Source organism: Erigeron canadensis, chromosome 4, assembly GCF_010389155.1.
Source record: "Erigeron canadensis isolate Cc75 chromosome 4, C_canadensis_v1, whole genome shotgun sequence".
Classification (NCBI taxonomy): domain Eukaryota; kingdom Viridiplantae; phylum Streptophyta; class Magnoliopsida; order Asterales; family Asteraceae; genus Erigeron; species Erigeron canadensis.
In genome coordinates, this window is record NC_057764.1 from 41559742 (window position 1) to 41631498 (window position 71757).

Below are 71757 nucleotides of genomic sequence, written 5' to 3' on the forward strand. Positions count from 1 at the left end.
ATTCAATGTATCACTTCATCTCAGTGGATGACGAATTATTTAGCTACTCATAATCATAAACAAAGCACAAAGAGTAAAAGTATAAGAGAACATATTGTACCAATGTGTAGAAAACAAGTAAACGCTAAGAAAATCGATAACCGAATGCCTTGAAGCTCACGAACAACCCTTAGACCTTGATGGACGAAAAAGCTGTTGAGAATTGCCCCAAAGAACCCTAAAATTGACTAGAGGTGATTGTATCTCGAATAGGAGGGTTATGGTCTTGTATTTATAGTGAAAAATCAAAAACCCTTCAGCCAACCTATTTTATGAGCCGCACAGATCATCCATGCACCACACAAAACCAAAGATTTCCATATTTGAGACTTTCCATGCCCGCTATGCGCCGCACGACTCTCCTGTGCGCCAGACAGACACTTTTGCCAAATTCCCTGACCAAAATCTCACCTTTCTGTGCGCCGCATGTCACTTGTGTGCGCCGCACAAGCTTCCAGTTTTTACGAAATTTGTATTTTTTTTAACTCGTCTTCATTCGTACTCGGCTAATAATCATCCTAATGCATCTTTTAACTTTCCAAATGCTATTTCTAACCAATGTACCTGTTCTAAGTCTGAAATCACTAACAATACCATCAAAGCATCGAATATACATGTAATTTGCACCTAATTAAGCTTAAAACGACTTAGAAACGGTATGGAAATATGCATATAAATGGACATATCAGGATTCTTTATGGAGTTTCATTTTATCCTGGTGCCAACATCTTATCCAAAAACCGCAAAGTTTGTAAAATCTTATGGAAATCCACAAACGCACCTTTTTTCCACCCAGCAAGCAATACCTTTTTCAATACCATTCTCGCCTACCTATGTACTATTTGGAAGGTCAAAAATGAAAGCCTATTCTCAAAGTCCATCTTTTCGTCTTGCTGTCAAAAAACTAAAAGGGACTAGTTTTTTTTTTGTTGCTATTAAATAGATCACGCCATAATAACATTAGTTGGACTGAATGGAATAGTTTTTGCTTTTAATTCTTATTGTAATTTGTTTTTCTCGTATGACTTTTGTATGTCATACTTGTATTATTACCATATTTATTTAAAGAAACCTAAAAACTTTTAAAAAAATATATACTTGTATTATTACCATATTTATTTGTGAGACATGTTGTAATCAAGGAAAAGAAATTTTAAATATAATTAAAAAACCTAAAAATTTTAACATTCTGGTAATAATGATCAATATCTTCATAAACTTTGTTTTTATATTTTACAAATATATAGATATATCAATACAAATTTTTAATTATTGAAAAAATATAAGAATTTTTTTGTTGATGCAAATGTGTTCATATTCAATAAGGTTAGGTATTGTAAAAGGATGGAGATCCTCTAAAGTTAAAACCTAACTTTATTGGTAAAGTTGGTAATTTGACCATTGAATTAAAATCAAACTTCAAAATTCAAAAATCATATTTGAATCTTGATCTTTGATTCTATGGAAAAATACATAAAAAGGTAACCTATTTACATAAAATTCCTAAAAAAGGAAACCTATTTAATTTTCGTCTATTTAAAGGATCCAATTTTCATAAATTTTCTAATAAAGGGAACATCGTTAGTTTTTGAAGTCATACCTCCGTTAAGTGCCACATCACCCTTCTTTTTGAACCCCCTGAACTTCTTAACCCTTCCTGTTTCTTTTCTTTTAACTTTCTTTTCTTTTAAACCCTATCCTTATTCTTTAAACCCCTTGTACATTCAACTAATATTGTTGGTAGGTGTGGATTTGCAGAAAAATGAAGTTCACGGCTGCTGGAAAATGCAACAACAACACCGGAAAAACTTTGACCTTCGATTACTCCCTCGTTCTTACGATTTAAGACCTTAAATCGGTTGCAACATGTTCAGAAATGAATTTTGAACAAAAACTGACCAAAAATAAGTTCGATCTCCTCCGCCGGAAAACTAGACAACTCGCCGGAAAATTTCAAATTGCGATTACTTTCTCATCTTTTCGAATCAGAACATGAAACCTGTTGCAATCTACTCTAAATTCAATCGCGAACAAATCCTAACTAAGTTTACAGTCCGAAAACATTGCCGGAAATTTTGACAGCTCTCCGGAAAAATGAGAACACACTAAAACTCGATTTCGAGGTTTGAAAATCAAAATAATCACTGATTATGCTTTCTGATCACAAAACCACAACGAATTCAAATTCAAATTATCGATTTTTGCATTTAATCACTCAAAAACAGAGGATATATAGTGGAATAAGGTGGAAATAGTGATGTAGTGGAGCCTGACAGCAATTTTCCGACGATTCCTCGGCGGTGCCAGGTGGTGGTGTGGTGTCCTCATTTATCAAAGGGAGAGAGAAAGGTGGTGTGATGTATTGTGTGTTGCTTATTTGTATTGTGAGGTGGTGAAAGAGAAATAAAGAATTATCCAGTCAGTTGTCCACGTCAGTTTTTTTAATGACATGACACTTAACAGAGGTCTTGTGTCAAAAACTAACGATGTTCCCTTTATTAGAAAATTTATGAAAATTGAATCTTTTAAATAGACGAAAACTAAATAGGTTCTCCTTTTTAGGAACTTTAGGTAAACAGTACACAAGAATCCTTACTACCATTTTTAGCTTATAAAGTTCAACACAATGCATAACCCTATATAAATTCAAATTAACTACATCATTGGTGTACTAATCTTCTTAAGCACTAATAACGTATCTCTGCCAAAAAAGACAAAATGAGCAGGCGGGCGGCACAAAGGTTCTGTATGGTTTGTTGTTCCTGAGTTGCTTGGAGTTCCTGTAGAGGCATCTCTTCGTAGCACTTGTAATTGGGACATCATGTCTCAGAATTGAAATACCAGGCAAATACTCAACATGCATATGTGCACCAAAAAAATAGAGGTGGCAAAATGAGCAAGTTGGATAATGGAGGGATTGACAATACTTCAAAGCATAGCCATTCATAATTTCATATTCATATTGATTATAGCTTAATTATCTCATATCATATATTTGTTTGTTTTTAGTTCACCTAAGCATCAAAAATAAAATTGAAGGAACATTTTTATAAGTCTCACATTGTGTGTGAACAAAAGTGTGGCAGAAGCTGAAGAGTTTTGGCAGTTTCCACACACCACCACTGTTTAAGAGTGACTAAATACTGTTGTTTTGTTTTCACATACACACAATTATTATACTGTTAATAAATTTTTTTTTTTTAACAGACTTTACTGTTATTTTTATTATCATAGAACATAACACAAAACATTTAATTTAGGTATTATTATTATTATACCAAAATCTATTATATTAATAAAGAAAGACTATGATGACATAAGATTTTTTTAAAGTTGTCTTATCACACATCTTTTAAATTTAATTATGACATCATCATACTTTTTTATTTAAAATTCAAAATATCATTTTTTAAATATGTATCATTAATATAGATTTTTATTAAATATTCACATTATTATGTAAGATTTTAATCACCTTATTTTTTTGTTATAATAGGCCGAAAACTATGGTGTTTTTTTTTCCAGATAATGTTTAATTTTTTGTTCTTTGCCAACCGAATGTGTTTAATCTTGTGTCCACAACTACACAACTATTGTTTCCGTGTAGTTTCGTTTTTTACATAATAACTTATCACAATTTCTCAACTTATTTAACGCTGTTATTATACATTTTAATATGACAATATATTTTAAAGCTACCTGAGTATCATTCGGCTTATTTGCAAAATATTTATCAGTTAACCTGAGTTGATTAGCTAGTATATAATAAAAAACAAGTATACTTACATGTTGAAACAACATTGACACTTAAGAAGTTATAAAATACCTTTACCATTAAACATAATAAGATTCGAAAATTAGGTCTTCAAGTTAAAAATGACAACCACTAGGCCATTAGAATTAATCTTGCAATTATGAAATTATGAAATTAATCAATTTTGTTAAGTCCATTAGAATTTTCTAAACAATCAAATCAAAGTGGGTATTATGACGAACAAATATATGGGCCAGCTAATTATTAACACATAAAAAAAGGCAGCCCAATATCCCAGGCCCTAAAAGCTCTCACATCACATCCGGATATATAAATTTGCAAAAACCTCATTTCGACCTCTCTTGAATCTTATTATCATCTGTTTCCTCCTTGCTAGGGTTTTCTTAAGGCGGCTACTATCTCTAAACACCGAACCAGCAATCAATCATGGTGAGCCATTTTTTTTCTTTTTAATCACATAATATTATCACTCTATTTCATATATACATAATATATATATATATATCATCTGTAAATAACAGTTTAAATCTAGATAAACTTTTATTTAATTGTATACAAATATCATATGTATCATGTGAGCTAAACTCAAATATATATATATATATATATATATCTGTTTTTGTGTGTAAAAATAGACGCTCCCAAACGATGTTGATTTGTTGAACCCACCAGCTGAATTGGAAAAAAGGAAGCATAAGCTCAAGCGCCTTGTTCAGTCTCCCAATTCTTTCTTCATGGTATTACTTTATTTATATTTATTTTTATATATTTTATGTGTGCATAAATTTGAGTTTTTTTTTCTTTTTATAATGAAATTAGTTAAGTTTGTGCATTAGATCAATGGGTATCAGGTGATATTTAAATTTGTGATTAGTTTTGTTGTAGCTAAATCTGAATGATTAATAACTGTTTTTATGCTATTTAAATTATATAATAATACGATAGGTTGTCGTAAGCGGGTTTGTTTAACCCGACCGCCTTGATTATCTGCTTTCTGAAAATTAAATTGGTTAGATTCCCGTTTTGAAATGCCTAACATAATGTGAATTTTAAGGGGTTTACATATTTTGCGACTCGTACCATATGTTTATATTGCACTAAGTACTTTTCTAAAAATCGTGTTTTTGAATGTGTAGTTTTGCAAGTTTTGTAGGGTTTAATGGTTCATATGTAGCTAATTTCTCCCGATAGCTTTTTGAGTTGTATTGTTTTTCTGATTAACTTGAATTGATGCAGGATGTCAAGTGCCAAGGCTGTTTTAACATGTAAGTGATGATCATCATATATTATTATTTTCAGTTAAGCTAACTATACAAGTGTGTTTGTTACTATATATATTATACAATAGATTGATATCTGTGTTCTCGTTTGTCGTTTGGTTTTACAGAACTACTGTGTTTAGCCACTCACAAACAGTGGTGGTGTGTGGAAACTGCCAGACAGTGTTGTGCCAGCCTACCGGTGGTCGTGCTAGACTTACCGAAGGATGCTCTTTCCGCAGAAAGGGAGACTGATGGAAATAGTGGTTTTTTACTTTAGATCTGGTATGATGGCTAAGTAGAAGGTACTTTGGTATTATGGCTTGAAAACAAGAGTAATGTTTTTGATGTTTTTTATGCTGTTTTATGTGGGCATGCAGCCTTTTAGTTTCAACTTATGACTTTTGTTCGGTGTAATGAAGTTGGAATTTGTGTCAAATTTTATTATATATTGTTTGTGAGATCTTGCTGGCTGATACCAATGATCCTTGTGTTAATCTTAATTTAGCATCGGTTGAATGCCTTTGTCATCAATGATTGTTAATAAGAGCCCCCATGTTCAATTAGTTTGACAATTACTACCATTATTTCCAAGGTTTTATGTAGGTACAGTATTTCTTAACCATCTTCCGGATGTAGCCTTTTTCTGCTGGATGTTGATTCAACTGTCTTAGCTTTCAGACTTTTAGTTTAGATATACTAGGCGAGTGATGGCCTGCCCAGTATAGTCTTGATCTACCAACATGACAATACACTTTTGTCACTGGCCTATTGTTATTTAATCTATATGTTGGCTCAAATGTGAAAGGGCTTCGCTTTCAGTCTTTGTTCGGTTTTACTATGCCAGTGATGGTGAACCTTAGGATAGTCCTCATCCACCTACACAGATCTATCATTGGTCTTGTGCTTTTAGGATATTCTTCTATCTGAAACAAGTTAGTCGACCGGCATTCTTACTCTGTTTTATTCTAGTGAATACCCTTTAAGAAGATTGACTGGATTGATCAGAGTTGTAATGTTCATAGTTGATTTAGCTTAGCGTCAATAGTTATTGGGGATACATATGAATATATTTTGTTAGGTTATCTGAGTTTGAATCGTAATTTATCAGGCTCGTTTTTTTTTTTTATTTTTGACCACAATTCTTGATCAATGAACTTTAAACATAAGCAGGCAGAAAGCTGTCAATTTCTTCCATCAGATGTGTGGCTGTCAAATTTTACTATACATTAAGCATGTTGGCTGTTGCTATACTGCCAATGCTAAGATTGATGAACATTTAGTTTGGCACAACATGAATGTGCGTATTTGTACAGCAGGTAGAAGGATGTGAAGATAGGATAGGGATATCCAAACAATTACACAGTATATAGTTTATATTAGAAGGATACTGATGGGGTATATAGAGGCTAGCTATTCTGTAGTATGCCCCTGGTGTTCGGTCTACACTCATTGTACGACTAATGGCCTTGTGCCCCGGCCAAAATTTTGTTACATATATATAAGTGAACTTGTATTAGAAGTTATTTGGCTGGCTTTACTGGGATGTACATAAATATTTCGCTGGTTAATGCACGTATATAGATGACTTAAATATTGTCTCATCTAATGATACCACGATGGCATGAAAAAGTTCAAAGTTTGCTGGATTGTGAACATGTAGCAAGTCATATATCCTCTATGTTAGTATATTTTGAGCAGAAATTATAAAAGATGGCATTTGGGTCCGTAGATCACTCATCACTCTATAGAAAAAATGTTAATTACTTCTTCTCTTCTTTTTTTTTTTTTTTTCATTTTATATAATTTATGTTTTGATCATTTAAGTTATTGTACTAATTAAATTAATTAACGAAGGTTTGTGATTTTCAGAATGGGATACCATGGGATATGCATATGCCTTTTTTTGTTTTTGTTTTTTTTAAAAAACACGAGTCATGTTATCTTTTATCATGGGATATACGAATACGATTTTTAACGAAATATTCAAAGAAGAATGAATGACTATTAGTAGCTCGATCGTTGCATAAACTAAAGAGTACAAAATATATGTTCAGATTTTAACTAAGAAGAAACTAAAATGAATGAAAAGTTTGAGATGTCTTTGATAAAGAAAATTGGATTTTGTTTACTACGAGTTATAGTTTAGCTTTTTATTTTTAAATATATTCTCTATTTAATGTTTAAACATCTAGCAAAAGATACACAAATACTTGGTACTTACAAAAGCAAATTCATAATTAAGTAATTAAATGATACCTGATTAAATTACCTATAAAAGACCCCATAATTTAACTTCTACCTTTTAGTTAAAAGTTATATAAATCAATCTTAAATACCAACATTTGAAGTATGGTTTAGTTTAAAGAAGGAAGGAAGGAAGAAAGGAAGCAAGTCACATGATGGATGATGGTTAATTAGATGATGTATAATCTACGTCCAACGGTATATAATACCATAAAATAGTTTAAATATTATTGGAGAAATTATCAAAAAGATGTTTATCAATTGTATACTTATGCATAATACGTTCGTTTATTTTTTATATCTGAACCTCCGTATACACCGTCGAGATATTAAAACATAAAATTCATGAAATACGACATTGTGTATACTTACTTACTGTTCATTTTTTTTCTAACGACTTTGGGCCAACAAAGGCTTAATAGCGTGTCACATTTTTATTGAACGCAAACGATAACAATATTAATTATATTGAGTGACAAATTGAAATGCAAATCTTGATATTATGGGAATGAAATAAAAAATATATAAAGGATTTTGCTAGTAAAAAGTAAAAACCTTTTAGTATTGTCAGTAAAAAATAATGGAGTACAAAAATACCATTTGAGGTTTTTTTTACATGTTTATCACGATCCATATAACATATACAAACCAAATGTGTTAATATATTAAAAACGTTATATATATATATATATGTATAGTATAAAAACAGAATAAAATAATCAAAAACCAGATATTTACAAGTAAAACCATAATTGTGTACAAATTGTATGATGAAAACCTAAGATCACAAAAGTTTAGTGTCAATAAAAATGAAAACGAAAATTTTGATATAGGATACAAGTTAAAAGATAAAAACTTTCATTTAAAAAAAAAACTAAACATGTAGTAATACAACACAAATAATGTACAGAATATTAAGATATATAAAAACATGAACAATAACTATTTTAATGTTTTAAATGTAACATGAACGTAAGACGTAACGATGATAAAAGTTATTGTATAATGAAAACGCTATATGTATAAAAAGGCAAATTAAAATAATCAAAGACCAAATGTTTAAAAGTAAAACCGTAACTGTGTGAAAGTTGTTTGATAACAACCTGAGAATTTAAAAGTTTAGTGTAATGGAAATGAAAACGAAAACTTTGATGCAGGGTAAAAGTTAAAACATAGAAATTTTAGGGGGTTAAAACGAAATTTGGTTAAAATACATACATACATATATATATATATATATATATATGGGATGCGTATTGTAAAACAAGTATTAAATTAAAACAAATAAGACAAGATCTTGACCCTTAAATCATGGTTAAATTGATGCACGGCAATTTACGAAACAATTGATATACAATGATTTTCATGATGCACGGTGATTATCAAAGAAGAAAAACCATATTGTTTTATTTATTTTATACTTTAATAATTGTTTTATTTTAAAAAAACCTAGATATATAATATAATATAATATGTATAAAAAGACAAATAAGGACTCGGGTCCAAAAAACCAACCACGTTATAGAAAAGGCACAAATCTAGGGTTTTTCTAACAACACAAATACAACTTTCTTAAATGGGCCAAAATCCAACAACATCAATTTCATTATCATCATTATCATCCATGGACATCTAATCTAATCTAATTCTAATGATATTATTATTATCAGAGTCAACAAATTTAAATTCCAATCTTTTTTTCTATTAATTTATATCGAATCCATCCAGTCAGTTTTCCCTATTTTACAAGTCCATAAGTCAATTAAAATTTCCCCCAAATACTATATCTCTCAATTCAATTCAATAATAATTTACATACACAAAATAAATATTGCAGCAGAGCCTTTGAAAAGAAAATGGATGGAGGTCAACAATACAATCCCAGAACTGTTGAAGAAGTTTTTAGAGATTTTAAGTCTCGCAGAGCTGGCATCATTAAAGCCCTAACCACTGGTATATGTATATATATATTATAGTTATTGTTTTATTAATTCCTCTTTTATATATGAAAATTTCAATTTTGAGCTTATGTAATTCTTAAGTTTTACTAATTTGATAAAAAAACTTTTTGTTTGTTTTGCAGATGTTGAAGAGTTTTACCAGCAGTGTGACCCTGGTCAGTATTCTTTTTCTATATTATTATATATGTATATGATATGTATCTATGTAATAATTTGTATTTGTGTTTGGAAGTAATTTATGGCCAATTAGGGTTTAAGAAAGTGAAATTTGTTAGTATTTCTGAGGATAAAGTTGTGAACTTTGAATGTTGAAAATTTGAATTGCAGTATTTTTTTAGCTACAAAGTTGGAAATTTGGAAAGTTAAATCGATTTTACTTTGGTATAACAGTATTTTTTTCTCTTGAGAAGTTGCAAAGATGGTAGCTTTTGCAGTTTTAACTGAAACCCAAAATTGGATGGCAGGCCTTCCTCCTTTTATTGTTTATTTTTCGGTTTTAATAAGGAGGGTCATCGTCGTTTTCGTGTCCGTCTGGTTGTATTATCGATTTTCGATAATGTAATTTCCAGTTTTTTACTAGTTTTATACTTCTATATGTAATAATTGCCTTTCAGAAAACAAGAATAAAAGTTATTTTAACCAAATCTTAATAAGTGTGGTTTTTGTCTTGATGTCTATACACTACACTGTCTTTTGGTGTAAGAGTATTCGTTACATTTAAGGTTATCCTAACCAAACCTTAGTAAGTCTGGTGTCCCTCTTGATATAATTATCTCTACACTGTCTGTTGATTCAAGATAAGGTCTTTGTTTCTTGTAAGGTTTAATGTTTTATGTGTCTAGTGGACCAAGTAAGTGAAATCTTGATTTTGATTCATCTGGATGCTATTTTGTTAGATGTTAAAGTCTAAATTTGTCTTGGATTGTTAAGAGCATCTCCGATGTGAATGAACTTTATTACACTTATTAGTGTAAACTTGCTTAATTTTTCTTTTCTGATGTTTATTTAATTTTGTAGATAGCATGATGATTAGTAATAATTATAGTGGAAGCTCTTTTATCAATAAGCTACTGAGTATACGTAAAACAAAATAGTTAATCCCAGTATCTGATAAATGAAAATCTTAATATTAAATCATGTGGTTCAAGGCAAATTTATAAAAATGCAAAATAAAAAAGGGTGGAAAAACAGTGTTGGGAATTAAACAGAGGATTGCATGAAACAAATAACACTAGCGATTTTACATGTAGCTTTATGATTGCATTTATAACAAAGAATAATAGTACCAAAAGTGAAAATATGAATTACTGGCGGTATTTGGAGTCCTAATTTGGTACCTGATAAACAAATAACACGGCTGCAGACAGCTACGCTAGAATGCTAGTATGTTCAAAGCTGACGTGACTTTTATTTAAATACTTCAAACAATGTATGGAGATTAAGATATGTCGATGCCTCTAAAAACATTGAGGTATATGTGCGGTTGCCCATCCCACACATGCCCAAATCCAGGCCTTTACATGGATTTATGTAATACAATTGCTACATTATAACACCAAGATTAATAAGTTAATTATATAAAAATAGTTTACATTTCTCACTAAAACCTCTTAAATGAGTTAAAATTTGGCATCCGGTATTATAGATATTTGAAGATCTGTTCATTGTTGTTTTTAAATAACTTTTATTAATTATAAACAGTCTTAACAATAAAGTTTAAATGATATAAGAATATTATTATACTATGTACTTTGCATTTATTAAACACATTTCCGTGTACGCATTGAAGCAAATCGTTTTTGAGTACAATTGTACTCTAAACAGTCACTTTCTTACACTAGTTTAGGATAGAGGTAGCAATTTACAGGTGCAGATTTTACATCCCAGATTAAATATAGGATTGCTTTTGGCTTGATTGACAAACCTGTTGCTTGCGTCGTATTGAAGTTGCTTGAGGGCACATGTAATGCTGATATTCATACCCCCTTTTTTTCTTTCTGGGAGTGGGATGTGGTGCACTGGTGCTTCACAAGGTATCGTATGGCAACAAATTGTTTTTTAGTATTTAGAAAGAAAGTGTAAAAGAGTTAGAACAACGAGGTTGGAGTGTCCTGAACCAATTGGGGCCAAAACTTACTATAAAATTAGTTTTAAACGGTAAAGTTGACTGTTTTGCTTTGGTTGCAAGGTTTATAAAAGTGGTTTATGAATCATAACGTTAGCATTTTTAGGTCCAATGATGCTCAATGCCTCAATCTCTTTATTTCTAGTTTACATCTTATATCTTTGGGACCCAAATAGTCTGCTTAAACAACTTTCATATGCTATCAACTAGTCTGAGTTATCACAACTCAGTTTATTTACACCACAACATCAATACCCCATCCCACAAATATGCGGGGTATGGGGGCAATTTATTCACACAAAATTGTGAAATGGAATATGAGCCGTAAATGTCAGTGTTACCATATGAGGGCTCATTGTTTCTTATATCATCTTCTTAAAATGATTATAGTTAACCTATACAAATATCTTCCCATCAATGTAATCTGTACTAATTTTGACATTCTCGTGTAACCAATTTTGCTTATAGTCTTTATTCAGACATCGTATTTCTTTTTTGAATTTGTTTCCACTCTGCATCTATGTATAAGCATATGTGGTTATATCTGTACACTAATACTAATTTGTTATACATCCTTTCCCCCTTCTTTATATCATTATGTATAACTTTACTAGTCTTAATACCTGTACGATGTACGGATTATATAATATTTGATGATACAGAGAATACGTGGTTGTTAGATATCTAAGTTTTGATACCGTACTTTCACGTATTATATGAAACCCATATGAATTGGATAATATATTTGTTTAATTATATGTTTAAAACATAGCATATACTTATCTTTTAAGATAGTTGTATTCCGTATATGATGTTAACATTATTAATTTTTTTTTATAAATCATGGAAACGGATAATGATAAATCAACCTAATTGGTATGCCTAAAAATCAACCTAATTATAGGATGATGACAAGTGGAAAAATCACGGGCAAGATTAAGAAAGAGAATCAGTGGAATCCACATGTCAAATTCTTAAGGTATTAGGTTGATTTTTAGGCACATAAGTTAGGTTGATTAATCATTTTCATTATATCTAAAGATTAGTATTTGATTACAATTAGGTAATTATGAATTAGAAATCTTCTTTTAGCTACACCAAGTGACACATGTCGCCCAAGGAATGTGCCAAGTTTCAATCAAAAATCTTTTTTATATTAAATCTAAAGAAAGAATAGTATTTGATTACAATTAGGTAATTATGAATTAGGAATCTATTTTTAATTACATCAAAAGTGACACATGTCGTGTAAGGAATGCGCCAAGTGTCGATAAAAAAAAAATACACAATCCTGTTTTAGTATATTGGTAGATAGGCAAATGTATTTCTCTGCCAAATTCTTTCCCGTTGAGCATTACCATCTTCGGTCTTATAGCAGATTAAGACCTAAATCTATTGTTCCAGTTTTGGCAATAAAATGTTAAGATTATTTCCTTGCCTAATATTTTCATCCTTTTTTTTAATGTCTGCTGTGCCCCACAATGTACTTTTCATTATTTTGTTGTTTGGAATATAGAAATGGTAATGATAGTCTATCCTCAGCACTTCAGTTTCCATTATCTTGAACTCTAGGATATAAAATACTTTTGAGTTTTACATTTATGGATAATTATAGTAAAAGTTTGTGTTGGGTTTTGCAGAAAAGGAAAACCTGTGTCTATATGGATTTCCTAATGAGCAGTGGGAGGTGAATTTGCCTGCTGAAGAGGTACCTCCCGAGCTTCCAGAACCTGCACTGGGAATTAACTTTGCTAGAGATGGGATGCCAGAAAAGGATTGGCTAGCTTTGGTTGCTGTACACGGTGATGCATGGCTTCTGGCCGTGGCCTTCTACTTTGGGGCAAGATTTGGATTTGACAAAGCTGATAGGTAATTCCTTCTTATTTTGTTTCTTTCTATCATAAGCTTTCGAGGTACTGAGTCTGAATAGGCATAAATTATATTTTGTGGATAGATCAAATATATCTTTTAATTGAATGTAACCTTTTATATTTCCTGTTGACTTATGTCATGAGTTTGATGCTATCATCTGACTATCTTTCCTGTTACTTCGGGCTGAATGTTTCAATTGGGATGCAGGAAACGCCTGTTTAACATGATAAATGATCTCCCAACAATTTTTGAAATTGTGTCTGGGGCGGCTAAGAAGCAAGTGAAGGAGAAGTCATCCGTGTCAAATCACAGTGGCAGTAAATCAAAGTCAAACTCCAAGGTTCTTTTTATCTATTTTCAATATGCCTTCCCTTTGATAATGGTTCTGAAATCCATTTACTTGAACTATCCTTGGCCTTGATTTGACATGGGGTTCTCCTACCAACATAGACTTGGCAGGAAATGAATTCATGGCAATAAAAATGATAGATGAGGCGGTTGGGTACCAAGTCAAAACTTACTTTAGGTGTTAAATGCTCTTTCTAAGACTCTAAGTATGGGTGGGTATGCGCTGGGGCGTGGATTGGTTGATGTGCACAGACTTCTTTTTGTCCATTCTTGATTTTTTTTTGATAAAGCTTTTAAGCGTTAATCCATAATCATAATCATATAAACAACATTATTTCATTTGTCATATGAATCCTTGAATTGAGCAATTTAGTAGGTTGTTTGTATTAGATGCAGACTTTGGGAACAACCTGTTTGGCCTGTCATCTTTTAGGTAATATTTTCTGAAGTGACCCATTATATTGTTTGAGACAAAACATAACTCGAATCGTCGACCCATTTGCGAGTAAGTTAGTCGAATACTTGAATAGCCACCTCTGCAAAAATAAGGAAGAAACGAAACCACTAGCCTTCGTTTATTTGTGCTCAACTCCAAATGTATAATATTATGCTTTCATGATCGGTGGCGAGTCGATAACCTATTTTTTTGTCCATTAAAGGCAAAAGGCCCTGAACAGCCTAAATTTGCAAAAGCTTCAACACCAAAAGATGAAGATGAAGAAGATTTGGATGATGAAGAAGAAGATGAGGAGCAAGGGGACACGTTATGTGGCTCATGTGGTGAGAACTACTCGTCTGATGAGTTCTGGATCTGCTGCGATATATGTGAGAAGTGGTTCCATGGTTTATGCGTCAAAATAACTCCAGCAAGAGCTGAGCATATCAAGCAGTACAAATGCCCAGCTTGTACCACCAACAAGAGATCACGTCCTTGATTGTGTATCACTGGCATGAAAAGCAGTCTTGAAGAAGTTGTTTGGAGATCGATTTAAACTAATCGTTAGCTGTTGTGGAAAAGATGGAACTTAAATCAGTCCTAGGGGTGCTTTGTAGGTGTTAAATGTGCATTTCATTTAAAGTAGTGACAGGTTCTTAATTTTAGTTTTTAAGTAGAATTTTCATGTGCAAGAGAACTTTTTATTTGTTAATTGTTATAATGGAAGATTGGATTTCATGTGTTGTTATATTGCATGTGTTTATAATATTTGTGCACTTTCCTGTGTTGTTATATTGCATGTTTATAAACATGTATATAAAGGCGTTCAAATTTAAATTATAAGGTTCTAAATGCCGTTTAAAATGTATTTAAAATGCTAAAATGTTTTATAGTCAATATGAAAACAAACGAGTCCTCTCATGCTCATACACTCGTACCTTAAACCAATGTATTAAGACATAAAAATACAGTTACAAAGTCTGTGGATTAAGACTGACAATGCATATATGTGAAAGTATCCTATTCTGCTCAAAAAGAATTCTGCCAAATCAACTTTTCAGGCTAGGCGGTAATCTCATTTTCATTTCATTTAAACCTGAAAATACAAAAGAAAGAAAGAAATATAAAAACACTTTAGAATCTCTTTCCCTCCTTTACCTTAAAATGACAAAATCTCCAAATTTTCAATGATTAAAAATATTTTATCCATTCAAATTCAAATTCAAACCCAAAACTTATTTCATTTCATTTTTATATGTGGGTGTTTGGATTTTTTGTTTTCGGATCTTTTTGGTGTTCGTTGTTTTTAATGGATAGGTAATATAAAATATTCTTTTTGGAAACTATTTATTTGTCTATCTCGACTATCTATCTCTACAACATTATAAAGTATATTTGTTCCCTCTAAATTTTGTCAACTTTTAACTATTCATTTTTTTTTTCTCTCTTCTATAAATCATGTTAATCCTCTAATTCATTCAAAATCTTTTATCTCAAAAACCGTACATCGATAAATTATAAATAATTATATGAGTGTTTTTAAGATTCTATGCTCTTTTATTAGAGAGGTCATTCGATATACACTTTCGACAAATTTTTAAATCCGAGGACGGAGTCTGTACGGCTAAGGCATTTGGCCATCACACTCTATAACCTATTACCACCTATTACTTATCACACTCTATGACCTATTATCCCCACCATCTCACCGTCGCAACGCGTGGATACTTTATCTCGTTCTAATAAAAAAAACACTTCTTTATAAGCATGAATGCATTTGTTTTCTTTTAAAACCAGAAAAAATCTATTCTACATATGTACCTAAATATACATAAATTATATTATTATGTGAAGCTCCTATTTGGATGGATCCGAAAATCAGGGAGGCTTAGAGAGCGGAAACCAGAATCATTTACAATTTTTTTTTTAAATTCACTAAAAGTTAGCGACATTTTTTCCTCATGTCAGCCCGAGTACTTGAATATCGAAAATTATAAAAATTGTAATCCAGTCCTTGCAATCTTTATAAAAATTAGAAAGTACGAAATCCATGTTATAATTTAAAACCGAAATAGATAAAAATGACAGTTCTTTTGTACCATACTAAATTACTAATCATGAATGTGGAAATCATACTTGCTACAAAATAAAAGAGCTAGTAAATAAATGGATTAAAAATAGAAAGCACTGATAATGCAGGCAGGGGATATAAATGTAAACTTCTGAAAACAAAAAAATTGAGTAAAATGGTGGCGCCTAATCTCATTTTCATTTTGAGAAAAAACAGTACTTTTTTAAAAACAGAAAACATTTTTAAAACTCTCTTTCCCTCCTCCTCCAATCCCAAAATCTGAAACTCCCCAAATTACAAATCTTTTTCCATCCCTCCAAACTCAAAACCCATCAATATCAATCAATACTTATATATATATATATATATATATATATAGAGAGTACCATTCATTTATATTAACACACTCCATAAAATATTCAACTATATACATTTATATATGTTCTTTAATTCTCATTCGGTCTTAGATTAGTAAGATGGAGGGAATAATCTCTTTAATCCAAAATCATGAAAACAACAACAGTAATAATAAAGAGAACATCCCTCCATTTAATCATAAGCTCGGCCCCAAGACAACGTTGAAGAAGAAAAAGAAGCAGAGTGTCTTGTATAGGAAGCCGCTTATGGATATCACTAATCTAATCATTCAATCTCCAGGGAACGTGTCTCGTGTGCAATCGGGTGGTTTCAGTAGTAGTTGTAGACCGACGATGACAGGTGGCAATCGCGTTTTGGCCGATGAGGGCCGCGGCAGGTCCTTGAGGTTTAATTTTAGATAGACAAATCGAAATGTATTGATTATTGGTTATTATTGTCCATGGAAAAAAAAATCAAAAATAATTTATAATCAGTTACGCGTATTTATTTATGAAATTATAATATCGTTTATTTGGGTGTATTATCCGGCAAACTAGATGAATGGTCACGTTTTGCTACCGGGCATAAACTTGCTAACAAAAATGATATATACAAAAGTTGCATTTTCTATATATAAAAAATGAGCATTATTATAGCATAGCATCCTATGAGCTTATAGTATTAAGAACTTTAGTATAACTTTGGTTATGAATGTTGCTAATGTTAGTATAGAACTTGTCAGAAGCAAATTTCTGGCTCCATTTTGACAAAAACGGCATATAATTAATACTGACTGGACTTAAATGTATTTATCATGAATTTGGCATCAGTCTCTGTTTAAGGGGAATCGATTCCACGACTTTTGCTGGAATTGACAATGCTAGAAAAAACAAATATGGTGCCATACATAAAAGGGATTATGAATTTATGATATATAAAGCCTAACGATTATCGCCCTACGCACATGGTACGACAAGGACGGTTTGTTGCTATATACATATCTGGCCCCTCGCCTTTTTTTTGAACTTTATACCCTTTTATATCCATAAATCATCTTCAATTACTCTAGTAGTCTAGTGAGTAATGACAATGAGTAAAGTATTCTAAATCCTTTTTTTTTTAAATAACATTCTTTTTTAAGTGATTTAGGTAAATGGTTAGAATTGTCCATGGTAAAATGAAAACCCGTTAGGTTGCTAAATTTGATTCAAAAGATGACTTATCATCCCACGGTAATTCGAACAGGGGAAAGCTCCTATGTTTTACACATTTTGTTTCTACAAGTTGTCCATGTCTTCAAAAGAGTAGATTTGCATTGGATCCAAGCCGAGGCTAGCCAAGATTGCTTTGACAACGAAGTTATCTACTAACTTTCATCGGGGAGCTTTCATGATGCTAACTCTGCTTTGGTTCAAACAACTCAAAGTTGTACATATAAATCAATTGTTTAACTAAGTTCATTTTTGAAACCAAATTATGATAAAGCATTATGCTTAAATAGTTTTACAAGTTAAGTAACGCTCAATGTCGACCTTAATAAAAAAATTCACGTTAAGCATCTATATTTAAGTGGAAAGGTCTTCTCAAACCAAAATGTGAGACCAAGAAAAATCATGGAAGAAATTAAGCAGATGAGCTACCTCTGGATAACTGCGAGATCACAGTACAAACAACTAGACTGGAACACATGGAACACTTTTAGTTTGTAATTTTTGCTCTATGATTTCATTGATTTTCATATATGTACCTTCTCTAGCTCCTTGCTAGTTTCAAGTAATGAATAATACATTTTAACGTTCAAAAAAAAAAAACATCTATATTTAAGAATGCAACACAAACACCAATATGACCTAGTGATTCGATGTATTGATGTCTACAACGGAAAAGAATCAAGTTTGAATTAGTCATTGGTCTACTCCAATTAATTTACAAAATACAACTCATTTCTTTAGAGTAAATCTAAGAAAAAAAACCACTTATCTACAATGTTACAAAATAAACAAACTACTGTAGTAATAAAAAATAAAATAAAATAGAAACTACGTATAATAACATGGACTACTTAACTTTACAAGATAATGTTACCAATAACCGAAACAACCGTTAACCGGTGATAACTAACCGCCTACATGTTATCTCTTCAAAACAGTAACCGACACGTGTCGATCATTACCCGATCCCCAAAACCCTTCATTTTACGCCCCTTCTCTTTCGAGCCGCCTCTGTACCTTAAAACACACACTATCTACACACACAAAAACACACACTTATATTTATCGAATCTCTCAATTTTCATGCTAGTCAGACGATGGTCTCCGTCAACTCACCGGTGAGGCAAACATCGCCCTCCGCAGCCGTCAACCGCCGTCAGATATGTTCGATCCGTCTTTGGTAACTCATGTTCGTTCTCAAATTTGCTCCCGTAAAAGGAAAAAAGAAACTATTTTTATTAATTGTTAGCTAAAAATAGGATTTGGGTATGTGTTATTTATTGTTGGGGATGCATACGTATTCGCTTCCTTGTTGATTTTGTATTGTAGGTAAGGTGTTTGATGAAATGTCTGAATGAGAAGTGTGGTTTTTCTTTAGTACAGATATATATTTTATTCATTGATGTGTGTGTGAGTGTAGGAAAGGTGTTTTCGGGTATTGGATTTATTTATTTGTAGTAAAGGTGATCATTTTGAGTGAGTTTATAGTTAGGATAAGGTGGCGAAAATGAGTTTAGGAGCGGCGGAAGATGATTCAGGAACGGAGATTCATCTCCCTGCTGACATTGACTGGGAGATGTTAGATAAGTCCAAGTTTTTCTTTCTAGGTGCCGGCTTGTTTTCGGGTGTTTCTGGAATGTTGTATCCGATTGTGGTGTTGAAAACGCGTAAACAAGTTCTTGTTAAAGATATGCCTTGTATAAAGTTGGGGTTTTCGATTTTGAAACATGAAGGTTTTAGGGGTTTTTATAAGGGTTTTGGGACGTCGTTAATGGGCACGATTCCTGCTAGGGCACTTTACATGGGGGCGTTGGAGATGACAAAAAGTAATGTTGGTTTTGTTACGGTGAAGATGGGGTTTTCCGAGGCAAAAGCTGCCGCTATTGCTAATGCTGCGGCTGGGTTGAGTGCAGCTATGGCTGCACAATTGGTTTGGACACCGATAGATGTTGTCAGTCAGAGACTAATGGTCCAGGGTGCAAATAGTGCACATCCCAGTACATTGAGTGCCTTTAGATACAATGGTGGGATTGATGCGTTTAGGAAAATTATCCAGACTGATGGCGTTTGTGGGTTATACAGGGGATTTGGGATTTCAATTCTGACGTATGCTCCCTCAAATGCTGTGTGGTGGGCGGCTTACTCCATGGCTCATAGGGCGGTTTGGGGTGGGATCGGTTGCTACTGTTTGAAAAAAGAGGGAAATGGTGGTGGAGTTGGGTTCACTCCTGATTCGAAGGCTGTAGTGGCGGTGCAGGGGTTGAGTGCAGCAATGGCTAGCGGGTTTTCAGCGGTGGTTACGATGCCATTGGATACCATCAAGACGAGACTACAAGTTTTAGATGGAGAAGGTAGTAATGGGAAACCTAGTATTGTGCAAACGATAAAGAATTTGGTGAAGGAAGGTGGATTGAGTGCTTGTTACAGAGGGTTGGGGCCAAGATGGGCCTCGATGTCTATGTCTGCAACTACAATGATCACCACCTATGAGTTCCTTAAGAGGCTTTCTACAAAGAATCAAGATTGCCATGCTATGGGTTGAGGAATGAAGACTTCATCTATACGGTAAAGAAACACTATGACTTACCTGATTTATAGAAAAAAGGTTGAAAACAGAAAGGTAAAGTAAAATAGGAATAATAAGGGGACAAGAGCTATGTTATCATTGTTTTAAACTTGTTTACCTCGTCCTTTGGTAGCTTAGCTTTAAGATCAGTGCTGGCCAGGTTGGTAGTATACGAATGTAAATAACTGTAAATATGCAAGTGCAAGTTGCTATCTTGTTCAAGGCTCTTATTAATGTTAAATCTGATTTTCTTTGTCTGAAAGTTTGAATCAGAATCAATAAGCCTACTAGGGTCTGCAATCTGATCACCACCATATATACATACATACAATTATAAAAACACATATACTCACTTGCATATACATGCACACACATGCACACACATGTATACTGATTGTGTATACTCTCTGGCCATATATACTGCAATGTCCTTTGCACAGTTTGTGCCATAGGCCATTGGACCTTGAAAGCTCATGATTGCCGTCGGTGATGCCCACAACCATCAGACGCTTCTCCAAACAGTTTCTCAAGTTCACATTTGTAAGCAAAAAAGCAAAGGGGGTTTCTCGAATCATGATTTTGAAGCCAACCTTCCTAGATTCCAAACTTTTAAAGTTCGTCTATGGTCCACCAGAGATGGATATGTTTCACAGGCAAGTGCGGGATGGTTCTATGCTGTGCTACTGTTTGAGCTGAATGGGGTTGGACTTTCTCGAGCAAAGCATAACTCAGGGTTGGAAAGCTGTAGTTTCACTATCTCAGCATACCTATTCATAGATGGGTCGTTCTGGGTTAAAATTTCTTTTACCGAATTAATGTTCAGTGTTGTAGTTTTCAAGATGCTTTTTAGAAAATGTCTCCACTCTTAAAAACCCATATTAGATGTGTGTTTGCAAGTTCTATGTACAATTTAAATCTTTTGCACGGAGAATGATTCGTAAGAACTATATCACAGAACACTAGTCAAAAAACTTTGGCAAGGCTATAATCACCTCAACTGTAAGTTTGAGGCTTTTATAAGTTGTGAGCTACTAAGGGCCCGTTTTTCTTTTAATTATTAAGTGGTGAGTGTATTAAGTGGCTGAATGCATTAAAAATGTCTGTATATGTATTAAGTAAAATATAAGTAATTTACGATTATTTTTCCTTTATTAAGTCAAAAAAGAAACATGGAATGTAATTTGACCGAATGATTAAGTTCTTTATTATTAAGTTTATTAAGTAAAAAAGAAATAAGGCTTAGACCCTTCCGCGATGGTTTTTAGTTGAACAGGGAAGATATCTAAGTTGTTCATTCCTTTCTGTTTTTGGAACGATTCACTTGTCTCTATCAAATGAATGTAAAACACTAAGGTCGCGTTTGGTTCACAGAATTTGATGGAATCTGATGGAATTGGAATTGAATTTCATTTCTTAGTGTGTTTGGTTGGTTAAAGATGAAGGAATCATATTCCGTTGGAATGTTAACATTCCCTCATTTGATGGAATCTCCATTCATTGGGGATGGGGGAAGGTATCTCATTCCGTCCCTCACTTAAATCTTCAAAAAATCAAAAACATTCCGTCAAATTCCATTCCTTCAGATTCCAATTCCTTTAAAAGATTCAATTCCCTCCAAAAACATTCCGCGAACCAAACGCGCACTAAAAGTTGCCTCTAAAAACCTTTCGCTGCTTGAAGTAGTAGGTTTTAATTATGAGAGTCAACTTAATCCATACTATTATCTAATGAAAAAGACCTTTTTGTTGGGCTATCACATAGCATGCCCAATATTACAATTACATGTATTAAGACACTTGTCTTGAAACTCACTTAACATATTATTTAGCTAAACCATGAAAGAGATATCTCACTGCCACAAAACGGTAGTATATTATTAAGATTATTCTTCAAACATATCTGACTTTAGTGTTTATATTACTTGTATGTATATCGGTATATCTATTTATACATATAAATGTGTACGTAGGCACGTTAAGACACGCTGGTTTTTATACTTGATTAGCATGGCATGGGTTCATACTATTGGAACCAGGACCTGTTTCTTTCTAGGAAATAGTAGTCTCCTGAAACCCCTAAAAGCAATTGCGATCAACCGAAGGGTGTGTCCAACAAGTAGAAGAGTCAGCAACCCAATCCATACGACCACAATACCTTGTGCTATAAGCCTGAACAACTCTGACTCCGGGTTTGGTGTTAAAACCCGTATCGAAACCAAATAAGCAAGAGACATAGATGTTGTAGCAATCCACATAATAACCATCAGAATCCACAAGAAAAATCGATGTCTTAAGCATGGTAATCCACTAATAAGCAACAAGATGATGCTAAGAGTTGAAACAAAGCCCACAGTGTTGCAGATCAGAAAGATGTGGTACAAATCTTGATGATTGGATGCCATGACAGCAAATCCAGCCTTGCGGAGTGGATCATTATTGTTTGAGTCATCTTGCCAAACGCCACTCGGAGGATTAGTACCAGCTTGAAAGGCCATGGTTGCTATCAATGATGCCACAACCATCAGAGAATTCCGTTTCCTGTCTAGCCAGTCTTCATAGTGTGTCAAGTGATGTTTTGAGTGAGAAGAAAAGGGCAGTGTCTGATGATACTCTAATCTGTCTAACTGCATTTTGCTTCTTGAACTTTTAGGAACTTGTGCAAATGAAGTCTCTGGTTTTTGCGCAACCCCTCCTGCAAGGGTTAGGGATTGCATGATTTGTTGGTATTTCAAGTCTCTTGTAACTTGAGCTAGTATATCTGTTGGTGTTTCCCCCTTTGTGTTTGTTGCGTTCACTTCTATTCTTGCATCGAGTAGCAAGAAGTTTATAATCTAATAAATGTTCAAAATAGAAGGGATTAGTTACACATGTAAAATAATAATGAAAACCTTCTCACACGTTGTGCCTGGGACGGTCTAGTGTGGATGACCAAGATTAGCCGAAAAAACTAACTTTTTAACTTTGAAAACCATTTCGTTTTTTTTTATTGCAAGATTCATATGTTTGATGAAAAAGAATTTAGTAGGCACACCTGAATTTGCTTGTCAGCAACAGCAAGGTGGAGTACAGTATTGCCAGAACCATCCTTTGTATTTACAAACTCATGATCACCCGTAGTCTCTATCAAAAACTTCAAAACCTCAAATTGGCCATGCTTTACACACAAGTGCAAGATGGTGTCTTGCTGCACCATGGCTCTTGCTGAGTGAGGCTGAGCTTGCACCATCTCTTTCACAACATCAAGGTGTCCTCTAACGGCTGCAAGATGGACAGGGTTTCCTCCATCACGATCACGTGCATGGCATGTCCCAGGGTTAGCCGATACCAATGCCTTTACTACTTCAACGTGGCCTTTTGCAGCGGCTAGATGGAGAGGCAAGTGTTTTTGTGAATCACACTCCGTAGCAAGATGGGGATTTCGTGTCAAGATCTCCTTGACAAAATCTGTATGTCCAAGCGTGGATGCGATATGTAGAGGCATGTCGCCTTGACGGTTTAGGGTAACTCTGTTAAGAATCAAGGGATCTTCTTGAAGCAACATTAGTAAGGTGGATATGTTTCCTTCTAATGATGCTTCACAGAGAAGTTCCTCCATTGATCTTTCCATGGTTCTCAAATACACAAATTAAGCACAAGATAGATCACAATATATATATATATATATATATAGTCGTCTCTCTTTTTAAGTCAACCTTTAAACTTTTATCAAGTCCAGTACTAGCTAGGGAAGGTGAAACTATTGATATTTATATTTGATATGGTTGAAATTATAAGTTAAAATAATTTGTTGCATCTAGCTCACGGGCCTTTGTTCTAGCTAGGGCTAACTCTATAAATCCTCAGAGACGGCTCTCGTGTCATGTATCGTTTCAAGAACCCTACAATCCTTATTTAGTTGTATAGTAGATACCTTGTATTTTTATAGTTCTTATGGTCTTTGAACAAGTCAAGAGAATATTAGGATTGATAATTAAGAAAACCAATTTTGATAGATAATAAAGAAAAATAATACTAATGACGTTAGCTTGATACTTGACTGCATATTCTTTGTTTGATGACTTTATTCCTGGAATTTTATCGGCTTCCGGATTAAGTTTTAAATTATACTCCGTATTTGTTAGTGTGTTGAGTTTTTGTTATATTGTTTCAATCATTTACACAAACATTTCAACATGAATATGGGCAATAGTGCAATACTTTACAATAACAAACCGGACAATAGAGTTTAATACATACAATACAATAGAGGTGTTGTAAGTTGGATAGATCAATAGTGAAAATAAAGAGTTTAATACGTACAAGAGAAATTTTTAGAGTTGGATACACACAGGAGCAAAACTGAACAAAGTTGACTGCGCGCACGTACTTTCATCCTGCCACTACACCACGACGACATGTCTCTTTCTAGGAAGTAGAAGTCTTATGAAACCCCTCAAAGGGATTGCAATCAACCGAACGGTGTGTCCAACAAGTAGAAGAGTCAACAACCCTATCCATACGATCACAATACCTCCAGCTATAGGGCTGACTATATCCCGCAACGGACTTGGTATCAAAGCCAATATCGAAACGAAATAAGTAAGAGACATAGATGTTGTAGCAATCCACATAGTCACCATCAGAATCCACAAGAAAAATCGATGTTTTAAGCATGGCAGTCCACTTATAAGCAACATGATGATGCTAAGAGTTGAAACAAAGCCCACAGTGTTGCTAATCAGAAAGACGTGGTACAAATCTTGATGAGTGTATGCCATGACAGCAAATCCAGCCTTGCGGAGTGGATCATTATTGTTTGAGTCATCTTGCCAAACGCCACTCGGAGGATTAGTACCAGCTTGAAAGGCCATGGTTGCTATCAATGATGCCACAACCATCAAAGAATTCCGCATCCTGTCCAGCCAGTCTTCATGATAGTTTGTCAAGTGATCATCATCTTTTGAGAGAGAAAAAAAGGGCAGTGTCGTCTGATGTCTGTCTAACTGCACTTTGCTTCTTGAACCCTTAGGAACTTGTGCGAATGAAGTCTCTGGTTTTGCCGCAACCCCTCCCGAATGGGTCATGAGGGATTGCATGATTTGTTGGTATTTCAAGTCTCTTGTAGCTTGAGCTAGTATATCCAACGCTGTTTCCCCATTCGTGTTTGTTGCGTTCACTTCTATTGTTGTATTGAGTAGCAAGAAGTTTATAGTCTAAGAAATGTAGTTCAAAATCGAACAGTAGATTAGTTATAACATGTAAAATAATAATCAAAACCTGGCCTTCTCACACGTTGGGCCTGGGTCGGGCTGGTGTAGCTAGATGTCCCAAGATTAGCCGAATACGTACTATAAACTTTTTTAACAAAATATTGAAAAATTTGTAGGTATTATATATATATATATATATTACATTGATAGGGTCGTTGTATTGATTAGAAACCATCAAAATTAGTGTGATCCACGGATCTAATCTCAACCATTAGATCAACTATTATTAATGGATGTGATTCAAAGTAAACTTATACATGAAAATTCATCGATCTTCGGCTGTCATCTCCGCGACATCTTTGGCGTCATCTTCATCTCCGGCGATAATCAGTTTCGTTTTCCGGTGGATAAGGTACGGGCGTTGCCCTAATCCTTCTAAAGGGGTTGTCATCAAACGCATATGAGAACGGTATGGATTTGATGGGCGACAATCCAAGAGATGGTGGCGGTTTGATACGGCACGGGCACCGTGGCTGTCTCGCCGGAGAAGAAGGAAGAGGTGGCCGACGGCTGTCTCACCGTAGAGGAGAGGGGGAGAAGAGGATTAAATCTCATCGATCCATTGACGAGGATAAATCAAAGGCCAAGATTTGGTCCTTGGATCTCACCCAAAATTAGGGTTTAAATGAACAAACCTCTACATTGATCAGTACTCGTATATATGACATATCATCAGATGAAGATGCTAAAGCCTTTTTTTGCAAGAATTTATATGAATGATGGAAACGAGTATGGAACGTACCTGAATTTGCTTGTCAGCAACAGCAAGGTGCAGTAGAGTATTGCCGTAACCATCCTTTGTATTTACAAACTCATGATCACCCATAGTCTCTATCAAAAACTTCAAAACCTCAAATTGGCCATGCTTTACACACAAGTGCAAGATGGTGTCTTGCTGCACCATGGCTCTTGCTGCGTGAGGCTGGGCTTGCACCATCTCTTTCACAACATCAAGGTGTCCTCTAATGGCTGCAACATGGACAGGGTTTCCTCCATCACGATCACGTGCATGGCATGTCCCAGGGTTAGCCGATACCAATGCCTTTACTACTTCAACGTGGCCTTTTGCAGCGGCTAGATGGAGAGGCAAGTGTTTTTGTGAATCACACTCGGTAGCAAGATGGGGATTTCGTGTCAAGATCTCCTTGACAAAATCTGTATGTCCAAGCGTGGATGCGACATGTAGAGGCATGTCGCCGTGATGGTTTAGGGTAACTCTGTTAAGAATCAAGGGATCTTCTTGAAGCAACATTAGTAAGGTGGATATGTTTCCTTCTAATGATGCTTCATAAAGAAGCTTTTCTCTTCTCTCCATGTCTGAATATATATAATTAGTTTACTCAAATTAACTAACATATTCTTCTATATATATATAGCTAGATCGAGAGAGATTGCCCTTGTGGAATTTTTTTTTTTTTCAGTTTATGTGGAAGGAAGATTTATTCCAACTGATCGAGACTCCAAACTAGCCACAATAATTAATTTTCTTTTACGTAGTATATTTTTCTAGCTAGCTAGTCGATGATCACTACTTTGTCTTTATTTTGTGGATGGCAGGCATATATTTACTCCAACTCCAACTTCAATTCGTTGAAGTTCGCTTATTTATTATTTGTGGAATAAATTAATAACAATACGCGCGCTTGTTTAACAGCTAGCTAACTTGAGTATCTAATATATGATGTCATCACAATGATGATATATATATATAAGATGAAAATACGTGCACCACATATTATTGGCCGGTCTTATCAGGAAAAATACCATCTCATCATTTCGTTGGAAATCATGAGGTCAAGTAGCTAGAATTAACTTGTTTGCCTACAGTAGCAGCACGTACTACAAATCATATTGTATTTGTTCACACTTTTAGGTGAGTGTGAACAAATTAAAAATTTTGTCACGCTTTTTAATGTGTAGAAATATATTAAATTAAAAGTGTGTAGAAATTTTTTCACACTAAAAAGTGTGTAGAAATAAATGTTCACACTTTTTAGTGTGAACTTTCATAATTATTTTGTCACATTTCATTTGTCCACGAGTTACCGTGGACAAATGAGGTGTGACAAAATAAGTTTAAAATTTCACACTAAAAAGTGTGAAATTTTATTTATACACACTTTTTTGTGTGAAGAAATTTTCAAACACTTTTAATTCAATATATATATCTACACACTAAAAAACGTGACAAAATTTTTAATTTGTTCACACTCACCTAAAAGTGTGAACTAATGCAATATTGTTTGTAGTGTACTCTTAATTAATCAGCCTAGCTAGCTAGTCCATACATGATATCATTTTTGAACATATATGAAATAAAGTCGATTTAACAGATTCATAACCCAACTAATTATTGATATTATTATTGAACCATCTTATACCCGATCGACCCACTCGATCTATTATTAGTCGATGGATTGGTTAGTGTAAATCCGGCCCATAACCAAAATGTTTGGGTCGGCTGTGGAGATATATAGCTGGTTACGTATATAGTTAAATTCTCACAATGAACTCTGCTCGTGAATTTTAAAGTTTTAAGGATAAGAAATCAATAACCAGATATCTTTTTGTATTATGATATGACTTTTCAAAAACAACAATTCTATTTTAGATTTAATAGAAATCTGAGTTACACGAATTTTGTTTTGATCGAGTTAATAAAAAGAGTAATGTTTTAGATTTTAACAAAAATCTATAATCTATTCGCTAGAGAGTATTTTGTGTTCTTATATATTTTCTCACGTATCTTTCTTTTTTTGAAGAGAGCTCATTTAGTGGCGGACCCAGGATTCATAGGGACGGGTAGCACAATTTTTTTTATTGATGCCTTATCTCGACGTAAAATAACGATACTGACTAAATTATTACGATTTTTTTTAGGATTTTTGGCTATTTATAATGATTGTTAAGAGTTTTTGGCACTTTGATAGTTTCCATTTATTATTTAATTGCTCAAGTACGTCTTTATGAGTTATATTATTAGGATAATCTTTTGAAAGTTTTGAAATAGTTACATAGACGGGTATCCCATATTTGTTTGACCCGTAGTACCAATAAATAATACATCATTTTCTCAAAAAAATTACACTACATGGATATAGCGGACCCGTAACCCGGGCTACCCCTATGTTCTATGTAGGTCCGCCCATGGAGCTCAAAAGTTAACGTTTACTCGTTACTCATGCCACCTCTGCGGCTCTGCATGCATTCATGGATGTAATATACATGGAGCTTGGCAACCTAAAAGTTAGATGGCATGATGGAGTGCGATCGATATGCCTGGTTAACCAGTCTGTCATGGAAATCTGGATATAGACATAAATTGAAAAATCATGAACATGACTTTTACATTTGAATTGAAGAAAGAACATGACAACTTGAATTTGGCGTTTGAATTGAAGAATATTGTGTCTACTTTTCTATTCAAACATGTCATATATACTATTCAATTTATATATATATATATATATATATATATTTAAAAGTACACAGTGTTAGTTGGTAGTGGTTCGAATCCTAAAAGTGACATCCAAGCAGACAGTATGTTAGAAATTGGAACCCGAAGGCACCCATGAAGACCAAGAGTGTGATAATACGGCCTGCACGCGTCCGAGAGGTAAATGTCCGAAACCATGAAAAATAAAATTCGACCTTCGATCTCCGAACCAACATCTTCTTTTCTAGTTACTCGAAGATGGTCCAGGTGGCCACCTGATCTAAGAAGAGGTTGTTAGATACTATTCAAATAGTGAGAATTACTTTATAAGTTTCTTGCAAATTACTAAAAAAATTAAGTCATTTGTTCACACATTATCATATAATCACAATTAAATGTGTGACAAATCAATAGTTAGTATGGATAAAAATGGTGTGACAAAATTAAATATGAAAGTCTACAACTAAAATTGTGGATTAGTGTGGACAAATTTCTATACATTTTTAAGTGTGAACTTTTGTAATCCATTATTATTATTTTTACACATTTAAAAGTGTGAACTTTTAGTTTAATATAATTTTACACAATGACAAAATGTTATAAATTGTTCATGTTAATTAAAAACGTGAATGAATGATTTTTTTTATAGTGAAATCTTCATTTTCAAATTTGTCATGCCCTTAAAATGAATTTTTCATGTGATCAAACAATTTCATTGATTATTCCAAACTTTCACGTCTGGGATGTCATTCACTTTATGAGTGTACACTCTGTATCTTCAAACCCATTTCCAAATGTCATAACTATATTCTTAAGTTACGCTAAATTGATAACAAACACAAGTTAAAAAAACCCTTAATTTTACTAGATTTTGGTTGCCACATGATAGTTTGCTACTCTTTTACTTTGGTTCATCGAAACAACATGGATTTAGGCTTTTAGCATGCTTTCTTGGTTTCTTTAACTTAAAATGTTTTACTCGTATTTATTTTTGGCTTCTTAATCGTTTTGACTTTTTGAACTTCATGTTTTTTTTTTTTAAAAAAAAAGGTAATGATCAATCATCATAATTTGTTAGCCTAAAAATCCTCTAATTGATAGGATGGTGATAGGTGAAAAATCAGGGGTGATATTAAGAAAGATAATTAGTTGATTCCATGTGTTAACAAATGGATATATTAAGAGGATTTTTAGAAGCATTTATTATTTTCCAAAAAAAAAAAAAATGTCAGTGGGAGTGTGAGATGGAAATATCCATAAAATGGGCCAGGGGACTATTTTGATGGGCTTTTGAATTAACCAAACCCAGTAGTTAAAACTAAGGGGGTGTTTGATATAATGGAATGGAAAAGGTGGAAAGGGAATGAGAAAGACTTCTCATGTTTGGTTGCAATGGAGAATGAGAAAGAGAATCGATAGAATCGAGAAGTGGGAATCGATTCCATTCCCTCAATTCTTTATAAAATGTAGAGAATTGATGGGAATGAAAATTTTTTATTTTTATTTTTTGTTTAGTGATGTTATATATATTAAATTTAATTATTATTCAAAAATTTGTATTTTTTTGTATATTTATTCTCTGTTTGTACCAAACGACGAAATTCATTTTCTTTCCAAACATTCATTCTCTTTCCACTATATTCATTCTCTATTACATTTTCATTTTCTTTGATTCACTTCTACCAAACGTCCCATAAAGGAACGTGTAGGTGAAAAAGGATGTAATCCACTCTCTGATATAATCTAACGGATGAGATGATTTATCCTATTGATCTGTTGGGCTTGGAAATTTGAAATAGACGGATGAGATCTAAATTAAAGTCAATGCAATCTAATGGTCCAAAATCCAAGTCAAACTTCCCACGCCTCGCAAACTAGAAATAGGGAATACCATATCTCACCAGGGACAAGGACAAGGACAAGGTATAAGGAGCTGGGAATTATATAATCTCTATACATAGGAGATGAAAATATAAAACTGTCAGGTATCTCAGTTTAGGTGTCAGAAATTCATATATTAATTTTTTAAACCATAAAAATCATGGGGCTTAGACATTTATTCATTAAACAATAAATAATAAAATATTAGTATGTGAAGGGTTCCACACCTAAGCTTAGGTGTTTGACAACCTTATATATATATATATATATATAGGGGAAAGATAATTTGAGACCAACTAAAAAAAGTCCAAAAAAGGACCATTGATTTTCGTAAGTTACACACCACCATCATGATCTACTATGATATACAAGACTTTTTTGTAAAAACACTAAGACTTTCAAGCGACGGGCCCACAGAAAAATCATGTGTAAGTTAACTTACACACTTACACATGTGTAAGTAACTTACACATGATTTTTCTATGGATCCATCGCCGGAAAGTCTTAGTGTTTTTACAAAAAAGTCTTGTATATCGTAGTAGATCATGATGGTGTACAAAAATCAATAGTCCTAGTTGGTCCTAAAATAAGAGATGGTCTCAAATTATCTCACCCCTATATATATATGGAAAATGATTAATCAACCTAACTCATATGCCTAAAAATCAACCTAAAACCTTAAGAATTTGACATATGTATTCCACTAATTTTCTTTCCTAATCTTGCCCCCTGATTTTTCCACATGTCATCATATTACTATTAAGCATATCTTTAGGCACACCAATTAGGTTGATTTATCATTATCCTATATATGTGTGTGTGTGTCTCATTAGAATATATGTCGAATGGGTTCATAAACATATACTAAATTACTTCGTACAATGGAATTGTGGAAAATAATTTTGTTTAGCGGGTTCAACTACATTGTTTTTAGACGTGTCTAATGCCATGAATACAAAATATAGTGTAAAAACACTAAATATATATACTCATATATATACTTCAATGCACGAATGTGTTATATGTCTTAAAATGTCACATGCATACACATTTAGTGTTCTACAAGTTATCATTAATGGATACTTGACTTAAAGTCTTTCTGGTGAACGGTAGCTTTTGGAAGATTTCCATTAGCCGAAAAATGTGTCCTGCAACCAAAAGAGTCATCAAGCCGACCCAAACCAGAACGATTCCATTCACTATATTCTTGAACGTCTGTGACTCTGGTTTTGGTGTCACAACTGATATGGCAACCAAATAAGTGAGTGACATAGATGCAGTCGCTATCCACATTATAACCATTAGAATCCACAAGAACACGCGATGCCTCAAAAAGGGTAACCCGCTAATAAGCAACAGGATAATGCTAAGAGTTGCAACAAATCCCACCGTGTTGCAAACCAGAAACACATGGTAAAGATTTGGATGATTATATACCATGACAGCATATCCAGCCCGACGGGCTGGATCAGTGGACGACCCATCTTGCCAAACGCCACTAGGAGGATTAGTACCTGCTTGAAAGGCCATGGTTGCTATCAATGATGCCACGACCATCAGAGTATTTCGTTTCTTGTCCAACCAGTCATCGTCGTTCTTCAAGTCTTTTTTATTATTATATTGTCTTAAGTTTTCTAATACCAATTTGCTTCTGGATTTATGAGAAATTTGTCCAAACAAGCTTTCCTTTTTCGAGCCAACTGCTCCTGCTCGTGTTAGGGACTGTATGATTTGTTGATCTTTCATATCTCTTGGACCTAAAGCCAATATGTCTATCGCTTTTTCCCCATTTTCGTTTGATGCATTGACTTCTATTGTTGTATCAAGTAGCAAGAAGTTTATAGTCTAAAAAATGTACACGATTTAGAGTCAATTAGTCATTGAAAGTAGTATTAATCAATCTTGCAAAATGAGCAAATGTTTTTGTAATTAGTACCTCACCTCAATTTGTTTGTCAGCAACAGCTAGGTGAAGTATGGTATTACCATAAGCATCCTCAGTGTTTACAAACTTGTGATCACCCATAGTCTCGATTAACAACTTCAAAACCTCAAGTTGGTTATGCTTCACACACAAGTGCAAGATGGTGTCTTGCTGCACCATGGATCGAGCTGCATGAGTTTGAGCTTGCACCAGCACTTTCACCACTTCATATTGCCCCTTGGTGGCTGCAAGATGAATTGGGTTTCTCCCATCACGGTCACGTGCAAGGCATGTCTCAGGTTTAGCCTTTACCAACGCCTTAACTATTTCTACACGGCCTTTTGCAGAGGCTAAATGAAGAGGCAGACGTTTTTGTGAATCACAATCGGTAGCAAGATCAGGTTTTCGGGTTAGGATTTCCTTGACAAAAGCAATATGTCCAAGCATTGACGCAACGTGTAGAGGCATGTCGTCGTGATGGTTTAAGGTCACCTTGTCAAGAATGAGTGGATCTTCTTGAAGTAACATGAGCAAGACGGTTAAATTTCCTTCTAATGATGCATCGTAAAGAAGCCTTTCTCTTCTCTCCATGTCTTAGTTCACATAAAGTAGCTCGTACATAGATGTTTACCATGTATCATTTTCCTTTATACATATTAACTGGATTAATAAATTAGTTGTGGAAGATTATACTAGTAATAGTTTTCTAGTCAATTTATGGGGATGGAAGATTCATTCCAACTGAAACTTCTTTGGAACAAGTCGCATATTGTTTGTTGAATAATTGGCACAATTCTTTACCAACTTACCAACTGCTTATGTAATTTACTCTTCATTAAGAATTTATATATTAGAAATTTGAAAAAAATTGGGGTTTTTTAGAAAGATTTTGAAAAAAGAACATAGATTTTTTTAATTTTTTTATTTTTTGTAAAACTAGTATACCCGATGTTCCTAACGCCTGTGAGTTCACACTTATACAAAACCAAACTAGAAACCGGAGTTCCCACCTCTTTTTCCAAGCTTCTTGGTTGAACACCTGTTTTTGCAATATCTTTCCATAAATTACACCTTATTGCAAACAAATAAATAACAATAAACCGGGGCTATGAGCTATCTATGCAATGTTCGTAGAAATGTCATCTAATGTAACTATCTTACTATATTATACTGACTTGTATATTCAATATCTATTTTCATTTTAAAATTCAAATCACTCTTTTAATTTAATCATCATAATCATCTAGAAATTGATTTTTCCTCATTTGAAATTATGGTATAATACTTCTGCATGCAGGATAGGCCCATACTGAGTTTCTACAATCATCAATAACACAATGGTGAACTGTATGAAGAAATGCATCTTGAAATCCGGGAAGAACATCAAACCAAATTATCATATCATAAAAACAAAACTTGGTAAGGAACATCATGTAATGCTTACGACTTACCAGACTACATTAGACTTCTAAAACGGAAAACAAAACTTCAGAAAATACAACACATATGAAACATTTCACGTATGATTTAACGCATATTGAACATTTGCACAGGCCATTTGCGTTTTTGACCATCAAAACCAATAGCAGTTACCTCCAATGAAATATCAATGGTACGATGTTCAACACCACGTGCTATGCTGATGCGTAAATCTATTTTGATGGCTGGTTTGATCTCGCTACCAACCATTGAGGAAGTCTCGTTGACTGACATATTGGATGCTAGTGAAATTGGTTCACGGAAAGTGAGTAATGTTTGAGACCAGTGTGTTGGAGGGGTGTATGGTGATGTCGACAAAACGGTAGGTTTTTCTTTGCAAAACCTGCCTGTAAATGAGGTATCAAACCATAAGGCGACTCCATAACACTTAGTTATGGTTGATTCTACCTCAGATGAATTTGATGACTTGCGTTCTAGCTGAACGCATGCAGTGAAATCAACTTCATCGTGTTTCATCGTCACCAAGTCGAAAGCCTGGTACAAACGGAATAACATGAAATCTTGTTGACATAACATAGCTAAACCAAAAGACTAGAAAATGAAAATGTGGGCATACGACCTCTAAACGGGTCACCGAAATCTTTTATTCTTCTATTAACTAGTATGTTACATATGGTTACAAAAAGCTGTATAAACTCGTGTACCCATTTGATCCCCCCTTTTCCATATCTAACATTCTTGATTGTACCAATTTGACATGTTAAAGATGAAGCATAAGCCCGTATGGATCCATTAAAAAATAAATGGGCCGAAACTGCCAACTCCACAAAATAACATTCGATAGAAGAGTGGCCATAACATGTATTTTACAGATACTTGGGTCACTTCCAATAACATAACATCTGATAGTATTGGCATTAGGAGTTTAGAACAATAAAATACCAAGTTAAACCAACCTGGAGAAGAGCAGTACCCGTCACCAAATTATTTGCATCTACCACATCAACGATAGGAAAATGAGCAGCATCTCCAACCAGTTCGTTACCGATAGAGGACATGTTGAATCCGTAAACATTTTCCCAGAATGGGATGCTGGTAGCACCTTTTCCAAATCCAGCAACAAACTAAGATATAAATGAAAAAGAAAAGAAAAGAGAACAGTTAACACAACTTTTTCTAATCAAAATTCAGCAGAATTAAGAAGCCTAGAGTTACTAACCATGGTAGCTGTGTCCGGAAGCATAGCACCTCCAGGCTTTAGCCAATGATCTCGTGCAACAAGCACTGAGCTGAGCATTGACTCGTAAAGTAGACAGTACCCCATCCACTCACTCACTAAGACATCAATACTCTGGGGCTCAATTTGTCCAGATTCAATAACATCTTCGACCATGCTATTGATAACTTTAACTACTCCACTTCCCTGATTTGGTGCCTGATTCCACAGCAGACCGTTGTCTTTTGCAATCTGCAGATTATAAAACCACAACAAAAATCCTTAAAGAAGAAGATAATACTTTGGCAGACCGGATAACAGGTCAATAACATTGGTAAAGTTTGAATATGTCACCTTGTAAGTTGTAACACACTGCCCAATATTTTGTTGATATTCTATAGAAACTTAAGAACATGTTTTCTAGTTTACCATTTCCAATTTTTTAGAAAATGTAAAGGGTTTTTCATTTCTAGAAAATCTTGAAAATTTTGAAAACGCGTTCAAAATAAAAGATGCAAATTTCATTTTTCCATCTTATAAAACTAGAAAACATGTTCAAATTCACTTGTTTTTGTTTTTTATTTCTCCATCTTATTAGCTTGGAAAACAGAAAATAGAAAACGGAAAACAAAAAAAAAAGTAGTTTTCTAATTTTAGTTCAAAAAGTGGAAACAAGGATTTTTGTTTTCTTGGAAAACAAAAATGGAAAACAAGGAGTGTTTTCTCGAACTAAACTCGCCCTTAGTGTAGCAAATGCTCACGGTAATTATATTACTCCAACAATACTAACATTCTGATAAAAGAAATTTAGAAGGTTTAATGCATCTGAAATACACTTTTCACCCATTTCATTTAAAGCTATTTTTTCTTGATAAGATAACAGATACCCTGAATTGGCCCATTCACTTACAAAGGCCACTTCAAAAGAAAACCAATGCTACCTGAGAGGCTACTGAAGCCATCTTATCACTTGCTTCCACTGCATTTACTACTAAGGCCCCTGCTTGGGCTGCAAACAGACTAGTAAACATAAAACTTAGAATTAGACAAGTTATGGGAGGAAGAGTCGAGTATAAGAAAATTACAGATTTCACCTTAGTATCCCTGTACCACAACCAACATCCAAAACAACAGCACCCTTTAAAAGAGAAGGATTGTCTACAATAGCTTGTCTATAAGCATCCGTCCTTACCTATATAACATAACACACTACCACTCAATTCTAAGAAACGGAAAAAAAGTAACAATCAACAAATCAATTTAAGAGCATACAATTTCAGGGAGTAACCAATACCTTATCACTTATCATCTCTTTATGTATACCAAACGAACTATATGAGCCAAAATAGTCCTTATTCACAATCATTATTTCACGCTCGGCAACATTGACAGAAGAACTTCTTGATTTTCTATCTGAGCTTGCGCCGTTGTTTTTAGAAATAGAAGAAACCTCGTTTACTGAATCCTCTTTGCAGGATTCCAGAAGCTTAGAGTTAATAGCATACGCTTCTAAATCAGTTTTGTCATCAATGTTCATGTTTTCTAAACCGTCTATACTTCTGACCATGTCGTCATCATCATCAATTTCTTCATCTTCATCAAAACTATACAAGAGATGGTCTTCTTCCATATATGGTTTAAGGTACATATCATTGTCCCATGGAAGATTAGCAAACTCAATAGCCGATGGTTCATGTAAATGATCTTGTAGCTTTTGCCTAGACTCACAAGTACTTCCACAGATCCAACATCGATTCTGCGCCACCTGTTTTCAATAATAAACATGTAAGTGATACTTCTATATAGTACTCACACCAAAATAATCACTCTTCACCGAAAAATTTTGATATGTTCTAACAGTAATAAACAATACTAAAGTAAAACAAGCTGTGTTTCAATAAGCAATTTGCAAATACTTGTTTATTATAACTTTTTTTGCATAGTGAAATAAAAAAAAACAGTTAGCCTTCAATGATACTACAGCTACTGCTATTGGCAAACACATTTTACCTGTGATCTAACATAATTGATTAGCTTGAAACAACCGTAAAAATCCAACTTCATCGTTGTCTTAATGCTTCCAAAATCAAAACGATGGCTCGACCGACAATGCTCGAACAACAAACTACTGGAACTATATTTAGAATCACAAAACAAACATATCATTTCTGAGTCAACATCATCTTCCCCTTCTTCTCCATCACCAGTCCAATCATCCCAGTTCTGCTCTCCCTCTTGTTCATCATGATCATCCTCATCATTATCAAAATCTTGTGAATTATCCAACATTTCTTCTTCTTTTTCTCCATTCAACGACTCAAGATTCTTGTTAAGTGGACCCACCATTTTATCTTAATATCCAAAACAACAATTAATCAAATTTATAGATAAGAGGACTAAAATAAACTCATAAAATTGAATTTGCATTAGGATTTATCTATTTGTATAGGACTATTAATACAAAAATCGAAAAGGTTGTGCTTGTATTTAAGTGAAATTATGGAAAGTAACAAACTTGGGGAAAGTGAACAGAATTAACAGTAGTTGATAAATATATTATAAAAAAAAAAAAAAAAAAGAGATAAAATGAATACCAGTAGTGTGACTATGAAACAGAGGTTGACTAGGGTTTTTCGCCCAGAAACTATAGAGATAGAGATACAATATAACCCCTTAAACCCTAGCAAACAGATTTTAGTGATAAGAAATTTTCATTTATATCCTTATTTTACTCTATATACTAACGAGAGCAAGTATCCGCGCATTGCGGTGAGCTGATGGGGTGATAGGTTATAGAGTGTGATAGCCAAATGCCTTAGCTGTACGGGTTCCGCTATTGGATTTAAAAAATATCGAATGACATCTCTAATGAAAGAGCATGGAATTTTAAGAACACCCATATTATTTTTATTATTTATCGATGTGCGGTTTTTTAAATAAATTTTTTTGAATGAATTTGAGAAATAAATGATTTATGAAGGAGAGAAAAAAAATGATTGGTTGATATTCGAGGAGAGAGAAATGATAATATAGTTATCTATACTATTTTATAAAGTATTTTGTCATTTTTTAAAATCTCAAAAGATGATTTGAACTACCTAAATTACCCTCTTTCTTCATTCACTAATTTAAACATCTCTACCTAATATACCTATATCTATATCTATATCTATACTATCTTATAAAACATTTTGCCCTTTTTTAAAATCTCAAAAGATGATTTGAATTACCTAAATTACCCTTTTCTCTATTCACTAATTTAAAATCTCTACCTAATATATCTATAATACCCTTAAATCTCAACCACTCATTTTTTTTCTCTCTCCTCAAATCTCAACCACTCATTTTTTTTTCTCTCCTTCATAAATCATTTTATTTCTCTAACTTATTCAAAATCTTTTATCTCAAAAACCGTATATCTCAAAATGATTTATGGATGAGAGGAAAAAAATGAGATGTTAAGATTTGAGGAGAGAGAGAAAAATAAGTGGTTGAGATTTAAGGGTATTATAGGTATATTAGGTAGAGATGTTTAAATTAGTGAATAAAAAAGATGGGTAATTTAGGTAGTTCAAATCTTAAATTGAGAATTTAAAAAAGGACAAAATGCTTTATAAGATAGTATAGATATAGATATGTTGTTACGCAACAATTTATACCACCGCTATGTTAATAAAATTGTTATATACTTGATGTTACAATTATGGAAGTAAAGGTCATGTTTGTGATAGAATCTGAAATAATTGGAACTGAATTTAATTCCATAGCATGTTTAATTGTCAAAAGATGGGAATTTCATTTTATTGGAATTAATTTGATGAAATTCTCATTTCTTGTGGTTATTTCTTCCCTGTCTTGAATTATGAATATTTATGAATGTTTCTGTAAAATATTTTATGAATGTTTGTATCTGTTTATTTGTTTATTTTATGAGGCATGCACATAAGATACAATTAATGTATTAAGTTCCTTTTTTTTCCTAAAAAAAAAAAGAAAAGAAAAGAAAAAACAAACCAACATTGTTCTTGAAAAATATAATCTTCATCTTTTAAAAAAATATTAACCATTTGTCCGGTATTAAACAATCAAATAGAGGTGATCCTTAGGGTGAAAGAGTGTGGTTGTCAATTTGTCAAAAAGATGCAAGTTGGCTACCAATGAAAACTTACCAAAATTTATTAATGCTTAGCAACTTAAAAGGGTGGTAAACAAGTCTTGGCCAAAACTAATCAAAACTACCATCAATGCTTATTGTAATCCTTTGATGCATAGCAAACATTAACCAAAAAGAATAACAAACGGATCCACTAGGCCGATTCTCCAATTGCTCGCCAAAAACAAAAACGAATCACAAGCAACGGGGTGAGTAACCACAAAGAACCACACATTGCCAATAAAAGAAAACCGATCATACCTTTCACCTTTACACCATTATGTTTTTAACCTTACACCATCAAAATAATGACTTTGACCTGTTTGTCCTATCAGAGATTAGTCACTTCCAACATCGCAACCGTTGATGACCCATTTTCATCTTCTGAGGTTCTTTGTCTCTTTCTTTGGAACTTGATAATGGATATTGTATACAAAGGTATGATTTGATGTAACAAAAAATTTGCTAATTTGATGATAGTTAACCTTAACCAATCTAAGACATTATTTGATCCAACAGTTTAATGACCAAAAGGATGACCTCAAAAGTTTAGAAAGAAAAGGGAAAATTTGCTAATTCGATGATAGTTAACCATAACCAATCTTCTTTCAAGCTTTGAGTTTGTGGAATCATCATGAACACAAGATCCTTTGAGAATTGTTTGTGTATTCCAAATTACCATTCCAAATCAACATTGAAGTGCTCGGGATGTAGTTAGCTATGGCCAACATTGACAACAACTGGCATCATTTCAATAGTAATAGTTTTTTACTTTTTTTGTAGTCTAAATATTGAACTGTGTTATCTAGTCTGATGGTGTTATAACTAACAAGTCTTTTGTTACGTTAAAAAGATGATCTAATAATGTATTACAATTGGTTACTTCAACACCTGTTCATTCGGGTTATATATTTTGGAGTCTGATCTATTTTCCTGGTTATTGGTTACATTTAATAAAAAAAATTTGAGGTTCAAGTTCTTATATTCTATTCTACATAATAAGACATAAAACTAATCATGAATTTTCTCGAAAAAAGAAAGTACCACTTGGTAACTAATGATCCATGCTCTCTATATTGGAAAAAAAAAAAAGGTTCATTTGAATATATAACAATTATCAATAATAATAATAATAATAATAATAATTAATAATAATAATAATAATAATAATAATAATAATATAATAATTAATAATAATAACAAGAGGATAAAAAGAGTTCTTCGGTTGGCACAAAGTTGTGCAGTAAAGTCATGGATATCTATGAATGCCCCTAAAACATGACACAAGTACCCAACCTTTTGGGGGAAGAAAAATCTAAAATTGCTAGAAAATTGTACTCCAGACAAAATTACCTTCTGTGTAAATACAATTTGGAAATTCTGGTAAATGGGAGAGATCTTACAAACCTTTTACGGCGACTATGTCTCTTAACACTCTCGTGTTTCAAATTGTCTGAAGAAGAGTCTCTTTGAACTTCCCGAGGACTTTCAGGAAAATGACCAGTGTTCCGAGTGAATAACGCAATAAAGAAGCCCTCTTTATCCTTCACGGGATCCGTTCGGAGTAGATGTTGTGCTGCAAATCAGATAAACAAATGCACTAATTATGATCTTCCCATGAGACTGTTAACTGTTAAATTAAAACCGACATAATATAAAGGGTTTAAGCTATAAATTGGTCATGTACTTTTTGTTTTGTTCCAATGTAGGCAATGAACCCCCAAAAAACCAATGTAGGTAACATAGTTCCCAATTTTGATGATGATGTGTTATATGATTAGTCCACATAAGCTTTTCTTTTAACAAGATTTGAAAGTATGTTACCTACACTTCAAAAAAATCTACTTATTTGCCCACTAATAACAATTACAAACTTATTAGCAGTTTAGCAATTCTTTCATCACAAGATCGTTCATTGTTCTACACATTGATTATTAAAAAGTGCTTTAGATGCTTAAATATTCATGAATCACCCAGCTCAAGGTGTTAATCTTGGAACTAGAGGGGAGTACTGAACTTTATCATGGCAAATCAGCTCATTTACTTATTAATGGGTTGATTTTGGTTATATTTTATCTCAAAAAAGTAAGACAGGACCAATAACGATATTCAGCTAAAACGGTAAATGAGTCCAATGGGTTGAACACGTCAAAAGTCACCCAAAGCGTATGTTTAGTAGCTAAAATGTATTATTTAGAAACTTAGACTATGATTGCCACAATAAGTCAATAACATACCCTTGCTCTCTTATAGGACGCAACAATAATTTACACAAAAAGTTAAAATGGACAATCCATCCAGCACATTAATTATTTAACAAATTATTGTTACTAAAGGGTTACAAGACTTACATCCATCAACAACCGGGAGACCACGACGGGGCCATTGTGGAAATGGAGTTGTAAGTTGAAAACCGTAAGAAACAGCAAGAGGTAGCACTGATTTAACGACATCTTCATTCTCAATTTGGTGAATAGAACATGTGCTGTAGACTACTTTCTCAACTGTTGGAACTGAAAAGAGTAAGGAAAAAACTATTATGCACCGAAATGAGCTTTTGACATTGCAAACTTATTAGATTCAACATTGATGGTCAATGTCTAAGTGATGCTATCACCACATGAAGAAAACTTTACTATTTCCCTATCAAGTTCACTTTGAATTGATCTCTATCCTAGTAATAAGAAAGCCACATTAAAAGATCTTGTGGGCAACTTTAACCAATTGATAACAAACATGTCAACTTGGGGTAGTTTTTCAACCATCAGTTGTCAAACTGGTTAAATTGGAAACAGGTTGAACAGTTGAACCAACCCATCTATTCAAAATAGACGAGTATAAAACCTCCTGTTTCAAACATAAGATTATCATTGTAACAACGTATATATATTAATCGTCTACAAAACACTAACCACTAGTAAAAATTATGATATAACACAGTGGCAGAACTTGAACGATTTTAATGGGAAGGCCAAACTAATTTTTCCTGTAATATTTTATATTAATTACATGTCCAGTTTAAGTAATTGTATTTACAAAAATAAAAAATTGGGGCCCCAAAACTCCCTATGGTCTACCTTCTACACTATGTTCGGCCTATGGTGGGTCGTCCAAACCACCCGACCTGACACCATTTTGACTGATCACCAAACTCACCCATTTTACCACCACTATGTAAGACCATATATTGGATATTTGGATTAGAATTTTCACATAGCATAATAATTTAATAAATCGGTCAAATTCAAACTTACAAGAAAGTGCATGAATTAGAGCCTTCTCCTGGAAAGCAGCAAGTTTAATAAGTCGGCCTACATCACCACCATCAGCATCACCTACCCAGCATAATCATAAGAGGATAAATGCACCAAAATTTAGTAAACAGAAAATAAACTAGAGTCAGACCTAAAACTAGTCACTTGATGTATGAAGAACAAAGATTTGAATGGAGTTTCCAACTTTTATCAAGTATATTATCGTAAAATTGAGCAGGTTAGGTAAAGACATAAACCGACTATGGATCAACTCACAAACTCTATTTTTCATTTCTTTTCTTAATTAATATGAATAACTAATGTGTTAAATGTCAATACTTAATCCGATTACTATAGTATAACAATTACAACAATACTAAAAATATTTTTGACAACAAATGTTTTAGGAGGTCCACATTGGGAACTTTGGACCTACTTGACCCGTTTTCATATAAATTATTGAGTTATTTTACTTATTTAACCTATCTGACCCATTAGAAATAAACTATAACCCACTCACCCATCAGTTGGTCGAAATTGTTACATCTAAAGATCAAGTTGATGCAAGGTTAGGAATTTACCTGAGGTATGTGATGGGAGCAGATGATCCAATCTATCAGCAGCAGTCCCAGATCCAGAACATGAAGGGTCTAACAGTATAGCACGAACCTAAAAGTAGGCAGCAGAAAACAGGTAAATAAATCCAATGACCAACAGATGATGCATAGATTCAATAGTAGAAAAATGTGATCCATCGCCAAAGTAAGTATCTAATTGATACCCTTTCAGTCGTTTTAGTTTCTACAATAAAAGAGTAATTAGTACCTCTGAATACTTGTGATCTTCAGGATTCAAGTTCAAGAAGTTCTCGTGCAAAACTTCCACGTCTATATATCATGTAAGGTCTAACAAATTAGAAAAATGAACCTGCCTGATAAACTAAACCTCCAGTGATAATACAATTTTACAAGTTACAAGCACGGAAAATCAATAACCATATATAATACTAATGAGGATACTAGCAGCACCCGCCAGCTCTTTGGTGTGTTCCAAGCGCTTAATTCTATCTTTATTAAGTTCACAAGCAACAACTTTTCCCTCTCCTTTCATAAGAGCAGCAAGGTGTACAGTTTTGTTTCCAGGGGCAGCACACGCATCAATAACCTTTAACAAGAAAATGAGTTAGATAATTGCAGTTTATTCAAGAATAGACAAAATTCTAAAATGATTGACTATATACACAAATATAACTCAAGCATAAGTACCTCCCATCCTGGTTTAGGTCCGAGGGCAGCCGCTACCATGGAGCTTGCCTTACTCTAACACGCAAAACATATGTTATAACATTGATGTAATCATAGATAATCGTACAAACTGCAATGGGAGGTTATGAAATCTTACTTGCATAAATACACTTCCATTTGTCACTAAAGGATGCTTGTGCAAATCAGTCCCTCGTGGGAGCACCAATAAATCTGGAATCATGTCATCCTTCTGAACCTGTAGGAATTATCAGCAAAACAAAGTGAGCACCGAGCAACCAAGAAGAAACAATGATAATGATTTTTAGATATTGAAACAAAAAAGAATGATGATCATATTCATATGTTACCACATGCTCTTTTGCGAGTTCAAACACGGCTGTTTCAACATCCAGTTTCAGAGTATTAACACGGACATATCGAGGTTTTCTAGCATCGTCTGCAACATAACAGTAAGTGATGCTCATTGTAGCACACAAATAAGTAGACTGAACATTAAGAGTGTTTTGCTAACAAAATAAGGAGGTGTTGGCTTCTTTTAAAAAAAAAAAACATTAGCAAGAGGAACAGATCTTAGGAGACACACACACACCATTAATATGATATTCAGCCATCAAATCTTCTAAACGTTTTGCTCCCTTTCTCGCTAAGACCTTTGCAAGAGCTGACTGTAGTGGACCTTTCCTGAGAAGGAGATACTTTTCTGCATCTCCTGTTAGAGATGCTTCCTATAAAGAAGGTCGAAATCACAGTAATTAACTTAGGAAAATTTTGTTACTTGTTCCACTAGTATCCATGGTTAATTCACAAGTTGTCATTAAACAAATCAACACACACACACACACACAAAAAAAAGTTGTAGATAATTCAAAACAAAAGTCAAGGTACCTGTCCAAAAAGAATGTCATAGACAATTATGTACATCAACTCCTCTTGCCTCTGCTATCAATATAATTAGAGCATCAATGTTACCATAAAGAAACAAGATTATCAAAAGGGGTAAACATAAAAAAAAGGTTTCTAAAGTTAGTTGTATTACCTTCCATTTGCTGTTTAGCACATTAGCAATCTCCATTACATCCTTAATGATCGGAAGATCTGTGAGTATGAAAAAATATTGCTTTTAATTGTGAAAACATGATAACATTGAAGGGTTTAACATAAGAAGGAATAAGGGCTTACATTTAAGGGTTTGGCAGACTAAAGCAAATGTAGCTTTTTTGTTTCGAACGGAAGGACTATAAACTAATGTTTTTATTGACCCAACTGCTTTTCTTTTTGCGTCTCCCTGCAATACGCTTTTCAACACTTTGGCGGCTTCACGGCGCGCGAAATATGATGACCGCTCGACGTTAGTCACCCGCCGGCTCTTTGGCGCCGCCACCGGAGCCGATGGTTTTGTAGGTTTTAGCATCGCCTTCTTGTTCTTATAACTGTTATTGTTTTTGCTTTTCACCATGACTAACCACCTGCTGCGTAGGTTTGAAACCTGACACGAAGAAAGAAAGATGTAATAATAATTATATAAAGGGTGTTTTCAGTTTCGGGCCGGCCAGTTGAGCCGGGCGTAGGTTACATGGGATTCAGCAATAATGGGTCCGGTTCACGTTGGGCCTTAAAGCCCAAAAGATGGTGTGACCATCTTTTTGAATATACCACTAATATGTTGTATTACATATAAGGGATTATTACCTAAACAAACAAAAATATAGGCCTATTTTATGAATTAAACATGATTTTGAAAACTTACCAAACTAAACAAAATACCGGTGAGATTTATGTACAAACCACACGGATCCCTTTTACCCAAACTTGGCCACTATTTTTCACTCCCTCCAACACCACCATCTTCTTCCTTTTTCTATTTCCCTTTAAATTTGTTATGCAGATTTCTTGTGAAAAAGAAACATGAAAGCACCTATATTACTTTTTTCTTCCACCCAAAAATCACCTCCTTCAATTAGTTATTATGTTTACTCTAAAAATCAATCATGGTTCTATACAACACGAATTAACTTCTGTCACCGGTCAAAAACCGTCACATAAACCATCATTCGAATCAACGAAGTTAATTACTAAGCTGATGATTCTTCAAACCGTAGTTTTCTATATATTTAACCTCTTTTTCTGATGAAGTTAATTATTATAGATTTTGCAATTGTATCTTGCATAAAATCAATCAGTTAATGGATACATTAGTGGAGGGGCTAAAAAAGGGCTTTACACAAAGCTTGTTGAGACAATTTTAAATAACTTTCAAAGAATTTATATATACTTAGTTTTTTTTGTTTACAGTCAAAGATTGAGAATTTGTCTATTTTATTCTGAAATATTAAATCTTGTCATGTCAAATATTAAACGATGTCGCACATAACAATGACTAAATTTCAAAAAATTGATAACAGCAAGAATTTGAGTCCCCAATCTCACTTTGTCGGATCAACATTGCAAATTATACTAATCTATACATTGTAACAAAAAACAATGATCTAGAAATAGGAGGTGAAAAGGAACCAACTGAATGGATAAAGAAGTCAAAAAATGATACAGGATTGGTCTGATCGAGGGTGCTCTTATACCTTGCCCTAGAAACCTTGGTTTATATAAGAAACGGTGTTTGCCATCTTCTTCTTATAAGAGTTAATTTTGTGCTCCGCCATGTAGTTTATCCAAACTTATTCCATCATATTTAACATCTTGACTGCATTAATAACATTGATCAATAATCCCCTGATGACTAATAAGGAACTTGCGAACATACCATATGACAACTTGGATCTGTAAACACTAAATATGTAGTTGCAGAAGAAGAGGAAAAGGAAAAGGAGTTTTTCTGGACCTTTCTATATGAATAGTTTGAAGAAAATCAAACGTATATATCAACAACTCAGATTCAAGGAGATGTTTTGGGTGAAAGAAGAAGGTAATGGTGGTTTCATGTTTCTTTTCCAGAAAAAATATGTAAAAGGATTAAAGAGAAAAGGGAAGATGGTGGTGTTGGGAGGAGTGAAAGGTGGTGGCCAAGTGGTGATATATGATTGGATAAGGGAATCCGTGTGGTTTGTACATTAATCTCACGCATATTTTGTCTAGTTTGGTAAGTTTTCAAAAGCATGTTTAATTCATAAAATAGGCCTATATTATTGTTTATTTAAGTAATAATCCCATATTCCTATTATATAATTATATAATGCATATTTAACACAAATTTATGAAATAGGTCAAATCTAAAGTATATTGAGTCTAATCATTATACATAAAGATGCTGAATTCAGATTAAAAAACCATTAAAAGGAACAGAAAGCTTATATATTATAAGATATACATTTCAAATCCATTGTATTTTTTCATTTTTTTTCAAAAGGCAAAGTCAAATAAAGGATTTTGAATATTTAGGACAATTCGTGTATATATATATATATATATTTTAATGCATCAAAATGATGTTTTTTAAGTGTTCTTACCGTTCTTATTTTAAGACTGTTCTCACCGGAGTATTACTCTCTCTCTATATATATATATATATATTCAAAATCATAATTTAATTGAATATATAGATGTATATAGGGAAAATAGGTTTTACCAAGGATCGATTCGACTCTTACTATACACGGTTCCATTACAAAGACAAACTACGAGTATTAACTAAATGCAAATAAGTCCAAAATAAATAAAAACATCGTTTACATGTTTTGTGAACATATACAATAGTATAGTATTCAATATATTTTAGGTCCGCAATTCTTTGTATGACATACACTTTCTCTAGGATCATTTTGAGGTGGACACTAGACGCTGATCATGGTATATACGTGGTTCAAACAATTACTCTAGCTTTGCGCTAGCTATTTACATACGTACATAGGGATTAATATGGTTAACATTCAACCTCAAGAAATCAAGACGCGACATATATCTTTGCGAGTGATATCAAACTAATTTCTTTTGTTTTATTTATATATAGTTTAGTTATTATTATCTGAATTGATATCATATCATAGATAAATTGATCGACATATATATATGCGATAGATATTTATAAACATATTACGTAGTATTGTATCAAACTTCAATCATTCGATCAATTTGAAGATTTTGATATCTTTCCAACGAGATTCCATATAATCGGAAGCGCCCACTCCTGAGTAAACTCCACACTTGAAGTAATGAGAAGTTCCGCCACGTCCGGGGCCTTGGTGTTTAAGAACCCCATCTATGTAAACTTTGACAGTGTTGCCTTTCACGTCGTGTATAACGTTCAAGCGAAACCACTTGTTGTATACATTAGAAAGAATAATGCCGCTGTTGGTGTAATAGTTAAGATTACTATTGGATACTATAAGCATTGTAGTTGTCGCAGTTGGTGGTTTCGACCCAAATATTTGCATTATGCACACACCATTCGTCCCACGTGGCACATATCCTTGAGCTTCGAATTGCCATACACCCGAGGAATAATCATAACCCTTCCAATTCAAAATAAAACAAACAAAATATATTAAAGAAGAAGGAGATAACTTTGTTAATATATAGAAAAAAAAGTGAGGATGTGAATGTTAGACGCTTAAGTTTGGGTATACTTTTATATTCACATACTAATTTTTTTAATATTTTTATTTATAATGGATATAAATGATTGGACATTATATTTTTTATGGATTAAAATATTAAATTGTAAAGGGTTTTAATCCACATATTCTCATTTCTCATATATACTCTGCACATACAATGTTACATATATATATATACAATATACAATGTATCAAAATGCAAAAAATTAAGAAGGATGACTAGATAAATATAATACTTGAATTCGAATCTCAGTACGAGGGCTGGTTTTGCTTCCTTTTGAGTGAGGTTTGTCCGACTTCATCACCCAAAGCTTGTGGACTCCATTAGAAAATTTGTATCGACTACTGACCGGGACATCGTAAGGCTTTTGGATATCGAAATTGGAACTATCCAATGGTTGTGATGCAAACCCTATGGTGGTATTAAGTGATTCGTAGCCTACGGCTTTGTATAGGAATAGAAAGATCAGTGAAAAGTATAACCCGATGTATGTGTGAGAATTCATCTTATTTTGGATGATTATATATGAGTTGGTTGACCTATTTATACTAAGCATTACATATAGTGACGTATAAGTCGTCTTCCAGGTGAATTAGTGTTATTCTCACATATTTACAAAAAAGTCTTAAGTTTGAATTAAGTTTGAATCTGATTAGGTAGATATTTCTGATTGGGTAGGAAAGAGTTAGGAAACGAGCACATACACAAGTTAATTACACACTACTAACCAAAATAACTTGTCATTCCAAGTAATAGATATGCACATATATAAAAACCTTATCCATTTTTATATAGTGACTTACTATAAAATAATTAAAACGGTTTTTTAACCTCCCTTACACCGTTGTGATATTAGAATTTAAAACTAGTGAGAAACTGTATTAAGAGTTTTTTTTTTTTTTTTGATATATGTAAAGTAAAACATAAATTGGATTTGGATATTACAAATTATAGATGACAATGTGAAATGCCTTGACGAGGAACCAGCCGCCGATCAATATGTATATCTTTAAAAAAAAACTTCACTTTGTTGCGTACATTAATGTGGACAAACTGATAACCGAATAACCGATAACTATACCAACATCAATATTAAATATCTAGATGTTCCAAAACCTTTAGGAATAATAGTATGATTCTAGCAAGATCGAATTGATTTTTCGTGCATTGCCACAGGTTTTTCAAAACGTATAAGCATTTTTTTTAGAGAAGTAAATGATATAATATGATTTATTTCATTATTATAGCCTTTTTTTTAACCATGCTTGTAGTTTTGAATTCGTAATTAGTTATGTTCATTAAGATATACTAGTCTATACTACTCGTATCTTATAAATCATTTTGCACCTTTTTAAAATCTCAAAAGATGGTTTGAACTACTTAAATTACTCTTCTTCTTTATTCACTAATTTAAACATCTCTAGTTGTCTACCTAATATACCTATATTAACCTCCACTAATTTTTCCTCTCTCCTCAAATCTCAATCACTTATTTTTTTCTCTCCTTCATAAATCATTAATTTTATTCCTCTAATATATTCAAATTTTTTTATCTCAAAAAACGAATATCGATAAATTATAAAAATTATATGGGTGTTCTTAAAATTTCATGCTCTTTTATTAGAGATCACATTCTATGACTTATCACCTCTTATGACTTATCACCCCCACTATCTCACATCCGTATTGCACGGGTACTATTGCTCGTACTCCACAAATACTTTTGCACATATATATATATATGTATTTGATAGTTATGTTCATCAATAAATATAAATAGATATGTGTTTAATTCACATAGATTGAATAGCTTAATTAGACTGCCTTAGAAGAATTGTAGAAAGAACGTGCGTACATTTCATAACGTATATTGTTTTGTTGTTGAAGAAACAAACAAATTAATTTGATTTTATATAAGTTAGAAGGAAAAAAAACAAAGAAAGCAGTTTGAGTGAATATACCATGGTCACCATCAAATTAATTAGTTAACAAAGTACAGTATATATCGAGCAAAATCCAACTTAAGATCAATACTTAGATTTTTTATGCTTAAAACTCTCTTGTATAACATACAAAAATAAGGGAGAGAAAAGAGACACCATTTGAACATTGGAAGCCATGACACTTTACCTGATAATGATTTTCTTAACTCTAAACAAATTAAACAATAACAAAAAGGCGACCAAAACCAAGTGGGGGCACCAGCTTGTGCTCATGATATAGCTAGCTTTGCGGCCGTCTAAGTTAAACCAAAGAATAATTATGTGCGTCCTTTAGCTGAAAAACGATATAAATTAGATTACCTTTTAAATCCTACAAAATTTATTACCAGAAGTAGATATATAGTTTTAAACATGCTCTCGATCTGAATAAGAAATCGTAGGTACCAAATAAAAGTATTAATAAACATATAAAATAAAGTAACTCCTACCAAAGGTAGAGAGATATTCTACCAAAGGTAAATAAAGACCTCCAGCCTTGCTGGACATGAGGATCTAACCCATAACCTCTGTCTCCAGAGACAAGGGCTCCAATCATTAATCCAACTCAGTTGGTTTTATTAATAAACATATATATACATTAATTTATGCATACATTCAATATATTTCTAGTATCCAGAGACAAGGGCTTCAATCATTAATCCAAAACGATTAGGCTATCATTAAAGCCGTTGTCATATGACGAGATAAGTTAGATGTGGGCCCACGATGAGGTTAATGTTCACATGAGTGGTTATGTTAGTTAATTATTATGTCGACTTCTATATGATCAATAATGAGACGATTATGTGTTAGTTAGTATAAATGGTTAATATAATGTTGTATCGTGGAAAATAGAAATAAACGGTTTATATTTGTTTTAACTATATAATACTAGTTTATATACTCACTAAGCGTAAAGTTACCCAAATGTTATTAAATATTTTGTTGGTAAAATATGGGAAAAGATGCTTGAGATCTTTATATGGCGAAGAGAATGGAACTTGTACCCTTTATAGGCTTTGATTAGAGGTACAAGTATTTCTTTAGACATTTGATTTGATATCGACGCCCACCCGTTTCTCTAAAAATAAATCAATATATATATTGTTTTATAAAGTTATATTTTTGGAAATAAAAGAACTAAAAAAAATGTGTTTTGTTAAGAAGAAATGTATGACGTAAATGACGCCACAATGTTTAAAATTAATATAAAATGGTTGGGCGTTACATAAAAGTATATCGAATTGGATCTCTAACGAAAGAGGACGAATTTTTAAGACTACCCATACTTTTTGTTTCGTCTAACGATTTACGGTTTGTGAGATAAAACATTTTGAATGATTTGGATGAATTTACATATTTAATTGAAAAGAGAGAAAGTTACACAAAATATGTGGTCTAGAATTGTTCTCACTTTTTTTTTATGGGTCTCAAAAAAACTCACCCCTATATATATATATATTGAGGGATGAGAATATAAGTTTGTTAGGTACCTAAGTTTAGATGTCAGACACTCACATATTAATTTTTTTAACCATAAAAAACATGGGGTCCATACATTTATTCATTAAACAATAAATAACAAAATATTAATATGTAAGGGGTTCCACACCTATGCTTAAATGACGGACAAACTTATATTCCTTTCCCATATATATTATATATATATGTTTGTACAAAAGAATAATTTCACTCAATATGTTTGTACAAAAGAATAATTTCACTCAATATACTTAGATGACGGAGAAACTTATATGTTTGTACAAAAGAATAATTTCAGTTTCACTCCTAATCTTGAACTGACTTTTTCAGGTCTTGCAAGGTTGAGACAATTGACTTTTTGGTGTTATGGACTAGCCCATAATAGGTATGAGGCCCAAAAGGCAGATCAAAATGGCCGCCAGACGCCCAGACTTGTGGTCTTATTGATTAATTTCTAGCGTATTGTTTCATTTTGCAGTTGTTCCTTTCCTTTTTTCTTTTCCTTTTTTCTTTTTTATTAAACCAGTAACGGATAAAAGACTAACACTTTCCATATAGATGTGTCCACGCCTGTTTGACTCTCGACAATAATATTCTCTAAAAGGTTTGCTTCCCATGTGTTAGATGAGCATAATATTGCAAGACCCCCTCACTACATTTGTATGTGTCAGGATTCGAACCTGAGACCATATTTCCTTTCCTTCAACATGTGTCTTTTTAGATAGTCTTTTTTCCTAATTAGGCTTCCTAATTGTTGTCACTTTCTTTCAGCTTGCAAAAAGGCTAACATTTACACAGAATTATCACCAAGAAATATATCTTCTCATCTTATCTTGGTTATCTGAACAATTTTTGAGCTTAACAATCTCAAATATGAATGTTCTTTAATCGTGCCATACTTTAAGATCGATAGTTAAAGTCTTTGAAATAATAAATAATCAAAACATATATACACAAATGTTAAATTTAGGGGGGAAAATGCTACATGCATGATTGGTTTAACATGATATGTCATCCTTTTAACTAATGTTTTCTTGGTGATCGTATGACGTATCTACACAATAAACTTTAGCTATACACATAGAATATGTTTGACACGGTTATGTATTAACCTATGTATACTTGTTTATGATTAAAATTCGTTGCGTAGATATCAACTTCTATTGTTGTATATATATACATAGTTAACTACAAAATATCCCCCTTAAATTAATACTACTAGGCACTAGCTAGTATAAGATTTTAGTACATTTTTAGACATCTGTATATTCAATAATACTTGGTCAACACAAAACATCAATTAAATATATAGTACCATATATGCATCTTTGTATTAAGTCTTACATTAACCATCTTAGAATAAAGGCAATGTATATTATGTACATACACTGTGTGAACCAACGACGTGTCTAAGTTGGAAAGCTTAATTGACGTACGTAGCTCACAGAGATTTTTAAAATTAAAAAAAAAAAAACCCCGAGATTCAACCTTTACATATATATAAACATTGTATATATAGAATTAAAACCCGTGCAAGCATTTTCGTGCCATCTCACATTCTCTTCTTTTTTTATTAATTTGGTGGGACCCACATGTTTCTTAAGGTTTTGTTCCTTTTCCTCTATTTTTTTTACTGCTTTTAGTAGGACCCACAATCTTCTTTTCCCTTTTTTACTTTATCGTTGTTTTTTTTTTCAAAATACACAGCCTTTTCTACTTTAATGCTTTTGTGGGTCTCACTTTGAGTTTTTTTTGTCTGTGAATCATACTAAATAACAACATTTTGATGTATCTACTAATATTTTGATATATTTGCTATACATTAAATACTTACGTTACTATACAGTATAGTATATGTTTACAATATTTATCCTTCTACTTTTTGTCATATAAATTACATTTCTTTTAATTTTTTTTGCGTGAAAGTTTGATTTTGTTTACTTTTTGTACTTTTATTTTTTCTAACATTTGCCGCGAAAGTTTCATTATCTTACTTTTCACTACATAACTTTGTTTTCTTTACTTTTGCCAACCAGTAACTTTTTGACTCTTTCTATTTCCGCCACGAAATTTTTTTAACTTTTTAAATTTTGTCACTTAACTTTAATTCTTTTACTTTAAGCACGAAAGTTTTGTTTTATTTAGTTTTTAAACCTTCAACTTTCTAATTATTGCCACGAAAGTTTTATTCTTTTAATTTTTTATCACATAAAATCTTTAATAACCATGAGTTGTAAATTTTACGTGTTGTTATCTTTTCCGGGGCAACGCCCGGGTTTAAAAACTAGTTTATGTTTAATTGCGCGTATACGCCAAATAACAGATACACCGTCTTAAAAGTATAGTCCAACAATATAATTTAATAAAAGTTTAGATTTTACGTACAATTCATTATCTACCAATATATATATACGAGGTTTTTGACCCGCGCGATGCGTGAGCTGTATAAAAAACTATATAATACACTTTATATATGAAGAAACGATAGCGAACATATTTCATTAGAATTACGTGATGTGAACTATATAAATAGTTTAGTAATATATAAACATATGGTTGAACAGAAATAGATTCAACCAAAAGCTTGACAAAATATGAACTTAAAGAGATAGAAGGACTTAAGCTATTAAGCTATACTTTAAATTATCATTAAGAATTTAGTAATATGTTTTCTTCTAGTAATTCTAGTAATTTGCCTTTTGTTGCCACTAAATGATCTACATCTAGAACATGTATCATGTAGTCATCTTGTTACAACAGAACTCAAAGACATATAATTTGATCCTTAATGTAGAGTGACAATTCCATTACATTTCTCTCCAAAAAAGTTAAAAGTCACATGAAAAATTACAATTGGCTGGATATATAATTCAAATAGGATAATTTGACTATGCCTTGTGTGTTGAATGTTCTTCTTAACATCCAAAAAGTAAAACAGTTATATTCATTTGAAGGTGTTGCTGCGATTTTTAGAAATGGATTATCAACACCATGGTGGTATTAATTTTTTTTTAATCTAATTGACTAATCCAGAAGAGGTAGAATGTGCCATTCCAAAAAAGAAAGAAAAAAAACTTTAGGATGTAGAATTTGGTTTAAGGGTGGGGTAGGTCTCGGACTCCGGGTGATTTACAATTACTTGAATTTATATGACTCATTTTTATTTTTTTTTGCTAAACGAAACCATAAGGGTTTTTGTTAAAGTGTATTAATTAGTTTTACGTTTACCATAAAACCCATCTCATTTGTACTTACCGGCTATTGGCAAAGAAGAAGGTATACACCAAGGTAGTTTTTATACTTAAAAGAGAATATTGTTTATTAAAACAAAAAGTTTAAATTTGAAACATATATTCAAGGTGTAGTTAATATAATGTTAAGATTTATGAGTTTTGATGTTATCTTTTAACTAATTAAATCTAATTTTTACACTTAATTTGTTTTATTTATTTGTTTTATTTTTGTATATTCATATAGTTTTGAAAACTTCTATATAATCATCATAAGAAAAAAAGGAAAAGAACTTTATGTAATGTTGAATATAAAAGATAATGGAATATCATTAGGTATAGACGTGATTTTTTAGTTAATGAGAAGATCTTAGATTTCTACAATATATTTATTTATTTATTAATTAATTAATATATATAAGTTCATTTATTTTTCTAAATATATAGTTTATTTTTGAAAAAAATATGGAGTTGACACATAGGATAAAATCCTATATGGCATTTTTTCAATATAGTTTTAGATTGCAAGAGGGCTTTAAAAAGATTGGTTAACTACTTTTTTATAAGAGTTATAGATATATATATATATATATATAACAAGGTTCTAAATTTATTCTTAAACAAACAAGAACCCTTAGATGAACTCCAACTTAGATTTGAAACCATTAGATCAAATTTAATTATTTCATCTTTTTTAAATGACGATATTAATACTTTCACTTTATATGATTATACAAAAAAACCCCTTTTAAACCATTAATCCGTAAATAAATATAATACTCTATATAGAGGCGACTTTTCTTCTATACCATAAATAATGAACCATAAATAATAACAATAAATTAAAAAAATGATACGACAATTAGCATTAAAGGAATGATATACTTAAATTAGGAATTAGCTTACTTTTAGTACTTACCATGAAATAATAATAATTATTATCAAATAATTATACTTCATTTTTTTTTAATATAGTGTCATTGTATAATTGTCACCATAATTTTAATGAAAAGGTTTCAGAATTTGTAACATGGTCTTAAATTTTTTTACGTAGAAATACAAACCATTAAATGAGTTCAAACTATAAATTATAACTCTTAAATCAAAATAATAATTAATGTTTTTAATTTGATATATAAGCAAAAATCATAGTTCTCATTAAATATTTTATATAGCCTCTGGATAGATTCCATATTTGATTTAGAACCATTAGATCAAGTTTAATTATTTCATCTTTATTAAATGACAATATTAATACTTATACTTTTTATAACTATACAAAAAACCCCTTTATATTTAATTTACACTTTTTGATTTTTCATCAAAAAATTATACTTTTTATCCAATAATTTTAATATGATATATTCAATAAATTAATAGCTAATATATATCTTAATAATAAAATAATAATATCTATCTTATATCTTATCCAATAAAATAATAGTTAATATCAAATGAAAAATAAATATTTTAATTTGAAATATTTAAGATATATTTCATATAAAATATATAGATCAATTTTCTATTAATATAAATAGTAAGTTATATTTTAAACCATGATAAAATAAAATTGAATATTAATAATGTCGTCGTATCTACAATATATATATAATAATAATAATAATGCAGGTTTAGAAATTATCAACGACAGTGTTGAGAATGCCGAATTTAGCTTAGGTGAGTGACAACTTTAGGAACGTCAACTTTTAACATTAATCTGCAATTTTGGAGCATGTGGTGACGGAAAAGTTTGCGCTCTATTAAACAACATAAAATAATTTATCGAAATTAATGATATATAATTTAGCTTCTAAATATGCATGACTATTATGATTATTATTATAAAGGAATTTGAAAAAAATATAACCTTTTTACATACAACTATATTATCAATGTAATGTACATTTACCTAAACAAAGAAAAAACCCTTTATCCAACCTTTTTTTTTTCTATTCTATTAAAATTAAAAACAATTTAAATTTTTTACTCTACCAACAGTGGGGTTTATCTCAAAAATAATGTTTCCAACCAAGTGATGTATTTTCAAAGAAGAGGCATATGACAATAAAGTCAATGTTTATATGTATTCTTTATATTATTAATATTTTGTAGGAACAAAATTATAAAAATACCCTAAAAAAAGTTTATATTGTACCAAAATTAGAGTGGGGACTCCATCCATAGTTATATTTTATAAATTTTGCAAAGTTATTATAGAATAAAATCTAAACTCAATACTAATGCGCTGTCTATGATGAATTCTAACTCGGCAATTCAAAGTATTTAGGATATATCATTTTTCTCTATTTGAATTGATAAAGATCACAACTTCATTTTTTATTTTTTGATAGAAGGGGTAAGGGAGGAGGGGAGGGGGGTCAAACTCGGAAAATGAAATGTAATGGATCTACTGGAAGACAATCGTCAGGTAAAAAAGTGGATGATTTAGGTTTTGGTGGTCTAGATACTCTTAATTTAGCACTGATATGAACAAATGGATATGACATGTGGTTTAAAATCTGAATTACGTTAGATTTAAAATCATCAATGTGATTCATGGTTCTGAGTCCGTGTTCCTATGTAAAACAAATGGTAATAATATATGGGCAAATATATGTCTTCATTCTCTGAGGCACATTCGATTGCTAGCCCCTTAAAATGTTATTAAAGAACAGTTGAGAGTGAATATAAGACAAGATTTTGGAATGATCATTGGCTTCATGGTGATACTTTTTATGATATGACATGAAAATCCGCAACTCGGTTTAGACGGTTGTATGCCTTTGCACCATCTAAAGAATGTGTCATGTGTGATACTTTTTATGATATGACATGAAAATCCGAATGACATCGAGATATTTGTGATGACATGGATAAGCAATAGCTAAAGCATTGAATAATTTATTTAATCAGTAAGACTTAATGAGCAACACAATAAGTGTTTGTGAAATTATTAAGGTAAAAAAACAATTATTAATAAAGTGAAATTGAATATTTTAATTTGTTAACTATTAATTAAGAAAATAGTATTTTAGATATATATAAGTATGAAAAATATATTTACCCGCGTATTACGCGGGACAATAATCTAGTTTGTTCAAATAACAGTTTTATCTTACAATTTTATTTAATATCTACTTCTTTGATATCTATATATGATACTATTTTATTTTAAACGGACAACATGAAAAGTAATTAGACTCAGGGGGCAAAGGGAGCAAATGTCCCTACTCAAAATTTGAATTTTGTCATGTATTTTTAAATTTTTAATGAATTTTAAATTTTTTTTTAAAGTTTTTAACATTTTGACCCTCTTTACATTTATTTTTCACAAAATTTTTAATTTTGCCTTCTTTAGAATTTTTTTTAGATACCGACTCTGATTAGACTATGTACTTATTCCTATAATTTTCAACAGAATGAATATAAGTTATGAACTTGATACATACATAAATTAGTGCTGTAAAAAATAGAAACCATGACGATCAATTGGTAAATCTTAATGATGTCATGCAGACTTAATTGATGTGGACTAGAAAAAACAAACTAAACTACAATTGATCTTGTCATCTATATTCAAACATTTGTTGTCGGTATTGACATGTGATCCCCTTTTACTCAACATTCACTACATACAATCAATTTATTTACAAAGGCCGTCGGGTTGTTTACAATCGGATATATCCCATATTTTGGATTTGAATACTGAATTATCTGCAATTATGAATATCCGAACTTTTAAGATAGATATTTATTTTGAAACAAAAGTTTGTATCTAATTTGAGTGGTTATATACTAACTTTAAAAAATTTGTAAGTATTTAAATGATAATAATAATAGAGAAAAAAAAATTGTTGACGAAATACTTAAACTACATATACAACTAAGATATATCCATATATAAGAAGAAAATTATTACTCACTATTCCAAAACAACGTGTTTTAAGTAAGGGCAAATGTAATACGAGTAGTATTATTTTCAAACAACTAGGCATGTATGTATGCACATATATAGGGTTGTCAATCTCGAACCAACCCGAACCCAATCTAAACTCAATCTCGAGCCAACCCGAACCCAATCTAAAAAAAATCAGGTTAAGATTGTAAAATCTCAACTCGTTAACCCGCCAACCCACTAACCTAATTTTTTTCGGGTTGGGTTTGGGTTGACCCATTGGGTTAACAAGTCGACCCATCAACCTGATAAGAATTTAAATTTATATAATTATTTTTAATTAGTCAACCCATCAATCCATTTGACCCGCCAACCCATGACCCATTTGACTTGAAATTTACCCACCAACCCACAACCCATATGACCTGTTTGACCTGAAATCATCCCGTCAACCCGCCAATCCATTTGACCAGTCAACCCTATTTTTTCCAGGTTGGTGGGTTGGGTTCGAGTTGACAGGTTATGGGTCAGGGTTAATATTTCTGACCTGAAATTTTTAATGGGTTAAGTTAGGGTCAGAGATTTTCGAGCCACCAACCCATGAACCAGAACCCGCCAACCCGAACTCGAACTCATTGACAGCCCTACACATATATAGTTGAGCCATGTTACATAATATATAATTACACAACTATAAATGCATCACTTATTTTACACAGCAAATTATTAAAATCAAGATTTTTATTAAATATATCTTACGACTAAGGATATCTCGAGGAGATCGATTAATTAACAAGCACACAAACAACAATTTAAATGATCGATCATTATAATTAACAAGCACACAAACAACAACAACCACATTGATCGAATGATCGGTCGAGAGAGAAACCTTTGAGCGTGTGCATTATGATGATGATCACTACTAGGTACTAATTATTTGCTCGTTTTGAAGAAAGCGGCTTTCATGCACGACACATGAGACTGCAAGTATTTCGATGAGTAACCCCAACATTTGTCCTTGCCATATGTGTTCCTCGAGCGGCAAAGAAAGCATGTCGATGTCAATCTCTTACAAAGCTGAAAGTTTCTCCCATTAAGAAGAACTGTTTCTGAAAGTCTAAGGCAACAAGGGTGCAAATTTTTGTTGTTTGCTGCAGAGTGGTAAAAGAACCCATGGATACCCGATCCACATGCATCACAATTATTAATTCTATTGTTAGTGCTATGAAGACGGTTTTGATGAAAGTCGAAGGTGGATCCTTGAAAAAACTTATGTGTAGCTCTTTCCTCGTAGTACATGCAGCTTGGATGGAGAACATAGCCGTTGGAGCAATCGTTGCATACGTATCTATATCCCATCCCTAGTTCCTTGCACCCACTGCACTTGTACAACGATAACCCGCCATTTGTAGATATCAGGCTGTTGTGCTCGTGATAGCTTTTAGGGCGTCCAGATGTAGCCAAAGCCTTGTACAGCACTCCTGCACCTGTAATAACTATATATATATATATATAAAAACCAACACAAAATTAACTACTTAACAAGTTGCTAGTCAATTAAAACATGCAGCCAAATAGCTTTAATTAAGCATGTTCAATTCGATCTTAATTTTTTAGTTCTAATTAAATAAAGGTTCATTAAAAATCGCTAGTTATGTGCAACCCGCTTTTTCATTCAAGTTCTAACTTATTGTATCACCAAACATATATATCATACGAGTCTATGTGAAATGCATATATAGTCTAACGCCAAAATATTTTAAAGGGAAGTGATATATTCCCAACCCAAATTTACCATTTACAACAATTGTGTGTTTCAGACAGTTGCTGCAATTAATGCTTGTATTTGTTGTAAAATGACAAAATTTTGTTGTGAGTATATCATTTCTTATTTATTTTAAATGTACAATTTCTTTTTTTAATGATCCTTAATTAATTAATTAGCTAACTATGACAATATGACAAAGCCAAAATGGGCTGAAAGGTACTATTTCCCGGCCACTTCATATTTGTAATTAAGATTAATTAAACTGAAATCTTCTTTTTAAAATACATATATGTTACTTATACTTACCAGATTCCCATATACTCGTATTATGTACCGCTGCTTGTACTTGTGGCGCAGCCGGTACATGGTTTGATGTAGTGTTAACTCGTGCCGCCGGTACATGGTTTGATGTAGTACTAACTCGTGCCGCCGTTACATGCTTTGATGTAGTAGGAAACCTACTCACTCGTGCCGGTTGATGACTATGGCGATTAGACATGCTTTGAAGATCTGTCGATGGGAAAAACTAACCATGAAACATACAGATCGAGAAAATCAAACCTATATCATATATGTATAAGAACAATATGATACGGATCGAGTAATATAATTTCAGACAGTATGAAGGAGTATAACATAACTTTAACTTTATATATGTGTATATATATATATATATAGACGCTGCTTATTAAATTACCTCAAATGTACGAGCAAGAGCTAGAGATACAAGATTGGTATGCTGGAGTGATGAATTGGAAATGTACTTGTAGTTAATGTGTAACGCATTTGTTAGTTTGTACTCTATATATAAGGCACGTATAAACTACAATATGGCCCTACAATATATGTTTAACTTAATTAATATGAAGTCTTTGATTTTTTATTTTTTTTTTCCGTTTGCATTTTGTAATTATGGAATTTGATTTAGTCTCATTAGGCAATAATCTATTCCTTTCTTTTTTTCACATCGGTTCCATATTACTAGTAAACTTCTGGAGCTCCACATTGAGAAGCCTCGGTTGTCTTATTGAAACGATTATATTATTTTAATTTATTTGGGTTGAACCTTCAAGTGATTAATAAAAAATTATTTTGTCATAAATATGTTTGTTTAAAATTAAAGCGTACAGGAAACCGAGAAGTAACTCGTAGTAGAAAACCCGAACGAGATGCAATGTAGCAAAATCTTCAACGTATTAGTTGAGAATTCAAGCGGTATGATATGACAAAATTCGAATAGTGGTACGGGATGTGGACACAAAAAAATTGAATGACCCAAAAGAAAAAGGTTGAAAAAAACCAAAAAGTATCCCGCGGTAGTTGCCCAAAAAGGATGCAGTGAGGCAAAACCAGAATGGTGGAACGGGGTGTGTCGCTGACATATTGTAACTTGCCCAAGTTTTTAAAAATTGTCCAACAAAAAAAGAAGTAACTTGGAGTAAAAAATCCATACAGGGTGCGATCTAGCAAAATTTTCAATATATTATATGAGAATTCAAACGGTATGAGATGTAGTGGTACGAGATATGGCCACAAAAAAGTTGGATATACAAAAAAAATTTTACCAAAAAAGCTAAAAGTAACTCGTAATAAAAAAAGAATGAGATACGATATGTCAAAATCCGAATAATGATACGGAGTTAAAATGTGGACGAATAATAACTCATATTTAATTGAATGCTAAAATAATTCGATATAAACCATATGTAATTTTTACTCTTGATAATAAATTAAATAAGTATGCAACTAAGTTTAAAATTTGAAAGTTTTATTCATTGTATAATCCTTAAATAATAGATTTGACTAATTATTTCCTTTAAATAATATCACATAATATTAAAAGGAATAAAAATTGACAAATAAGCAAAAAACTTAGTTGACACCCAAAGACTATTAGCCTTAAATAATCCACATTATAAATAAAGAGATTAATTAAATTAAATATAATTACAAAAAGTTTAAATAAATTGAGAAGGACTAAAAAGAGGATATGATATGCAAAAAATGTAAAATATTTAAAAAATTTATAACTAAACAAAAATCTTATTTGTTATCTATATAATATATACATATGTCACATGGTACTTTTCATATCCTCTTAGTTAGATATAGATATAGATTTGCAGGCAAATTTTTCGATTTCGTCAAACTTGGATGTACGCTTATGGAAATTGCTAGGAAGATTCACAAAGTTGAAAATCTATTCGATCATCACATAACTGACAAAACTTTAACCAAACATCATTTTAATATGACTATTAAGTCTTAAAACAATTTTATAAAATACACACAGACAAAATAGTTGGAAGAATTGAAACTATGAAAATGAGTCACAATTAAGCATATATGTATTTATTTCTATTCAACACTGATTACTTAAGCTTCTACTTTTCCGTCTTGTATTAGGTGAGTCTATGTATCTATGGGAAAGTGTATTAAATATATGATCTAAGAAACCTCCGAGAACACATCTTCATCTATAATAGAATTATGTTTCGTTCGTTTTCACATGTCATTTGTTTGCCTGTGGTTTGAGATAAAGTTTTTTACCTTTACTCCTATATGTTATATGATAGAGGACTTTTTTTTTTTCTAAATTTCAAATTACAACTTTAAATTATTATCTTTTTTATTCACTAATTTAAACATCTCTATGTAATATATCTATAATACCTTTAAATCTCAACCATTCATTTTTCGCTCTCTCCTTCATAAACCAAAGACAGAAAGTTTAAGGAAAAAATGAGTGATTTGTTTTATTAGATAGTATAGATAACTTTATTTGAATTTCTATATATTATTTCGTAGCTATACAAATTACATGGAAAAGTTTTATAAAATAAAATAAATTGTTTCATATATAGCATACTAGCTAATCAGTCCGGTTCAACCCGGATATTTTAATAAAACTTTTGTTATTATTTACTTGATTTGTGTGTAACTTGCATAGACCTAATAATGATTAATGGGTTATTTTTGACACCTCTATGAGACTAACCATCTTTTCTAATATTTTGAAAAATAAAACACACTGTGATTTGAATTTAACACAATATGTTTTTACCATTTGAATTTTTTTTTCGGGATTTCAACCATACACCAAAAATAATTCTTTAATAGCACACATGTACTTAAGAATATTTTTCACAGCAGTTCACTAATCCACTCTGGGATTTTGCTGATATAGACTAACAAAATTTTGAGCGAACGCAACATTAGGTCTAGTGCATCTTACCGCATGCATGATAGATCCCACAGTCGAAGCATAAGGAATTCTTTTCATACGCTCCACCTTTTCAGGTGTAGAAGCATCGTTCTTGCTAGATAAATTAAGTCCTTCTTGCATAGGCAAATTTCCGCGCTTAGAGTTTTCCATCTTGAATCTTTCAAGATTTTTTCTATATAAGCACTTTGACTTAATCCAATCAACCGTTTACTACTATTGCTGTAGATCTTGATTCCAAGTATAAATGCCACTTTAACCCAAGTAACATTACTCCCACTAGCTTTGCGATATACACATGGCTCATCAGGATTTTGAGCAAAACCAAACTTTTTGATCTCCTCATCAAACCTTTTATTCCAACTCCTTGATGCTTGCTTCAATCCATAAATGGACCTTTGAAGTTTGCATACTTTGTTGGGATGTTCTGGATTGACAAAACCTTCCGGTTGTACCATATAGACTTCCTTCATTCCTTGTCTAGAAAACCATTTAAGAAAGCAGTTTTGACATCCATTTGCCATATCTCATAGTCATAGTACGCCGCTATGGCTAAGATGATCCTAATAGCTCTAATGTCCGCAACGCGAGAAAAGGTTTCCTCATAATCAACTCCATAAAGTTGAGTATAACCTTTTGCCACAAGACGAGCTTTATAGGTGTGTACATTTCCATCCATGTTGGTCTTCTTCTTGAAGATCCATTTACACCCAACGGTTCTACCATTTGGTGGAAGATCAACCAAGCTCCAGACTTGATTATCTTTCATGGATTTCATTTCCACATTCGCAGCTTCAAGCCATTTGTCAAATTCCGGATCCGATAATGCAGCATTGAAATTAGGAGGTTCATTCAAATCTCTCATTACATGTTCTTCAGATTCAATCATAAAATTTAATCTTTCACGAGCACGTATTGTCCTTGAGGACCTATGAAGTGGAATCGCTTCATCTTCAACTTGATATTCATCTAGAGATTCATCTCTTTGAACATCCCCCCCCCAAATTAAAGATTGCTAGTATTTTCAGAAGTTGACACATCTTCTTAATGCTCATCAAGTTCAACAATCCTCCGACTGTCTTCTTGAGATATAAGTTTCTCTTCAAAAAAAAAACTCAACAAATCGATGTACCTTGACAGTCTTTTCCGTAGAAAAGTAGAAGTAGTAACCCATTGTTTCCTTTGGGTATCCTACAAAGATGTACGTAAAAGATCTAGATTCAAGTTTGTCAGGCGTATCTCGTTTAACTAGTGCCTCGCATCCCCAGACCTTCAAGTAAGATAATTTGGGAACACTCCCATGCCACAATTCATGCAATGTCTTGTCAACCTTCTTGGTTGGAACCATATTGAGAATGCATGCAACAATCTCTAGAACATAATCCCAAAATAAAATGGGAGTCTTAAGGTTCATCATTTATCTCGCCATGTTCAACAAGGTTCGATTTCTCCTTTCAAATATACCCTTATATAGGAGTAAGCTCTTGGATAAATCTATAAACTTTTAGATGATCCTTAACTCTTTTGAATGAAGTATTTCCCATCTAAATCCGAACGAAAGATCTTGATGGTTCTATTGAGTTGATTCTCTACTTCACTTTTAAACTCGTTGAATATTTCGAAGACTTCATGTTTATGCTTAAGCTAATAAACATAACCATAATGACTGAAATCATTCATAAAAATGATGAAGTAGCTAGTACTGTGACATCCGTCACCAAAACCGGTACTTTATTATATCCTCTAACTTAAATTCCAAATTTCTTGACTAGTCAAAAAAAAAAAAAGAAGTTGTATTTCTATTAGAACTCTTGTTAAATTATATATTAATATAGTTTAATTATATTCAAACTCAAACACTTATCTCTATATCAAATATAAATCAAATACCCTAAATGAAACCAAAACCCTTTGATTTTTTTTTTTTTTGCCGTGGAGCAACAAACAAAGCTCCATCACAAGATCAAATATTTTAATCATCATTGTAAGCAAATATTTGGTAAGATTATTTATAATTCTTATGAATTTTTGATTTAAATTACAATTAATAATAAAATCCTTATTTAGATTGTATTTTATGTTATTTTGTCAAGGTGTCTAAAGAGTGATCGTCAATCTTGGGGTAAATTACTTATCTTTTCTTTTCATATATATAAATTTATCTTAATATCTATTGATCTTTTATTTTAAGTAACCTATTTGATGAATCTATATTATGGCAAAATTTATAATAATGAATGAAAGGTGTTTTTTTTAGGGTTAAATCAAAAGCTTGAAGTATAAATCATATTAATATTAAAAGTTTACGTAATTATTTTAGCATAATAATTAATGTAATTAAAGAAATTCAATTATGAAGGCATGGAAATCATAATAACAGATGTAAATAGGTGTTGGAAAGATTTAAAAGTTTATATATGTATATTAGTTGTAGTAGTCTTTAAAACACTAAGTTTGAGTTATTTCAAAATCTGGACAGATTCGGTTTGTTAACTTTGAAAGGTCGTATCTTGGTCATGGAAGATGGTTAAGTCACATTTTTGGTATCTAAAATTAAATTCAGGAAGTCTACTTTCTGGTGGAATTGATTTCGTGTAAAAATATGAAGTTTAAGGTTGTCAAACGAATTTTATAACAAAACTGCGCAAAGCTGAGTTTTCCTAACAGATTTAGGTCGACTTCAAATAGTCATATCTTGGTCGATTTTATGAACTGGGAGATTATTTTTTTTTCAGAAACATTTTTAAGATGTTAAGAGTTTACAGTAAAAATTTGGATTTTTTTTGAAGCTTCGAAGGCCCTTAACTTTTATAAAACTTTTTTGCGTGCAAACAGTGAATTTTCTGACTAGTATGTGATTATGGAATTTTTAAAAATATTTAACGTGCGAAATAAATTAAGTAAAAATTCATGTAAGTTTATAACACTCTAAGATTACAGTAGTTAAGATTTGAAAACTTGAATTGTTTGTTTCATCCTAATAAAAAATAGATAAAGTTACCAAAAATTTTAGTGAATATGAACTTGTAAAAACCAATGGTACATCATTAAAACAAATACACTATATTAAGTTATGTGACTTGTAACTTAATAATACATGACAAAATCAGTTGTGAATATTTTGAAAGTATCCATATATGTATATCATCAAATGCGGCTTACAATGGACGGTTATTGACCATGTCCATAATTGTAACTTGTACATGTATATGTTGTGTAGATTCTAGTGATCTTTTGGACTTTGCACAACTGCTTGCTGATTGAGGTGAGTTTCGTGGCCCCTTTTTACATTATTTCTTTGGGGGAAAATGATGCTCAAAACACTTTTCATTTCTTTACTAGCTGTGCCAAAACTTGTTTGTTTTCATGGACAAATACGTGTAATTATGAAATGTGTATGTTAGCTTGCTTGTATTGATTTCTTTGATGCAATAGATGTCTTTTGATATCTATTGAAGACTATTGGAAAACTATCGACCAACTTTATACTCCAGCTGGTAGTTGTTGGTATTTAAAGCATGATTGAGTTGTTAGCAGGAGTGATGGGGATTGTGTTGTTGGATAACTATGATGGCATTGATCATTATTTAGTATGCTACTACATGTTTATATTTACACTATTGTCCAAACTTGATATATCATGCACAGCAAACTCATTTGTATTCCTTTAAACCTACGAACTCACCAACGTTATGTTGACATTTTCGAGCATTCATTTTCAGATAATAACAATGCTTAAGGAGAGTGAGCATGTGGACTTTAGGAAGACCAATAAAGAGATACTTCATGGACTCCTAGATTGCATTTGAAACATTGAACACTATTTGCAATTGTTACTTCTTTGCTATTTGAGGCGTGTTGCCTAGACTTTCCGCTTGTGGAAATTACTTCTATTTGGATTTCATTTAGTATTTACTCTATTATAAACTCCATGTGCTATGCCATAACTTTTTGTCATATCCTACGATTCCGCCTAAGGTGGGGTGTGACAGTACCTTTCCTTGACACATGCCTAAATGGGATACATACATCCGAAAGTACTAGTCTAAGTAGTTTCCTAGCCCTCTTCGGTTTTATGCAGAAAAGGTATTCTTGTCATCTTGCCGAAAACACAAGACATGCATTTGTCAAATGTATCATCATTTGTTTTAACGATCTCTTGTCAAATGATTCATCATTTGGTTTTAAGATCCCTTCAATTTGAAGTATGCATTTCTTGCTAACAACACATTTATCAAATCATTCATCATTTGATTATAAGATTTCTTCACTTTGAAACCTTTCAACGCGTTTCTTGTCAACGACAATTCCAAAAACACGCATTTTATCAAATGATATCATTTGATTTCAAGATTTCTTCATAATGAAGATTTCCAATGCGTTTCTCGCTAACGATAATGTCAAAAACATGCATTTATCAAATGATTCATCATATGATTGTAAGACACCGTCCATTTGAAGTTTTTAAATGTTTTTATTGACAAAATTAAATAAGATGACAATGTCAAAGATAGTTAGAGTCCAAGTTAAACTTGACTCTTTTGCTATTGAATTATTATTTGTATAACAACATATATAATTCAATTGTGAAGATACTTGAAGCACCGCCGAACCAGCTTGCTTTTTCTTCGCATTCAACTCAGCTAGATACTTTAGTCGTATGCTCCTTTTGCCGAAAGGGCCTTTAAAGGTTTTGAGACTAACACAACTTGTTTTCTCTTACCAAAATGTTTGCCCTTAGCTTACGATTGTTTTTCATTCTGGACCTTTCCCCCCTTGATCATAAGAACTCGGGGTATAGCAGATTTCCTTGGAAGCTCTTTCTCATACTCAAATAACATGGCATGAAGTTTAGCTATGGTTTTACTCATGCTATGCATATTATAATTGCGCATGAACTCCTAAAAAAATCCCCTTTTTAGGTTCATGCCAATAGTAATAGGCAGATGATAAGCATAGTTCAACATTTCCAATTTGCCCGAAGTACCTCCTCTACTTGAGTACATGAGGACTAACCGATGTTTCTAGCTTGTGTCACAAGTCATGAAGTTGATCAACAAGGTCGAACAACTCCACTCCGGCTTGCTTTTCGTATAAAGACTTGAGTTCAGTGAGCATATCACATGGAAATGAATGCTCAAATTGCTTTTGAAGGTCAGCATTCATGTTTCCCAACATCAAACAAGCAATCTCATTATGTCTATCATACGCATCAGCATGATCCGCCAATTCTTGAGTAGTAGCATTGGCACCCGGAACAACGGGTCTCCGCTCTTCAAGGATATGGTATTTCCCCTCAGCTCTTAAAACAATCCTTAGTTGACGATGCCAATCATTGAAGTTAGGTCCAGAAAGTTTTTCCCTTTCTAGCATCGACCTAAAAGCCGATTGATGTATGTTTTGAGTAGGATTTGTTGTTGCCATCTACAAAACAGACAAAAGTTCAATTATCGGTATTTTCGATAATAAATACTTAAGAAATGTAATTACCCATGTTAAATTCATCTAACAATTACTTTTCACTAAGGCTAAGATCCAACTTGACATACAATCATTTCATAAGTTGATCTGCTAGAAATGACGGTATTCAAAAGGTAACCGAGAATCGATAATTGCATGAATGCAACTCCTAGAGATATGGGACTTACAACAACACTTAAAAGGGGGTATTAAGTTCTTTGTAAACATGTTTTGTCTCATCTTATGCCACGGGTCAAGGATCTCACCTCTTAACTTGTTTTAAGTCGCCCAATAAGAACATGTAGATAGTCCACCGCTGGTCTCACAACGGAGTGGTAATCTTAAAGTGCCGATCAACCCCAAAAAAAAAAAGTTAATCTTTAAGCACACTTTCAAACCCACTAAAAAAGTATACCTACCACGTTGCAGTAAGTTATGTACAGCTTGTGAGTTGTGACGGGTGATTATGACGAGTAGTGTATATATATGTATGTACAAAAGAATAATTTTACTCCTAATTATATATATTAATGGCTACCACAACTAAGAGAAAAAAATATAGTTGTAGGATGATCTTAGCCATTGAAATAGATCAAAAAATAAATCTTAACCATCTAAATTAAAAGTCAAAATTCACTATTTTATATATGGTAACTTTTTAATGTTTGACTACTTATATAGTTATGATAATTACTTTGTGCTATTTAACTAAACTTCCAAAACGCTTTACAGATTCCAATCCATTACTACAAACTACGGATGTGAATATTTTTTTTTTTTGCATTAATTTAATACAATTTTACTTTTAAAAGTAAAACTTTCAAGCTTATGCATGCAAGGGGAACATGGAAATCCATGTTGTATATAAATTGATACTCATATATACAATATTTTATTTTATTTTCAACTTAATATGTGACTTAAAAAATAAATATAAAATTAAAAATATCGTAAGGTGTCACAATTAAGATAAGTTTTATTTTGAGCAAAGAGTTAACAAATAAGTATTAAAATTTTCAATTAGAAAAATCCTTAATAACTATATCATCGACGTGGTTATGGCTTAATATCAAAAATTGATTTGAAAATCTCAACTCAAACCTGTCAATCCGTCAACCTAAACTTAACCATACAAAAAAAATAAAAATAATCAGGTTAGCGGGCGGATTAAATGGTTTGGTGGGTTGATTTTAGGTTACATGATTGGTGGTTGGCGGATTAGTTTTAAGTAAAATGGGTTATGGGTTGTCTAATCAAATAAGTTAGTAGATCCACCTATTAAAATTTTTTATTTAAATTTATAATATTTTAGGTAGGTGGGTTGAGCTATTAACCCAAAAAGTGAACCCGACCCCCTGACCCTAAAATATCAACTTGTCGGTTACCGAGTCGAGATTTCACAACCCTATTTAGTAAGGTCGATATTGAAAATCTTAATATATATCAAGTCGACTCCATATATGTTATACCAAAAAAAGTAGAAGGTTTGTTATCTTAACATTATGACGGATTTCACATAAGATATGTATTTTCATATACTATAAGACGTAAATTTTTGTAGTGAGTGATACATGTATTGTATAAGTTTATTTTGTAAGTTTATTTGGTAACCTGGTTATCGACCGGGTATAATCTAGAATATACATATGGCCCATGCTACAAAGAGAAAAAAATAAATTCAAGTTTTGATCTACGCCATTTAAAATAATACACAAAACAATCCTAGCCCTTGAAATTAAAGTCAAACTTTGTTAAAAATGTTAACTTTTTAATGTTATATATATACACTTTTTTAATTATGTCATGTTTTTATTATTTTCAATTTAAATTTAAATATTTTATGTAGCTAATGAAATTAAAATGGTGATAGACTTGAAACCAGGAAAAAGGAAAGAATTTAAGAAAGCGCTCACATCTAAAAATCTTTATATCAAGTGCGGATAAGTATTGTTGTGTGGGATTTTCGATCGAAATATATAGAAAGAAAGAAAGGCTTCATAATATGAGGTTTTAAATTTGTAATTTTAAATTAAAAGTAAATATATTTCAAGTGAGTGCAATG

At 32.4% G+C, this 71757-nt stretch overlaps 9 protein-coding genes across 10 annotated transcripts; 3 read left to right on the plus strand and 6 right to left on the minus strand.

Annotated features, from left to right (window-relative positions):
* The first annotated feature begins 4131 nt into the window (after window positions 1-4131).
* On the plus strand, window positions 4132-5512 carry LOC122595848 (40S ribosomal protein S27-2). The gene is made up of 4 exons (XM_043768306.1): window positions 4132-4243; window positions 4450-4551; window positions 5051-5079; window positions 5202-5512. Exons 1-4 carry the CDS (start codon window positions 4241-4243, stop codon window positions 5326-5328), a joined length of 261 nt encoding a protein of 86 aa, XP_043624241.1. The 5' UTR covers window positions 4132-4240; the 3' UTR covers window positions 5329-5512.
* A 3422-nt stretch (window positions 5513-8934) lies between these two features.
* On the plus strand, window positions 8935-14810 carry LOC122596179 (PHD finger protein ALFIN-LIKE 4-like). The gene is made up of 5 exons (XM_043768709.1): window positions 8935-9273; window positions 9404-9436; window positions 13047-13275; window positions 13486-13618; window positions 14286-14810. The coding sequence occupies exons 1-5, from the start codon at window positions 9177-9179 to the stop codon at window positions 14559-14561; spliced, it is 768 nt and encodes a 255-aa protein (XP_043624644.1). The 5' UTR covers window positions 8935-9176; the 3' UTR covers window positions 14562-14810.
* A 3859-nt stretch (window positions 14811-18669) lies between these two features.
* On the plus strand, window positions 18670-20526 carry LOC122595617 (solute carrier family 25 member 44-like). Its single transcript, XM_043768021.1, has one exon. It carries the CDS (start codon window positions 19209-19211, stop codon window positions 20241-20243), a length of 1035 nt encoding a protein of 344 aa, XP_043623956.1. The 5' UTR covers window positions 18670-19208; the 3' UTR covers window positions 20244-20526.
* A 1758-nt stretch (window positions 20527-22284) lies between these two features.
* On the minus strand, window positions 22285-23873 carry LOC122597639 (ankyrin repeat-containing protein BDA1-like). The gene is made up of 2 exons (XM_043770214.1): window positions 23298-23873; window positions 22285-23097 (listed from the first exon to the last, which is right to left on the minus strand). Exons 1-2 carry the CDS (start codon window positions 23871-23873, stop codon window positions 22285-22287), a joined length of 1389 nt encoding a protein of 462 aa, XP_043626149.1.
* A 558-nt stretch (window positions 23874-24431) lies between these two features.
* Window positions 24432-26885, minus strand: LOC122597908 (ankyrin repeat-containing protein BDA1-like). Its single transcript, XM_043770496.1, has 2 exons — window positions 26258-26885; window positions 24432-25458 (listed from the first exon to the last, which is right to left on the minus strand). The coding sequence occupies exons 1-2, from the start codon at window positions 26828-26830 to the stop codon at window positions 24646-24648; spliced, it is 1386 nt and encodes a 461-aa protein (XP_043626431.1). The 5' UTR covers window positions 26831-26885; the 3' UTR covers window positions 24432-24645.
* A 5006-nt stretch (window positions 26886-31891) lies between these two features.
* LOC122597640 (ankyrin repeat-containing protein At2g01680-like) lies at window positions 31892-33346 on the minus strand. Its single transcript, XM_043770215.1, has 2 exons — window positions 32774-33346; window positions 31892-32677 (listed from the first exon to the last, which is right to left on the minus strand). Exons 1-2 carry the CDS (start codon window positions 33344-33346, stop codon window positions 31892-31894), a joined length of 1359 nt encoding a protein of 452 aa, XP_043626150.1.
* Window positions 33347-34134: 788 nt separating this feature from the next.
* Window positions 34135-38084, minus strand: LOC122596012 (probable protein arginine N-methyltransferase 3). The gene is made up of 8 exons (XM_043768509.1): window positions 38006-38084; window positions 37422-37762; window positions 36706-37176; window positions 36506-36603; window positions 36353-36431; window positions 35415-35663; window positions 35152-35319; window positions 34135-34729 (listed from the first exon to the last, which is right to left on the minus strand). Exons 2-8 carry the CDS (start codon window positions 37755-37757, stop codon window positions 34283-34285), a joined length of 1848 nt encoding a protein of 615 aa, XP_043624444.1. The 5' UTR covers window positions 37758-37762; window positions 38006-38084; the 3' UTR covers window positions 34135-34282.
* A 2641-nt stretch (window positions 38085-40725) lies between these two features.
* On the minus strand, window positions 40726-45563 carry LOC122596540 (25S rRNA (cytosine-C(5))-methyltransferase NSUN5). Of its 2 annotated transcripts, none has more exons than XM_043769139.1 (13): window positions 45263-45563; window positions 45120-45178; window positions 44969-45019; window positions 44673-44808; window positions 44431-44519; window positions 44220-44318; window positions 44084-44137; window positions 43838-43982; window positions 43644-43705; window positions 43400-43487; window positions 42819-42899; window positions 41916-42077; window positions 40726-41140 (listed from the first exon to the last, which is right to left on the minus strand). In XM_043769139.1, the coding sequence occupies exons 1-13, from the start codon at window positions 45537-45539 to the stop codon at window positions 40914-40916; spliced, it is 1530 nt and encodes a 509-aa protein (XP_043625074.1). In that variant the 5' UTR covers window positions 45540-45563; the 3' UTR covers window positions 40726-40913. The 2 variants fall into 2 exon arrangements, with proteins under 2 accessions (XP_043625074.1, XP_043625073.1); XM_043769138.1 differs by having other exon boundaries at window positions 44969-45022.
* A 2590-nt stretch (window positions 45564-48153) lies between these two features.
* LOC122597641 (citrate-binding protein-like) lies at window positions 48154-49157 on the minus strand. Its single transcript, XM_043770216.1, has 2 exons — window positions 48888-49157; window positions 48154-48546 (listed from the first exon to the last, which is right to left on the minus strand). Exons 1-2 carry the CDS (start codon window positions 49155-49157, stop codon window positions 48154-48156), a joined length of 663 nt encoding a protein of 220 aa, XP_043626151.1.
* Window positions 49158-71757: the final 22600 nt, after the last annotated feature.

Coding starts and splice junctions, on each gene's coding strand:
- LOC122597640 (XM_043770215.1), bottom strand. CDS start 33,346: ATGGAGAGAAGAGAAAGGCTTCTTTACGATGCATCATTAGAAGGAAAT. Junction 32,678..32,773: donor TTGCTGACAAACAAATTGAG/GTGAGGTACTAA, acceptor TACATTTTTTAG/ACTATAAACTTCTTGCTACT.
- LOC122596012 (XM_043768509.1), bottom strand. CDS start 37,757: ATGGTGGGTCCACTTAACAAGAATCTTGAGTCGTTGAATGGAGAAAAA. Junction 35,320..35,414: donor TTCCGGACACAGCTACCATG/GTTAGTAACTCT, acceptor TTTATATCTTAG/TTTGTTGCTGGATTTGGAAA. Junction 34,730..35,151: donor CGGGTACTGCTCTTCTCCAG/GTTGGTTTAACT, acceptor CGTTTGTACCAG/GCTTTCGACTTGGTGACGAT.
- LOC122595617 (XM_043768021.1), top strand. CDS start 19,209: ATGAGTTTAGGAGCGGCGGAAGATGATTCAGGAACGGAGATTCATCTC.
- LOC122596179 (XM_043768709.1), top strand. CDS start 9,177: ATGGATGGAGGTCAACAATACAATCCCAGAACTGTTGAAGAAGTTTTT. Junction 9,437..13,046: donor TTACCAGCAGTGTGACCCTG/GTCAGTATTCTT, acceptor TGGGTTTTGCAG/AAAAGGAAAACCTGTGTCTA. Junction 13,619..14,285: donor AATCAAAGTCAAACTCCAAG/GTTCTTTTTATC, acceptor TGTCCATTAAAG/GCAAAAGGCCCTGAACAGCC.
- LOC122597908 (XM_043770496.1), bottom strand. CDS start 26,830: ATGGAGAGAAGAGAAAAGCTTCTTTATGAAGCATCATTAGAAGGAAAC. Junction 25,459..26,257: donor TTGCTGACAAGCAAATTCAG/GTACGTTCCATA, acceptor TACATTTCTTAG/ACTATAAACTTCTTGCTACT.
- LOC122596540 (XM_043769138.1), bottom strand. CDS start 45,539: ATGGTGAAAAGCAAAAACAATAACAGTTATAAGAACAAGAAGGCGATG. Junction 45,179..45,262: donor AGTCTGCCAAACCCTTAAAT/GTAAGCCCTTAT, acceptor TCATACTCACAG/ATCTTCCGATCATTAAGGAT. Junction 44,138..44,219: donor ATGGAAGTGTATTTATGCAA/GTAAGATTTCAT, acceptor TTTGCGTGTTAG/AGTAAGGCAAGCTCCATGGT.
- LOC122595848 (XM_043768306.1), top strand. Junction 4,552..5,050: donor CTCCCAATTCTTTCTTCATG/GTATTACTTTAT, acceptor GAATTGATGCAG/GATGTCAAGTGCCAAGGCTG. Junction 5,080..5,201: donor TGCCAAGGCTGTTTTAACAT/GTAAGTGATGAT, acceptor TTGGTTTTACAG/AACTACTGTGTTTAGCCACT.
- LOC122597641 (XM_043770216.1), bottom strand. CDS start 49,157: ATGAATTCTCACACATACATCGGGTTATACTTTTCACTGATCTTTCTA. Junction 48,547..48,887: donor GTACTGAGATTCGAATTCAA/GTATTATATTTA, acceptor TTGAATTGGAAG/GGTTATGATTATTCCTCGGG.
- LOC122597639 (XM_043770214.1), bottom strand. CDS start 23,873: ATGGAAAGATCAATGGAGGAACTTCTCTGTGAAGCATCATTAGAAGGA. Junction 23,098..23,297: donor TTGCTGACAAGCAAATTCAG/GTGTGCCTACTA, acceptor AACATTTATTAG/ATTATAAACTTCTTGCTACT.